Source organism: Saimiri boliviensis, chromosome 13 (assembly GCF_048565385.1).
Source record: "Saimiri boliviensis isolate mSaiBol1 chromosome 13, mSaiBol1.pri, whole genome shotgun sequence".
Classification (NCBI taxonomy): Eukaryota; Metazoa; Chordata; class Mammalia; order Primates; family Cebidae; genus Saimiri; species Saimiri boliviensis.
Window position 1 is genome coordinate 106,733,886 of NC_133461.1, and position 53,100 is coordinate 106,786,985.

The following is a 53,100-nucleotide window of genomic DNA, read 5'->3' on the forward strand; positions in this document are numbered from 1 at the left end:
AGGATCACCTGGTTTCTGCTGGGACCCGCCTGCTGCAGCAAGATGCTTCCTCTTGGGAGAGAGCCTTCAAATGATGGGCTATCTTGCCCTGCCAGCCCTTGTATACTTATCTCCTGCCTGGTGGGATCACCAAACCCACCTATCACGTACTGGGTCCACCAATCAATGAACAGCACACAATCAAGCTATGGGCCTCAGGGCCTGTCCTCTGGCATTCCTCAGGCAATTAAATGGACACAGCCCAGGTAATGAATTATAGAGCACCTGAAGCAGATTTACTTATCAGGATGATGGGCAAATATAGTAAGTGTGGAACCAGGAAGGGATGGTGGCTACACATTTGTTTTATTTCATGGAAAACAATTTCAGGGAAGATTTCTGTACCTATTGAACAGTGTATTTTTTTTTTTTTTTTTTTTTTTGCCAGTGTGTGTGTGTGTCAGCCTGGACATGTGTCTGTATGTGTGTTTGTGTGTTCAGTATTTTTGTAAGCATATGCATCTGGGAGATATGGTCATCTTTTCAGTGACTGAAGGACAAGATGTTAGAAGTACGGTTTCTGATTTGACTATACTCAACAAATTACCATAATGAACACAGCATATTCTTTGCCTTAAGAAAGCAAGATGTAATCAAATAGACATTCCTTCGATAACCTTCGTTTGGAAGGCTAATTGATTCTCTATCAGGGTGCAATGACCTGGCAGTGGGAACAAGACAAGTCTTTGCAATGGTCTTGTGGAAGCTAGATACTGAAATAATCAAGTGTCGAGTGGGTCTACTGCCTTAATATGTCGAAACATGCAGTGAAGATTGATGAAATTTTCAATGCACAAAGCAGACCAGGAAACACCTTCCAGAAAACATGCAATTACCAAGACTAACTGATGACATCCACTGAAGTTATGACTGCAAGTAAAGAGAAATGTTCCTTAAAGTTTATATTTCAGTGTTTCTGACATATGATGGCAACTTTAAAAAACGCAAAATAATAAAAACTTGACCAATCCATCGGTATCAAAATGAAAACTTTCGATGTATTACAGAACTAATGAAAGTTCAGACAACATAACTCAGAGCATGGGAGATAATATTTCACTGCATATCTGATAATGAATTAACATTCAATAGAGAGAAAATAAAAACTTCCAAAACTTGACAAAAGCAAACAACCAATATGACACACTGGAAAGTTCTGGGTGACCGTAGTGAGGCCCTGTCTGAAGAAGCAATAAACAATCAGTTGTTCAGGATCTGAGATGTTGCTTCAATTTCTAGTTACTCTTTGTGCTGTGGACCCGCAATTACCACATTTACTGTAAAATTTCATGCTGCTGAATGTAGACCTGTGACATAATATCAGAGGCACAGAATTGTGGTGTGTCTCCAGGCCCTTTGACTTATCAGGAATGAAGATCCTGGCTGTGTGGATTTTCTTAATATTTTTCAGACAGTAAGAAACTGGTAGAATTTAAGCCATGCGATAAGATTTTGAGGTGTAAAGAAACAGTCCCTGGCTCAGGGCTCATGAAATTAGGATCAGTTTTAGGAAGGACAGTGGAATGGGAAGAGTGCGACCTTTGGCACAGTTTCTTTCACTTGTCTTGTCGTGTGTCAGGTGTGCTCAATGAGGAGGCATCTCATTCCTGATGGACTGAGTCCCGGAAAAAGAAATGAATGCTGCCAAGACTGAACGGGGAGGAAGGAGCCACAGTTTTCAGGAGAAAGATCTCCAGAACCATGAGAAATCCAGATGCCATGGCTTCACACAAGACGCTGGAGGTTGTAATCTCTGGAGCCGGGACCTGGGCATCAGTGTCCTTTCACGCTCCTAACTGATTCCCAGGTGAGCCCAAAGGACAACGTGTCTGCAGGTTGTGCTCATCGCACTGAAGTTTGCACGTGTCGCACAGAGACACTGTGAATATGCACATTTGGATGCTTGAGCAGGGTTGTACTCAAGATTCTGTGTTTCTATGGAGCCCTGAGTTCTACCGTGGACATGTTTACTCTTGGGTAGGTAAACTTTGATCACTGTACCTAATGAGAAATTGATCTGTGATGATTCCAAATTGAAGCACCTGTTGATTTTGTGCTATTTGGATGATTTTTGTTAATATTTAAATGGAAGGCCGGAGACAGTGGCTCATGTCTGTAATTCCTGTACGTTAGGAGGCCAAGTTGGGTGGATCACCTGAGGTCAGGAGTTCGAGACCAGCCTGGCCAACATGGTGAAACTTCGTTTCTACTAAATATATATATTTTAAAATTAGCTCTGCATAGTGGCAAGCACCTGTAATCCCAGTGTCTCGGGAGGCTGAGGCCGGTGATTCACTCGAGCTCAGGAGGCAGGGGTGGCAGTGAGCCGAGATTTTGCCACTGCCCTCTAGCGTGGGTAACAAGAGCAAAACTCTGTCTCAAAACGAAAAATTTAAAAGGAGTTTCTAGCCCCAGATTGAGCATGAAATGTCATAAGCAAATACACAAAACGAAGGGGCCATTCTCCAAAATAATTTCCTCGGAAACACCACCAAAGATTAATAAGTCTCATTACAGGGCTAAGATTGTGCTTCAAAGATGCAGCTTTCACAGCTGGACACTTGATTTCAGAATTTTCCCTAATGCCATTTTTTTACACACCATATGCAATTGATTTCAGAACTGTCTTGTCCATTCAATCAGGCAAGTGTACTATGGGCACCGCCCTTGTCTGTCAGCATCTCCCAGGGTTTCTGCCTGGCTGCACCTTTTTGCTGTACAAGCTCAGATCCCCAACTTGGGCTGCTCACAACACTCACCACCATAGATATTTTGCCAGAAGACCACATCTAACCATGTGTGAGCTTCTGCATATGAACCCCCACCAATGTGCGTCCACACAAAGTATTCTCCCACTGTCACAGGCATGCACATTCACGGACCACACTGTGCTGTGAATGAGCATGGACCTGCTGCTACAGTGAAGAGCTTTTACTGGACCCTCCATTGGAGTTTTGTTGCTACAGGCCAGGCAATTTCAGCCTCTCCATCCCATAGATGCTTAACTGGGCCGGGCCAGATAACAAACTCTGGGAAACTACCAACCGTATCCTCCTGTTCGGAGTGATGAGTTTCCCAGGTTCCATTTGGGTCCAAAGATGCCGTCCAGGAACCAGGGACTGGAGTCAAAAACCTTAGAAATCGACATGGTGTTCTATTCTGCTGCAGCTGAGCTGGCACTTAAACCACGTGACACAGATGTTCTCACTCTTCCTTCCCCTTTACCGGCAGAGGAGCCTCAGCCTGTGGCCACCATCACCACAATTCCATGGAGAGCACTGCCAGGCTACTGCTGATGTTCAGTGAAGGCCAAAGAGCTCTTCAGTCAGCTGAATGTGGCCAGGCCTGGGATGCACTTTTTCAGGGCAGTTGGCTCCCCTCTGGCCCAGGACACGTCCAGAAACGCCATCCATGAGTCTAGTCCTGAAATCAAGGATCCCAAGAGCCTGCTTCATGCACTACTATTCCGTGGCAGAGTTCTTACCTAAGGTGTACAGCGGAGTCACCTTTACACTTCCCTCTGCTTTTCTCAAGCAGAAGGATTCTCTATTCACAGCCCCCACAGCTGGGAATGTGCTCATTCTCAGCTGCAGTCAGCTGGTAGTCCCATGTTTCTGAGTCTCAGCCAAGGCCCACAGCATACTACCTGGATACTGCTGTTGGTTCTTCAGGGTTCATGGGCTTTTTCGTCCGTAGATTAGAAACACTGCCAGTACTGAGTCCTTTCTTTCAGGGCAGCAGGTTTCTTTCTGGCCCAGGAAGTGTCTAGAAGTGTCATCCAGAAGCAAGTGTCTGCAACGGGAACCTCATGACCTCATGACCCTATGACCCTGACCAGCGCCCTATCCTACTGTGGCTCAGCTGACCTCCAAGGTGCAAGACAAGGTCCTTTTTACTTTTTCTTCTGATCTCCTCTAACAGACGGAAGGGGTATCTTGTGGAGCTGCAAGCTGTGCTGTCTGGGGTTGTGGGACAGGTAATGCCAGTACTCCTTTAGCTGTCCTGGCTGGCGTCTCAGTAGGTTGTACGGCCGCTCACCTCTGTGTACTGGCTCTGCGCACAGTACTACTGTGTCTGCCGTAGTGAATGAGATGGAAAGTAAGTCTCCATTCTCCAAGACCCTTCTTGAGCATCAAGGCTGCCCTACTGCTGGGGTCTAGCCCCAGACTTTCCTTGCTGAGCCAAGCATGCATAGGTTCCTCTGCTGGAAAACAAAAATAAAAACTAACAACTCCCCACAGTGGAGTGTTCTGGGACTCAAGACTCTCTATATTATTTTGCCCCCAGGGTGCTTCCTTGATGTGATGCACTTCCTCTTTCCTCGGAGCAGGAGTCCCTGACATCCAGATGACTGTGAATGCTGCTGTTCCTCTGGAGCTAGCCACCCAGTGGGGCTGCCACACAGCAGGCCATGCTGGAGAATGTCTGCAATGGATCCAGGGATGTAATCTATCCTCAAGTCTCCCAGCAGTGTGCATCAGCAGCTGATCAGATCGGGGTGGCAGGGGAGTCACATAGACTCTGAGAGATTCCTTGGTTAAACGTAGCCCTAGTGTGTTGAATTTCTCAAATGCCAGTTGTAGTAGTAATGAACTCATCACATGGATAGACTCAGGGCCACCTGGTTAGCCAGAGTGATGTAGGCAATGGTAAGACTTGTGGCCACTCACAGATTTTCTCCTTCCTGGGTGCTCTGCTATTCTACTGCAGATGCGGTAATGGACTGTGTCAGATGACCTTCAGCCAGAGGTGGCAGTTGGGAAAGACTGCCAGCTGTGGTGGTAGTGGTGAGATTTTGACTTGCCTTATGTTACCCATGGGAGGTACTCCAGTGTCTCAGGAAGTGGGTGGAGCCAGAGAGTTCCTAAAAGTTTCCTCTGTTACTTGTGTTAATCTACCAGGGAGGGTGGTTGAGCAAACCAGGTGGGAACTGGAGCAGGTGAGGCCATGCTCTGGCTCTCTCCATGTGGGACAAGCTGTGGCTCCAGTGGGAATTGGACGGCCGTTCTTGGGCCACTGGGATACTTTTCCAGAGGAGAGTGAAGCTGTCTCTGCCTCTGTACAAGGAGAGTCCACATGAAGAACCGGGAGTAGCAGGTTGGCAGTAAGTTCCACCCAGCTCCCACACACTTGGCAAGGCAGGCCTCACACCCACAGTGTTCCGCTGGGAGTAGCTAGCTAAGTTTCAGGAAGTCTGCATTCAGAACGCAAAACTGATACCATAAGCCCTTCCTATGGAGATAGCAATGGCAGCCTTCAGGCCACACCCCTCCTGGTCCACCTGCAGAGCAGGGACACCCAGCTCCTATGCTCCCTGCTGCAGCACAATACCCACTCACCCCTCGGTTCTGGCCTGGGGAGTTTGTCCCCACTCAAGATTATATCAAAACTTTCAGCTGGGAAGTTCTCTCAACCTGTGACCACCGTCTGAGTTAGCGGGCAGACTTCTGGGAGGCCCTCTCTGAAGTGGAATCAGGAATGGCTTCCCTCCATCCTGCCAGAGACCGGCAGACTCAAAGCACATCCTAATGCCGCTCTGCACATACTCCCCACTCTTCACTAAACCAGGTCCAGCGTTGGGTAGGGTTCAGGCCTTCCCCCATGGCCTGGTTTGATAGGTTTCCCAGTGGAACTGTGTGTCTTAGAGTCAGTTTACTCCCATCTAACACCCCAGGCACTTAAAATGTTCCGCTAGCTCATGGTGTAAGCTGCATCCTGCTGCTTCTTTCAAAGGGTCTGTGGCTTATTTCAATTTTCCTGTGAAGTTCCTGTGATGTTTCTCGAAAGAAGTTCACAGTGTGAACGTCTACACACAGTTTTGTCTTTCCAAGTGGGAGAGGCAGGCCAACAAAATGCCTTCAATCCACTACCTTGGAAAACACAAGTAACAGTTTCGTCACTTTTAAAGGTTTGTTAAGGTCTGTTAATGACTCATGGGAGAATAGTACTTGGGTATATTTGAAATTAACGTTTACTCATTTGCACTGATAAGTGAAAATAGAAGATAGTTATCAAGATGGAAGTACTGAATATGTATATTTTATTATTCTTGGATGCAAAAACTTCACTTCTGATGTATTTTTATTTTAGGTCAGTTTCATTTCACCTTCGGTTTAAGAGGTTCTTGGTAATCTGACATGATAAGTGGTGTTGGAATTGGCATTGCAATCCACCATGCTCTACAGCACTTCATCCTTCTTCGGCAGGCACCGACTGCATCTTCTATTACTTTGCAGATATCTCTTCTGCAAACCCCACCCAAATTGAGACAATGACCTTCAGCAGGACCCAAACCACTTCTTACTGCAGAAAAGAAGATCCAGCAAGATGTTTAGTCCACAAAGAGAATGTAAATCCATAAACACTCTTAAGAAACAGAATGACTTCAGTATGAGCATTTTTATGTGGGAGCTCTTAGCATCGCTGCTGCTCATATGTCAGGGGCACATGCAGGTTAAGAGAGGTAGCAGTTCCCATCCTGGTTTGGCACAACAGTCATTGTAGTTTTCATGGAAAACGGATGTGAGAGGGGACGGTACATCTTCGTCCTTTTCTCGGGGTTTTCTGTCAGGAATGGCTGCTGCTTACCCCAGTGGCAAAAAATGCCAGTGTCCTCTGCCAGAACGGGTTACTGAGGGTCATAGCGGTTTCCACCTTGTGGCTGATACGGATCGTCTCTTTCTCCTTTTTTTGTTTCTAGCCTAGCCAAAAAAGATGGTTCTGGCATCTCAGGTGTGTGATTTCACTAGTTGCTTTTTCCATGTGGCTATTCTTTTGTTTTGTTGTGTTCTCTCTCTCTGTCTCTCTCTCTCTCTCCCCACTGTGTTGCAATGGCTTCTTAAATGGTCCCTCGAACCCTCCCAGGGCTGTTTTGCTTTGTACATAGCTATACAATTTGGTGGTGATCTTTTTGTTTCCTGTAGCAGAGTAGTGTTTATAATATACTACTATATACTATAGTATATATAATATACTAATAGACTTCATCAAGTTATTTAAATCTGCCTTAGAAAGGGGAGAATTGAAAATAATATTAGCAGTGCATCCTGGTAAACATTTAAAAAATAATGAGAAATATATTGCCCTTACAAAGTCAAAGTTTGTCTGAATACAACCCATATAGCAATTTCATTATAAATAGCCCTATTAAAGTCAGAAGGAAAAGAAGAAAGCCTGCTGTCAATGCTGTGTTAATATAGTTCGAAATGTTTTGGACAATGCCATATGCGGTAAGAAGAGAAGACAGGGGAGACTTGAGCCTATCGTTTTTTCTATCCTCTGTACCTCCCCAAATACCACTGGAATGATGTAATATGTTTTGAAGAATCTATAGTAGTGCCCCAAATCATAGAACACTATCAATGCATCTTAATCTGAGATATGCCCAAAAGATACAAAATTGGTGTGAATAGAATGAAAGAAAGATTTAGGCTTTTGTCCATGACTACAAGTCAGCTGCTCTCCAGCGACTACTGCTATAGAACCAATATATTTTAGAGGATCTCTTTGAAACATTTCTATTCTTGAAAATGGTTAGGCAAGTTCTTAAAATATCCCCTCTTTCAAACACAAAAATACTCTGTGAACTGGAGCTTCAGCACTGGGCGCTTTGTACTGGCTAGCTGATGGAAGCGGGTGAGGGTTTCCCGGAAGATATTCTGGGAAGATCTGCTATTATCAGCAATGCGAATGGGGGTACTACTGACTCTTGGGCCATCAGGAATTCCAGTGTGTTAATGCAGAAGCTCCTATGTTGAGATAAAGCATTGAGTCATTTTCGCAGAAGAAGTGTGGATGATAGCATTCCCATTTTAGACCATAGAATAATGGCAGATTAAGGATGAGCAGTGAGTTCAGCATTAAAAATGATCAGGTAGGCAAGACACCATGAATAAAAGTTAGTAACAGAAACAGCATATGTGGACCCTCAAGAACTAAATGTATTGAAATTTGTAATGTGGAGAAATAATTAGGCAGCTATGTATCAATTGTTTAAAGAAACAATCTACTATGACAAAGCTGTAAAGTTCAGACCTGTCATATCTAATTGCCTGCATACGAATGTTCATGCCCCACCGAGGCATCCCATTGAGGTCGCATTCCCTTGTATCCTTACTTTGTATTTTGAGATGCCTTGGTGAGGCATGGAAATTAAATGTGGGCAGTTATATTTGACAGGGTTGAATTTCAGCAGCATCCATTATTATATCCATTCACTAGGTCAAAAGACATGGATAGAAACTGATCAACAGGTGCTACTGCTAAATGAGTCTCTTTTCTATTTTTCCCTATTATAATCCTAGTAAAGCTGTATATATGAGATTCCTGAACCCACAAGACTCATTCTAGGATCTCGTCTGGCCAGAGACACAGCCTTCGAATCTGCCAAACTTTATCATAATCAGCTACCAACTTACCTGGGGATGAGAGAATCGAAAAAAGAAGGACAATAAAGAGAAGCAAATGGAATCTCATGGCTGAAGGGCCAGCATCCATGCGGGTTGAGCCTGGACTTTCTGGGCATGGTGGGTCTGTGCCTATTTATGATGTTCTCTGGGTGTGTGATTTGTTCTTGGTTAGCAGAGCCTAACGAAAAGAGAATAACTAAGTCTCCCACAGGACATTTCCAGGGACACAAAAGTACATAAATATGGGCATATCTCAATGGATGAGAAAGCAGATTAATATTATTTAGTTCCCAAAGACTCCGGATGTCTTCCTTGTCAGCTGCTTTCTTTACTATTTTCTACATGCACGGGCAACATCATCGATCCTACTTTATACATCTATTGTTTGCCAGGCAATATCGTAGGAACTAGAAGTGCATGGAGTACTTCATGGTAAGATCATGGGAGAAAAAATGTGAAATGGCTTCATGCAGTAACATATGTAAAAGATACAAAAATCCAAAATAGATCATTGTTATAGTAGCAGTTTCCTTTACTGAAAGGGAGCGAATAAAAGGATGTCGGGAGAAGCATCATGTAACGGATTATACAGAATGTGCTTGAAAAGAGTTTGGTGTTTTCTTGCGTGCGGGAAGAGCAATACGTGGAGTTCTTGCTGAAGGGTTAGAGCTATATAAAATTAGTCAATGGCAGAGATAGGCTCTAAAACATAGAATGGGATATTGTGTACTTAGCAATTTGTTAAGACGGTAGATCTTAGGGGATCTGACAACGACCAAGGGACATAGGAAACTTCTTAGAGGTGATGGATATGCTATTACCTGGATGTTGGTTGTGGTAATAGGAATAATATATAAGTGCATACTTGCCAAATTATATCCACTAATTATGTACAGTTTGTGTATAACAATTTTACTTCTATATATCTGGAAGAAAGAATTTGGTATTTCATTTTACAGCAACATTATTAAGTTGAAAGCATATTTCAACCTCTTTTAAAATCATTAGTTATTGTTTTAAATAAACATTTATTTTTCAAGTAAAGCTTGGCATTAAAAAATTCAACAAACTGAAGAAAAGAAGGAAAATTACTTGGAATTCCGCTACTGAAATTCAATAGCTAAAGATTTTGAAACATTTTTGCTAGCATAAGCAGCCTTTGTCATCTCTACAGAATAGTCCCTATAGTAATTAAAAAATGTGAACCTAAATATAGCTATCTGAATAAAAGTCTACACCACTGAATGTTACTGTCAGCTTCCACGGTGGTCCCCAGCTATCCTTCCTTCCTGATGTTCATGCCCTCGTGTAACACCTCCTTCTGAGAGTAGGCTGGACTTAACTGCTTCTAGTAATTGTAGTGCAGCAGACGGGATGGGTTGTCACTTCATAATTCGGAACAATCTTGGGCATCCTTGCTCTCCTTGGCTTATTTAATCACTCTAAGAAAAGTCAGTTTCCATGTTCTGAGCTACCTTATGGAAAGACCAATGCAGCAGGCTGGAGTGCAACGGCACAATTTCGGCTCACTGCAACCTCCTCTTCCCGGCTTCAAGCAATTCTTCTGCCTCAGCCTCCTGAGTACCTCGGACTACAGATATATACCACCACATCCGGCTAATTTTTTTTGTATTTTATTTTTTATTCGAGATGGGGTTTCACCATGTCGGGCCAGGATGGTCTAGATCTCCTGACCTCGTGATCCACCCACCTCGGCCTCCCAAAGTGCTGAGATTACAGGTTTGAGCCACTGCACCCAGCCTCATTTGTAATTTCTTTGACGCTGATGCTTTTTGGTTGATTGCTGGTGAGAATGTCTCATGGTGACTCTAGCGGTAGCCTGAGATAGGCCGAGCTGCCCTCCGGGGAATCGCTCAGATGCCCCAAGGTGTCCGTTGGGAAGCACCTGGGACAGCACTTTTTATACAGAGGACACCCTCACCTCACCCCCAGTCCTTGGCGGCCAGAGCACATCTGAAAACTGTAGTCACAGCCATCCCTTGGAAAAATGTTTTGAAGCACAATGGCCAGCAAGCCTGGGTCACCCCCTGTTGTGTGTGAGATTCATGCAGATGTCAGAGGCAGCTGCTCTGCTGCTCAGCCCTGGGCCTGGGTGGGTTCACATCCCATCTTGTTCAATCACAAGATGATTCTAACATGTAAATAAACCTCCTTTTATATGGAATAAAAATGTTAACAATGATACTGGAATGTCTAGAAATCACGTTCATACGCTACATTCTTAGGCATTTAAGGCACAAAGTTACATGGGCTCAGACCATATAAGACAACGTAAAGCAGTGATTGCTGTCACAAAGAGTACCTATAATGTCAAAACCTTCCACTTCATCCCAGGTAAAGGACAAGGTCATGACAACAGCCCGCGGGCCTGGCTGTCTCTTCACTCACACTGCTCAGGTGCGTTTTCCACCCTGCTTTTCCTCACACTTGGCAGTCCTGTTCTACCATTAGGGTCTTTGCACTGGTTCTGCTTTCAAGAACTCTACATTTTTATATGTCTGACTCATTTGCTTCCTTTCATCATTGGTTTGAATGTCATAGCCTCTTCAAACTATCACTGACATGTTATTTAAAAATTTAACCTCAAAATACATTATCTTTATTATTCTATCTTCATTTGTCTATTTTTATTTTTGGTGTATATTGCCTTTTTCTTCCATCTAGACTGTATCCTTCAATGAAAGCATCAATTTTGATACATTGGGTTTGCATCTATAACAGCACCTTAAAGATAGAAAGTACATAATAAATGTTAGTTGAAAGACTAAATCATTAATAAACAAGTCTCTTGTCAATAAAACAAACCAAAAATAGCATGCCTACAGACTCTAGAAAATAGCCTCAAAAGGGCAAATCTAAGAGTTATTTGCCTTAAAGAGGAGGCAGAGAGACAAATGGGATGAAACGTTTATTTTCAAAGTAGTAACAGAAACCTTCCCAAACCTAGAAAATATATCAATAGTCAAATACAAGAAGGTTATAGAACACCAGGCAGATTTAACCCAAATAAGACTACCTCAAGATATTTAATACTCAAACTCCCAGAAATCAAGGACAAAGAGAAGTTTCAGGTAGGTGTGGTGGCTCATGTCTGTAATCCCAGCACTTTGGGAGGCTGAGGAGGGAAGATCACTTGAGCTTAGGAGCTTGAAACCAGCCTAGGCAACAGAGTGAAAATACAGAAAAAATTGGCTGTGTGTGGTGGTGCACGCCTGTAGGTCCAACTACTCCGGAGGCTAAGGGGAGGGCTGCTTGAGCCCAGGAGGTCAAGGCTGCAGTGAGCTGAGACCGTGCCCCTGTACTGCAGCCTGGGTGACAGAGTGACACCCTATCTTAAACAAAAACAAACTTTTTAAAATGGGCTCTAAAACCAGCAAGAGGAAGAAGCAAATAACATACAATTGCGCTCCACTATATCCTGGCCTGCCTGGATTCATCACTTGCTGCCTAAAGAGCCCTGGGGTCCCGAATGACGAGCGGCAGTAAGCATGCAGTGCAGGTAGCGGGCCTTGGGTAAGACTGAGATTTACTGCCTTCAGGTGTGACCTGAAGCACATTCACAGTTGGGGTGCCTGTAGAGAATAACTCCTTCTGCTTGGGAAGTGTTTTCTTTTTTTTTTCTTTTGTCTCCTTTGACTTTGTACTTTCAAATAGCCTGTCTTCAAGAGGACTAATTTATTCTGCTTGATCAATTCTGCTGGTAAAAGACTTGAATACATTTTAACTATGTCAATTGCGTTTTTCAACTCCAGCATTTCTTTTTCATTGTTTTGAGTTATTTCAATGTTCTTGTTAAATTTATCTGATAGGATTCTGACTTCCTTTCCCGTGTTATCATAAAGCTGTCTGGCTTTTCTCAACACAGCCATTTTTATTTATCTGTTTAAAAGGGCATATATCTCTGTCTTTTCCGAATTAGTCCCTGGTGCCTCATGTAGTTCATTTGGTATTTTGCTTTTGAGGTCTAGCAACTGCTAGTAAACTGGCCTAATTAATTCACATGTAGAGGTAGCGTAAAGAGGGTTTCAAGCACTTGAAACACCACTGATTTCATTTCATGTGAGTTGCTATGCAGAACTAATGGGCTATGAGGCTGCAGGTCTCTCAGCCAATAAATAGGTCTTCTAGATGTCCGATGAGACTCTCTTCTCTGGGCATAGGTGATTTTGCTCTTGCTTTGAGTATTATAGCACCACAAGGTGTCAGACACTCTACTTTTACCGAGGCTTACACGAAATTTATCTTGTTATCTGGTAGAGCTTGGCTCATGAAAAAAGGGAATGGTAAAGAGAAGGACAGCAATCCTCATGGCTGAAGAAACAAGAAACCTTGACTTTATTTCCAGGAGGCAATGGAAACTTCCGTCTGTGGCTCTCTAGCACAAATGGAATGTCTTTGTTTGGATACTAAGTGTCCTTCTGTACCTCATTAGGGATATTCACAGACAGAGATGTACTATGCATGCAAAATCAGCTTCATGTGATGACTAAGAGTCCATGTTTTATTGGACACTCAGTTCATTAGAATGATGTGGGCGCACAGTTTTGACCAGAAAACCTTGTTAAATGGGAACATAAGCTACAAATGTTTTGGCAAAAGATGAAGGTTTATGAACAAACAACCATTTATATTAAGTTACAATTAGTTGGGCCATGTTGGGAAACCATTTGATTTAGTTAATGACTAGACATTTTGTTAGCGAACACTTCCCTGACTTTACTAGCCCTATTAAGAATTAATCAGCCCCTTTGCTCCTGGTCTGAAGCCCCACAGTGCTTTGTTATGGTACTGTGCCTGCTGCATTGTATGTCAGATTAGCGAATGTGTGTTTGCCTCCTCCTCTACTGTGTGAGATTTCTGCTTCCCAGGACAAGTCTATACTCCCCAGAGCTGAGGAGGGAGTTGAATTATGTGGTCATTTATTCTCTAATCCCTTCATCAAGTGGAGAAAAACAGGACAGTGAAATGCCACTGCACATGGAAGCAGGAGGTCTGGATTTGAGTTTTAAATCTCTGATCTGTGCTAACTGGAGGTATGGATATAGTCAGAAAAATTTTCTTCCTTAAATCTTCACAGCACCTATGTAGGTCCTGATCTGCTGAATCTAGATAAGGGGATTCTCAATAATTACTGTGCATAACATCTACTGAAAGAGTTGTTTTTGCAATGCAGATTCCTAGCCCCATACTACAAAATTTTTGTTTTATAAGTTGATCAAGAATTTTTATTAGACAATGTAAATTTCCTTACCTGTACTAGCATACAAAAACATTGAATACTATTAGTAGCAGAATCTTTCAACAAAATAACTATACACAGCTATTAAACCACTTTGTTTCACCACTGTCTTCATCACGATCATCACCATCATCATCACCGTCATCACCATCATCATCACCATTATCACACATTGTTGAACACCCGTCATGGACCATTTGACATAAACATTGTTCCTGTTCATAAGGAGCATATATTCTCCATATGTTTATAAAATTAATGCCTGAACAAAGTTGCTTAAACAAGGCAGAAGTTGATTTTTTTTTCCACTTAAAGTTAATCTGTAGTTCTATCATTCAGGGCTAGTACGGATACTTTCCAATGTCACTAAGGATGCAGGGCCCTTCCGGCTCTCTGCTGTGCTATACTTTAGAAACGGCCCTAATCTGGCTGCTAAATTCCCACCTATTATTTCTGAATTCTAGACAGCAGGGAGAAAAGAGGCATGAGGGAACGGCAAAGGAACATCTACTCTTCCTTTATAAATTGTTTAATCAAGTCCTCCTTAAAAAACACTTTGTTGCGATATGATTACATATAAAAAGCTATAGCGATTTAAGTATATATCTCAGTGAGTTTGAGGATAAGGATACATTGTGAAAGCATCACTACCATCAAAATTATAAACATATAAACATACCATCAGAATTATAAACATAAGGATATCAAAGTTCAAAGACCGATTTAATGAAATAAAACAAGAAGACAAGATTAGAGAAAAAAGGATAAAAAGGAATGAGCAAAGTCTCTCCAGAAATATGGGACTATGTGAAAAGACCTAATTTACATTTGATAGGTGTACCTGAATGTGACAAAGAGAATGAATTCAAGCTGGAAAATACTCTTCAGGATATTATTCAGGAAAACTTTCCCAACCTAGCAAGGCAGGACAATATTCAACTCCAGATCATACAGAGAACACCACAAAGATATTCCTCAAGAAGACCAACCTCAAGGCACATAATCCTCAGATTCACCAGGGTTGAAATGAAGGAGAAAATACTAAGGGCAGCCACAGAGAAAGGTCAGGTTACCCACAAAGGGAAGCCTGTCGGACTCACAGCAGATCTCTCAGCAGAAACCCTACAAGCCAGAAGAGAGTGGGGGCCAATATTCAACATCCTTAAAGAAAAGAACTTTCAACCAGGAATTTCATATCTTGCCAAACGAAGCTTCATAAGTGAAGAAAAAATAAAATCTTTTGTGAACAGGCAAGTACTCAGAGATTTCATCACCACCAGGCCCGCTTTACAAGAGCTTCTGAAAGAAGCACTACACGTAGAAAGGAACAACCAGTATCAGCCTTTCTAAAAAATACCAAAAAGTAAAGAGCATCAACATAATGAAGAATTGACATCAACTAATGGGCAAAACAGCCAGCTAACATCAAATGGCAGTATTAAACTCACATATATTATTACTAATCGTAACCTTAAATCGACTAAATCCCCCAATCAAAAGACACAGCCAAAACCCATCGGTCTGCTGCATCCAGACCCATCTCACATGCAGAGGTACAGAAAGACTTGAAACAAAGGGATGGAGAAAGATTTACCAACCAAATGGAGAGCAAAAATAAAGAAACAAATAAAAAGCAGGAGTTGCAATTCTCACCTCTGATAAAATAGACTTTAAAGCAACAAAGATCAAAAGACGCCAAGAAGGACATTACATAACGGTGAAAGGATCAATGCAACAAGAAGAGCTAACGATCCTAAATATATACGCACCCAATACAAGAGCACCCAGATCCATAAGACTTATAAAGAGATTAGACTCCCACACAATAATAGTGGGACACTTCGACATCAATATTAGACAGATCGACGAGACAGATAATTAACAAGGATATCCAGGACTTGAACTCAGATCTGAAACAAGTAAACTCAATTAACATTTATACAACTCTCCACTTTAAATACACAAAATATACACTCTTATCAGTACCACATCACACCTACTTACAGGTTTAAATGAAATATTGGTTGGCTGCTTGTTTGTTATTTTCTTCCCTCATTTTTTCTTGTCTCCATTATTAAGCACAATTATTGGTATAAAAGAGGTTTTCAGTACCCATTTTTAAACTGCATTCTAGCCTGGGCAATAAAGCAACACTTCTGTTCTCTCTCCCTTTTCCTCTTCCTCTTTCTTCCTCTCCTTCATTCTTTTCTTTTAATTTTTTTTTTTTCAAAAATTAAAAAAAAAGACAACCATATTCTTCACCTCCCAAAGCTCTCCCTCCCAATATAATGATTTTTATAGGTAAGAACAAATAACATAAAATTCACCCTCTGATTATAACCATGCAACACAGTATTCAGAGCTATAAGCACTATGCTTTAAATTCGACCTCCTTAACTTATTTCTGTGGTATATCTAAACCTTTGTGCTATAATCACACCTACTTATTTACCTGCACAGCAGCTCCTGGCAACCTCCAGTCTACTCTCTGCTTCTGAGTTTGTTTTCTATTTCAAATACAAGTGAAATCATACAATATTTGTTATTCTGTGTTTGGCTTCTTTCACGTGCCTTCATGCCCTTGAGATCCATCAATATTGTCACAAATGACAGGGTTGTATCATTATATTTATATAATACTGAATGATATGCCATTGTGCAGATATAGTAATATATATAAATGTTAATAAATGTATATATAATATCTATAATATACATGTAAAACATGCATTCGTCCATCCATGAATGGATGATCACCTGTATATTTTCTCCATATATCTTGACTATCGTGAACAGTGCTCACAGGAACATAGGAGTGCAGATAATCTCTTTCACATACTGATTTTAAATACTTCATATATATAAGTGGGATTACTAGAACAAAGTGGTATTTTTATTATTAATTTTCGAGAAAACTCCATGCTATTTTCCAAGGTGGCCATAGTAATTGACATCCCCACTGCCAGTATACAAAGGTTCCCTTTTCTCCACATCCTTACCAGCACTTGATATCATCCAACTTTTTTTTTTTTTTTTTTTTTTTTTTTTTTTTTTTTTTTTTGAGATGGAGTTTCGCTCTTGTTACCCAGGCTGGAGTGCAATGGCGCGATCTTGGCTCACCGCAACGTCCGCCTCCTGGGCTCAGGCAATTCTCCTGCCTCAGCCTCCTGAGTAGCTAGGATTACAGGCATGCACCACCATGCCCAGCTAATTCTTCTTGTATTTTTAGTAGATACGGGGTTTCACCATGTTGACCAGGATGGTCTCGATCTCTTGACCTCGTGATCCACCCACCTCGGCCTCCCAAAGTGCTGGGATTACAGGTTTGAGCCACCGAGCCCGGCCATCCATCTTTTCTATAGCAGCTATTCTAACAGGTGTCAGGGGACAGTTCACGGAAGCTTTCATTTGCATTCCCGTGATGACTAGAGATGGTGAGAAATTTTTATATATATGTTGTTCATTTGCATCTCCTCTTTTGAGAAATGCCTGCTCATAGCTCTTTGTTCATTTTTAAAATTTTTAATTTTTATTTTAGACACAGAAGATGCAAGTGCAGGTTTGTTTCATGGATGTATTGTGTGATGCTGAGGCTTAGAGTATGAATGATCTCATCACCCACATAGTGAACGTCACACCCAATAGGTAGTTTTTCAGGCCCTGCACCCAACCCTCCCCACTCCCTCTAAGAATCTCCAGTGTCTATTGTTTCCATAGAAGTGAGAACTAAACAATGTACAACCCAATGTTTAGCTCACATTTATAAATGACAATATGTAGTATTTGGTTTTCTGTTCCCGTGCACCACACCACACTGGGCTAATTTTTGTATTTTCGGTAAAGGCAAAGTAATTTCACCATGTTGCCCAGGCTGGTCTTGAACTCCTAAGCTCATGTGATCCACCCACCTCACAAAGTGCTGGCTTAAGAGGTGTGAGCCATCACACCTGGTTTTTCTGAACTTTTTTTTTTTTAACCTTATATTAGGTTTGTCTGTTCTAGAATTTTGTATAAATTTATTTATATTATGGGACACTTTACAGCTTAGCTCTCCCCACTCAGGGTTGGAAAGATTATATTGATCCATGATGTTGATTATTTCCCTTTATTGGTAAATATTACTCTATAATATGCATATAATTTATCAATTTCCTGTCGATAGACTTTTGAGTTGTTCCCAGGTTTCAGCTACTGACAAGAGAACTCAAGGACATCTTTTTAAATGAAAAAAATTCCAATCCGATATTGTGTCATAGTTGTATTTTTGTTGTCTTGAAAATCCAATTCCACTAAACAGCATGTGTTTCCAGAATCAAGGTTTTGTGTGTGTGTGGTCTGGGTGTGTCCCTGGAACACGGCCCTTATTAGGTTTATTAAGCATTTTCCTATGTAAATTGGAATCGAGTAGAAGATGCATTTTTGCACAGTAGGAGAAACAACAGTTGAGAACTTTGGAGAAAGAGTAACTTGCTGCTTGCCTGTGCAACCTGCCTCAAAAGATTCAACTCCTCTAACTTTGGCTTTCTGGTGTGACTTGTCCAAACAATTAGATGTGAACTGACCTCATTCCCTTACAATGCTACAAGTCCATCTTCTGCACCTGGCCTAATACAGTATAAAACTGATGGGCACACACTTCTTTTGGTTTCATACTTTCTATTTAAAACTATTCTCTTGGCTGGGGTGCTGTGGCTCAGGCCTGTAATCCCAGCAGTTCGGAAGGCTAAGGTGGATGGATCACTTGAGGCCAGGAGTTCAAGACCAGCCTGGCCAACAGGGTGAAAGTTGTCTATACAAAAAGTACAAAAATTTTCCCAGTATGGTGGCACATGCTTGTAATCCCAGCTGCTTGGGAGGCTGAGACAGGAGAATTGCTTGAACTCAGGAGGCAGAGGTTGTAGTGAGCAGAGATCCTGCCTCTGTACTCCAGCCTGGGTGGCAGAATTAAACTCCATCTCAAAAAAAAAAAAATAACAAATCTATACTTTTCTTTTGGTTCATTATTAGAATGCAGTCGACAAGGCAGAACTATTGTGGGTCTGAATGTGTATCTGCAGCACTTAGGATAGTGCCTAGCGCATCACTTGTGATGAAAATGGATAGAACCTTCTTAATAGCACTCTAGTTCTGAATTTAAAGAAAGAAAAAGACTGGTTAGCAAATACAGGTATCAGTCATTTCTACTGACAGATCATTTGGAGAACACGTTTTGGGTATGGGAGAACAAAGGTGTCTAACTCTCCACTCCAGAAATAATTTTGCTAATATAAAAATTAGCTATCCAGGGCGGTGCACACCTGTAATCCCAGCTACTTAGGAGAGTGAGGTGGGAAAATAACTTGAACCCAGGAGGCAGAGATTGCAGTGAGCCAAGAGTGCCCCATTGACCGCCAGCCTGGGGAACAGAGAAAGACTCTGTCTGAAGGAAATAAAATTTAACTATATAGCACATAATCTTATTGCCATCTCATTTAAAATTGAATGGTACATTTGGGTTGAATTCTTATGACTACAGAGACAGTTACTTCTGGCTGAAAATCATTGGTTTCAGGAGCAAACTCCACCAGAGGGCACCATAAGGATTGCACAGTGTCTGAGCTCATCTTGGTCAATTCCCAAACAATTCCTGGCAATTCTGTTAGGTCTTGAACCTCACTTAGTTTTTACATGTTTAATAAAAAGAAGTTCAAAACGTTACCATGGCTGTTGCATTCCCACGGATTGTCTTCCCTTTAAAATTCATCACATGGTTTGTATTCTTTTGTAAATATAATGCATAAGTTTGGAGGTGGATACTTTCAGCCGTTAAGTTTAAAAGCATCCCTACATGGGCCGGGCATGGTGGCTTAGGCCTGTAATCCCAGAACTTTGGGAGGCCGAGGTAGGAGGATCATGAGGTCAGGAGATGGAGACCATCCTGGTCAACATAGTGAAACCCCCATCTCTACTAAAAATACAAAAATGGCTGGGCATGGTGGCGTGTGCCTCTAGTTCTAGCTACTCAGGAGGCTGAGACAGGAGAGTCATTTGAACCAGGGAGGCGGAGGTTACAGTGAGCCGGGATTGCAACACTGCATTCCAGCCAAGCAACAGAGCGAGACTCCGTCTCAAAAACATAAATGTTCTAAATGGACATCCATTGTTCAGGCATCTCTGCTATAACAGCTGAGGAATGATCAAGAATGCCTGTTCATTTCTTTAACTCCAATTTTGTGTTGTGTCCCTTGGTCTGCCATACCATAAATTGTATTATTCATAAAATGGACTCTTTATCTGTAATTATGTCCCTCAGTATGCTACATCCTTTCAGCATTTAAACATATAGTGTCTCCTAACCTAAAATTTGGATTTTTGAAAAACCAGAAAAACCCAAACATCTTTGGAGACCTTTAATTTCCAGCTGTTTTCATCTCCTCTCCTTTTGAATCCAAGTTGAGGGTAAAGTCCATTTGTTAGCATTTCTCCTCAACTCACAACAGCCTCTTCCCACTCCAACAGGACTTTTGTCCCCATGAGTTAATATGCATAATTCTTGCTGGCAGTGGTAATGTTCTAACAGAAAAAATCATGAGACGGCATCAGACTTTACCTTATTTTCTAGCTCAGCAGAATTTGATTCCTGTCTGATAAGGAAATGCTATTTTCCCTAGAAACCTTTCACTTTTGTCACAGGTTTGGTTCCCAGGGAGCTGGATATAGATGAAGCTTAGTGTGCAGGATGTTTATTAGGAAGTGATGTCGGGATCCACCTCTGTGCAAAGGACTGGAGGGAAGCCTTATGTGCAAAAGGATTGCAGCCCGACATTGTCAGGCGGCCGCAGACAGAGCTGCAGAGCAAGGAAGGCCTCCCCTGTTTCTCCCAATTGAAGCACATGGTGAAGCCTAGGCACCCCTTGCCACCATTAATCATTGTGTGATTGCCACTTGCGGAGGGTGAGACTTTGAAGAAGGTGGCTTTCTGCAGCTGAAGAAAACCTTACATGTGCTGACAAAGTTTTCCAAAGAGACAGAGAATGGCATGGACCACGAGTGTCGCCCCTTTCCAAAGAGGAAGCAGCAGGGTAATGGCCTCCAATAGCTCTGTACCCAGACAGGTGGACAGTAACATCTGGACCTCCTGTGAGCTAAGAAGAGCAGAGGGCAGACACGCAGCCAGGCAGTAGAGGTGACACGGTGTTGGCAGATAAACACCTGTCATAAGTGGAGCTTCTTTGAATTAGGTGTGACATGAGGCTTGCAGCCCTTGCACCGACCCCTTCCCTGTTATCCTGCTGTCCTACCTCATGAAGGTGGGTGAGGGCTGGCTGGTGGGCACTTTACCCGCAGGGTTCCCACCTGAGTTCCAAGGCAGCCCATGTGCTCATTTATGAACTGTGTGTTTTCCTGGTCCTGCTCATCTTTGCCTTTGAGGAACATGTTTCATTGGACTCTGAGTACAAACAACTCACGTGTTCCTCTCTGTACATCACCCTTCACAGAGGGGAATCTTTTTTTTTTTTCCTTTTTTTTTTTTTTTTTAGACGGAGTTTTACTCGTTACCCAGGCTGGAGTGCAATGGCGCGATCTCGGCTCACCGCAACCTCTGCCTCCTGGGTTCAGGCAATTCTCCTGCCTCAGCCTCCTGAGTAGCTGGGATTACAGGCACACGCCACCATGCCCAGCTAATTTTTAGTATTTTTTTTTTAGTAAAGACGGGGTTTCACCATGTTGACCTGGATGGTCTCGATCTCTTGACCTCGTGATCCAGCCGCCTCGGCCGCCCAAAGTGCTGGGATTACAGGCTTGAGCCACCGCGCCCGGCCGGGAATCTTTAATCTCTAATGCCTTTGTTTGATTTTACTATCAATATAATAATATCATTATTACCTTGATTATTGATATTCAGTTATTTTTATCAATGGAGTTAATATGAATTGTTCTTTTGTGGCTACTTATGCCATGATAAAGAAGTTATTAGTTCAGGAAGAACCTGCATTCTCAAGGTGAACAGAGGATCCCACCACACATGTGCAGACACATGCCTTCCTGCTGGACCTGTTAGTGCCTCCTGACCCTAAGGAACCTCCTGAATGAGCCAAGACTCCACCAAGGCAGGTATCTGCTCGTGCATGCCTGAGAGCACCCAGGATGAAGCGAGGCGCTGAGAAACTGCATGACTTCCCGCCTGATCCCAAAAAGTTTACAGGTGAACTGGATGCCATAGAAAGAGGACTGGCAAAACACAGTCACCAAAATTATGCCTAATTCTATTAAGAAACCCAGGAGCCACACTTGCTGCCATTAAGTGGACGAGCAGGAGCCTGTGAATGGGATCTTAGTCCTGCCTGAGATTCCACAGATGTTTCTATGTGACTTCAGATTTGATTTGTATTCCTTCATTATTCATGATTCAGGCTGGAACACCTGCTTACATCCCCACCCCCCTGGGGCTCCACCCCCACCCCCCACCCCGAGCTGTCCTCTGAGTTTTCTGATTACATCGTTTCCTTCCACGCTCTTTGGTCATTTTGGTCATGGTTCCTTTTGCTGTCAGGGGAGCAGAGAGTTTATCTTATTGATTCTGGATACGGATACTTTCCAGGTGATCTAGGTAATCAAGATAACAACGCTCCGAAGCAAGGAAAAGGGAGCAGCCTCTTGGTCTTTCTCAGAAAATCCCTCTCAGTTGAGAGGCCTCCTAATGTGGAATCCTGGTCAGAGTTGTTCCCAGCGCGGCTTTGCTGGGGTCTATTTGGCAAATGAAACTGTGCCTAGTTCTCGTGTGTACACCGGAAAGCGGCTTCATGGGGACCATCACAACTATCAATGCACACTTAGCATCACTATGAGCCAATTTCGGGCTTGCGGGTGCAAGCGTTACTCACCAGGTCTGCAACGTGTGTGAGATTCACTTGGCGGAATTGGACTCGGTGCGGGTGTCGGTAGCGTGGGGCGGAGATTTTCCGGTTCCTGTGGAATTGTAGGAAGTCAAAGGTCCTGCCAAGGCCCGCCGTCCTCTAGGTCAGCTCTGTCTCGGAGAAACAGTCTTGTCAAAGGTTTGGATTGCTAACGAAGTCAAGAACTGGGAAAGCTCCCGGAAAATTTGACGCAGACGCGGGGGTACTTGTTGGGGGTCGGGGATCCAAACGCTCCTGCTCCTGACCCACCGCTGTTGCCTCTCGCCGAGGAACAAGACCGCCAGGAAACCACGCAGCAGCCATGGCTTTTAAGGATACCAGTAAAACACCTGAATTCGAATCACTCTAATGAGCTGCAACGGAAAACCCATGGAGAAAGTGTGTGCTGACTTGATCAGAGGAGCAAAGGAAAAGAATCTCAAAGCGAAAGGAGCAGTTCGAATGTCTGCCAAGACTTTTAGAATGATGACAAGACAAACTCCTTGTGGGGAAGGTTCTAAGACATGGGATCATTTCCAGATGAAAATCCAAAAGCTACTCATTGGCTTGCACAGTCCTTCTGAGATTGTGAAGCAGATGACTTCCATCACTACTGAGCCAGGAGTTGGGCTGGAAGTCACCATTACACATGCTTAAGTCAAATATTTTAATAAATTGATTACCAGTTGTGAAAAAAAAAACACCACGAAATGAGAGTAAAAGAGAGTCTGTCATTGTTTCCAATAATTTTATTAACTTCCAAACAAATTAATCACACATATTTACAAAGGCATTCCCTAGCACAATGTTCAAGGCTGAGGAAAACCCCAACAATGCTTTCCGCAGAACCCATCCCAGGGTCCAAAACACCAATCTCAGGGCAGGGCGTGGCTGAAGAGGGGCACCTGTCAGGGTTCCCTAACTTTTCCCATATTTAGTCACGTAGGGAGCAGACACAGAGTAATTCGTCTGTTTCCAGTCTCTTACACAACGAATCCCTGGCACAGAAGCTTTTCAGGGTGGGTTTCAGGAGACCCATTCCAAATACAGTTTTCCTCACCAGAATTCAAGTAGGCAGAGTCTCTGCAGCTGGTCCCTGCCTGAGCTGGGCTCCGACATGCGCAGGAGCGCCTCAGATGCTGGGGAGCTTCGGAGTCACCACACAAAGTCTGCTCCCCGCTCTGTGCTCCTCAGTCCAACAGTCCCCTCCGAGTCACGGGAGCTGGAGGCCAGGGATCTCTGCCACCTGCAGTCTCGCTCCAGGTCAGACCAGCTCCTCCTCGGAGGAAGAGGACACCTGAAGGTCCTCACAGAGGACACTCCGTGGGACACAAACACAGGGCCCCTCAGACTTCTCTGGGACATGAGGGCTCTGAGTCGGGAAGGCTCCCGGCCTCTTCGCAGAGTCGGGTGACGGAGCCGTGAGGAACGTGGAGCTCCACCCTCCGTCTCCCAGTCTCCTGAAGAGCATTCTGAGAGGCTGGTATCCATCCTGGCCGGCCGCTGGCTGGTGGGACACGGTGCAGGCCCGGACGGTAGGCAGGCAGGGTCTGCTGTGAGGAGGCTGCAGGTCGAGGCTGGGCACCTGGGCGGGTGTCCTCCTGCTCATCTGGGGTGACCTATTTGGTCTAAGTTCGGTTAGAGCTGGCGGAGGCTGTAGAGTCTCCAGGGCGCCCGGCTCCCCTCCCTGGATGCTGTTTTCGGCGATCTGGATGGGACCGAGTCTGGCTTTCTTGGGGACACTCAGGCAAGCCTGAATCGGAGCCTGGGCAGGCCTCTTGGCTCCTGGCCTGAAGCTGAGATTGGAGTCTAGGCCCAAGCTGTGTGTGGCGGCTGGTGGGCAGGGCTGTGAGGTCACAGCAGGACGTTTGGCTTGTGCCTGGGGGTCGATGACAGGGTTCAGGCCGTGGGTGCTGGAGGCAGCCTGGGGAACCTCACGGGAGCCACCCTCAGGGCGGCTGTTTGTGGGCTTCACCAAGAGGAGAGGCTGCGGGCCATGGCCCCGGGATGCAGCCTGAGGGATGTGGGCCACGGCCCCTGTCTGTGGTTCCGTGGGTCCACGACTTGAGGAGGAGCTCACACTGGATTTCCTGAGGGGAGACAGTGAAGCCCAGGTGGAGCCCCTGTCAGCAATTTTGGGAGCTGAGCCGTCGGTGAGAGCAGCGTCCACGACTGGCCTCCTCTTGGTGGTGTGGACTGGCATTGGCCTGCTTGCCCCCTGAAAGAAAGGAAACCACACACGTTAGATGTTCCTCCGCATCCAGCCGACAAAAAATCCAGCACAGCCAAACACAAGGTGCTTGCACCCAGACACTCTCCAGACAGTCTCGACAGGCAGTCATTGGAAGCAGGGACTGATCCTCAAGTGAGTGCTGGCCAGGACAAGACACTTGAAAAATGTGCCGTGGAACTAGGTGTAGTGATCTACAGAATATCATCGCTGAAGTGACTGTGTCTTGGGGATTCACTGGAGTGACCTAATGTCCTCCTGCCGCTAGGAAAGTGTTGTTGGCAGGCTTGCAATAGTCCGACAGAGAGAAAGCACCAGGAAATATGGCATCTTCAGATGCCTTCACCTGGAATCAATTAACCTGAAAGGGTCGTTGAGACCCTGAGGCTGAGAATGCCCCCAGTTCCCTCCCACAGCTGCGGGCCTGAACGGAAATCCCCCAGGGTAACCTGTAGGAGAGAAAGAGCAGGGGCCCAGGGTGACACTCACCGTCAGATAGTCACAGGATTCCCCCGATTCTTTTCCACCGGGCAGCCGCTTGGATTGAGGTTTCCCGGAAATTATCTGGAGGAGAGCCTTCCTCTGCTGGTCCTGCGGCCTGCAGAACAGAAAAAGTTCAGGTGCTGCCCCCTAGTTTTCCCAGGGGACGGGGAGAACCCTATCTGAGCCCAGTCCCGTTTCCTGTTTGGGCACCTTCCCTCATGGGCCAGGCTTCCCATCGTCCAGGCGGCCCTCTAGGTTTCCCAGCTAAGGACGTTCCTTTACATTCCATTGCTTTCCCCCTGTCGTGGGCAACCTCCATGAAACACCCCTGCCCCCCACCCCTGAATCTGTCTCCCAGGGTGAAGGGAGCTCCTGGGTGTGGCACCTGGGAGAACACCCAGCTCTTAGGTGGCAGTACCCAAAGAGCTGTGAAAACCCCTCCCACTGCTCACCTTGGTCTCTCTTCATTCTCTGCCTTCTCCTTGCTCCAGAGCCCCGGGTTCCCCTCAACCCGGGGCTTCCATGGCTTGAGGTTTTCCTTCCCTTCCACTTTGCCAGAGGTCTGGGGGACCAAGGCTCCGTTCCAGCGCTTCATGGGGCACCTCGTACTTGTGGCCTTGTGGCCAAACGCCCCGCAGTCTTTGCACTTGACCTGAGGGTGGAAAGAAAGTGCTGTCAGTGCACGAGCCTTTGAGGCAGAAATCAAAGATCAAAAATGAGACAGGTTGTGAATTCAGAGCTCAATAGGGATTCTAGGGAGGGGACGGTGGTATGGGGGCCGCTAAGTGCTGGGAGAGCTCAGATACGGCGTTCCTTCCCAGAGCCCGTGTTACAGAGAAACCCTTAACGGGAAACACCCCGGGTTCTAATGGTCATGAGCATGAACCCAGTGTCAACAACACAGCCAAAGCTGGCTACATGGGATTCCAGGCAGGAAGGGAAGCTGCTCTCCAGGGTCTCTCAAGGGACCTATCGGGCCTGAGAGGAGGACCCAAGCCAGGCCTACCTTGGATAGAAAAAGAAATTTGGGCTGTGTGCGGTGGCTCATGCCTATAATCCCAGCACTTTGGGAGGCCGAGACAGGTGGATCTCCTGAGGTCAGGAGTTCAACCAGCCTGGCCAACATGGTGAACCCTGTCTCATTAAAGAAAAGAAAAGAAAAGAAAAGAAAAGAAAAGAAAAGAAAAGGAAAGGAAAAAAAAGAAAAGAGAAGAAAAGGTAAGAAAGAAAAGAGAAAGAAATCTTGGTGGTGGTGACAGAACTGTTTTGAATTCCACCCAGTCCCTGAGGACCACGAGATCCCCGGATGCTCAAAAGATCCAGGGCTAGACTTACCCTGGGATTTTCCTCATCGGGTGGGGGAACCCTTGGCCCAGCTGGGGCCCTCTGCTGCTTCTTGAGGGTCTGGGCTCTCATGAGTCTGTTTGCCCCTCTCTTGGGGTCACGGTGTGCCATCATCTTCACTTCCTGGCGGTTTGATGTCCACCTTTTTCAGGGTCGACCGTCGGGTCACCTGAATCACACACAAACAACACAAATCCATGGTTAAGCACACTGGACATTCACACACCCACAAGCCCTCACCTAATTCCTTGCTGGTGTGGTCATGAGGAGACCCGCCCAGCAGTTGGTCCAATCTGTGGGTCACAATGTGATGTGCATCCTCAGATGACCATAAGTTCCTCTGCCAGGATTGCCTGGTCCAAGAGGAAACCTTGCCTGCCACGGGTCCCGTGGCCTCTGTATGACGAGTGAGATTTCAACTCCCAACCACTGATTCTGGAGACTGGACTTAAGTCTATCATGATTCAGCCTACTAGGAAAGACATTCATTCTGTCTCCCTTGACGCTCACAACAATCCAAAGTTTAGGGCATGGTCTACGGGCCCCTTTGGCAGGTCTATTTTAAATCAGGAATAACAGATGCTTCCTATCACCACTTGATTCGCTCCTCTGGACATTTGATTTGGCAGCCAAATAGAAATTCATAAAAAGAAATCATGTTTCTCTCCATCACCCCAGCTGGTTATGGTCTTTCCTGTTGTATCTTTTTGGCTGAGCTCCAGCCCCAGTCCCTGTCTTTATTTTTCTGGTATTTTATAGGAGCCATACGAATTATGGAAACAAAGGGTGAACCTAGCCCGTAACAATTTCTTACATGACTAAAAGGCAAACCACCCTCGTTCCAAAATTCTCTTTCCATTAACTCAGCAATTTGACGTGATGGAGAACATTTATGTTCCCATTTCCATCTCGATCATCTTTCCAGAAATGGAAAGAAGATGGAAATACGTTCTGAGTTTCTGTTCCAGGAAATACTAGTAACAAGAACACACATCTTACCCTATCATGTAGTCATTACCCCAATGTGACCTGTTCCTTTCACTCTTCTTTGTCTATTTTCCTCCCAACCCCTCAGGGATGATGTGAGACAAACAATTTTTTAGTGAAACTAACCTGAAATGGCAGGTCTGCTATAGTTCCTCGGCTGGCGCTCAGGTGGGCAGATATCGGAGCAGCCCGGCTGGAAGCGATGCAGCCTCCAGGAAGCCAGAGGAAGCGGCCGAGAGGGAGCCAGGCTCTGCAGGCTGCCTTTTATACTGCCTCTGGAGACACCCTTCCGGAAATGTACCCTGACCTAATCAACTTAATTCAATTACGTGACCCGGCAATGTCTGTCTACAAAGCCCACTCCAAGATGATGTTCCCTACTGACAAACATTCTAAAACCCTGATGTACACCAGCAAGCTTTGAAGATTCTGTGTCTCCTCTCAGGAAGATTCCATTTGCACATGTAGCTCTGTCTCATTTTACATGGTGTTTTTTAGAAGGTGGGGAAATAGACACAGTTGAACTGGGCCATTTCCCATGGGATGCACAGCAGCTGTTGAAGCTTGATTTCCCCTTTAATTTGCCTTTCATTAATTGTTCATGATTCAGGTTGCAACACCTGCTTACCAACTCCCCACACCCATCACCAGCCCCCCACCCAACCACCTTGAGCTGGTTCCGTGAGCTTTCTGATCATATTGTTTCCTTCCATGCTCTTTGGCCATTTTGGTCATGATCCTGTTTGCTCTCAGGGGAGCAGAGAGTTTATCCTGTTGATTTTGGATACTGACACTTTTTAGATTATGTAGATAATCAAGATAATGACCCTGAATAGCAACGGATGGGGAGCCATTTGTTGGTCTTTCTCAGAACATCTCTCTCAGTTCAGACACCTCCTAGATGTGGAATTCTGGTCAGGGTTGTTCCCAGGTCCGAGGATGGAGTCAGCCTGTGCATGACGGATGTCTTTGCCTGACTCTTTCAGTGATTCTCAACCTCACCTACTCTTAGGATCATGTGGGAAGTGACTAAAAGGCTCTGGGCTCAGGCATCCGAAAAGAAGAGGGGATGAATCTTTGACCTCGGAATGTACTTCAGCTTTACTGGGGTCTACTTGGCAAATGAAACTGTGCCTAGTGTTCTTGTGCACACCCAGATGCAGCTTCATGGGAACCATCACAATCTTCACCGCACACTTGGCATCCCGGTGAGGCAACCAGGGACTCCTTGGGGCAGGCAGTGCTCACCACGTCTGCAATGTGTGTGATTCCCTTGGTGGAATTTGACTGGGTATGTGTGTTGGCAGAGTGGGGTGGAGATTTTCCAACACCTGTGGATATTTAGGAAACCAAAGGGAGAAACACTCTGGTCACTGCTATGGATTGCTAACAAAGTACAGAAATGTTCAAGCCCTAGGAAAATCGGCAAAGAACAAACACGCAATTAGAGTCGAAAGACACGATGTGATGTTTTCCAATAATTTTATTAACTTCCAAACAAATTAATCACACATATTTACAAAGGCATTCCCTAGCACAATGTTCAAGGCTGAGGAAAACCCCAACAATGCTTTCCGCAGAACCCATCCCAGGGTCCAAAACACCAGTCTCAGGGCAGGGCGTGGCTGAAGAGGGGCACCTGTCAGGGTTCCCTAACTTTTCCCATATTTAGTCATGTAGGGAGCAGACACAGAGTAATTCGTCTGTTTCCAGTCTCTTACACAACGAATCCCTGGCACAGAAGCTTTTCAGGGTGGGTTTCAGGAGACCCATTGCAAATACAGTTTTCCTCACCAGAATTCAAGTAGGCAGAGTCTCTGCAGCTGGTCCCTGCCTGAGCTGGGCTCCGACATGCGCAGGAGCGCCTCAGATGCTGGGGAGCTTCGGAGTCAGCACACAAAGTCTGCTCCCCGCTCTGTGCTCCTCAGTCCAACAGTCCCCTCCGAGTCACGGGAGCTGGAGGCCAGGGATCTCTGCCACCTGCAGTCTCGCTCCAGGTCAGACCAGCTCCTCCTCGGAGGAAGAGGACACCTGAAGGTCCTCACAGAGGACACTCCGTGGGACACAAACACAGGGCCCCTCAGACTTCTCTGGGACATGAGGGCTCTGAGTCGGGAAGGCTCCCGGCCTCTTCGCAGAGTCGGGTGATGGAGCCGTGAGGAACGTGGAGCTCCACCCTCCGTCTCCCAGTCTCCTGAAGAGCATTCTGAGAGGCTGGTATCCATCCTGGCCGGCCGCTGGCTGGTGGGACACGGTGCAGGCCCGGACGGTAGGCAGGCAGGGTCTGCTGTGAGGAGGCTGCAGGTCGAGGCTGGGCACCTGGGCGGGTGTCCTCCTGCTCATCTGGGGTGACCTATTTGGTCTAAGTTCGGTTAGAGCTGGCGGAGGCTGTAGAGTCTCCAGGGCGCCCGGCTCCCCTCCCTGGATGCCGTTTTCGGCGATCTGGATGGGACCGAGTCTGGCTTTCTTGGGGATACTCAGGCAAGCCTGAATCGGAGCCTGGGCAGGCCTCTTGGCTCCTGGCCTGAAGCTGAGATTGGAGTCTAGGCCCAAGCTGTGTGTGGCGGCTGCTGGGCAGGGCTGTGAGGTCACAGCAGGACGTTTGGCTTGTGCCTGGGGGTCGATGACAGGGTTCAGGCCCTGGGTGCTGGAGGCAGCCTGGGGAACCTCACGGCAGCCACCCTCAGGGCGGCTGTTTGTGGGCTTCACCAAGAGGAGAGGCTGCGGGCCACGGCCCCGGAATGCAGCCTGAGGGATGTGGGCCACGGCCCCTGTCTGTGGTTCCGTGGGTCCACGACTTGAGGAGGAGCTCACACTGGCTTTCCTGAGGGGAGACAGTGAAGCCCAGGTGGAGCCCCTGTCAGCAATTTTGGGAGCTGAGCCGTCGGTGAGAGCAGCGTCCACGACTGGCCTCCTCTTGGTGGTGTGGACTGGCATTGGCCTGCCTGCCCCCTGAAAGAAAGGAAACCACACACATTAGATGTTCCTCCACATCCAGCCGACAAAAAATCCAGCACAGCCAAACACAAGGTGCTTGCACCCAGACATTCTCCAGACAGTCTCGACAGGCAGTCATTGGAAGCAGGGAATGATCCTCAAGTGAGTGCTGGCCAGGACAAGACACTTGAAAATTGTGCCTTGGAACTAGGTGTAGTGATCTACAGAATATCATCGCTGAAGTGACTGTGTCTTGGGGATTCACTGGAGTGACCTAATGTCCTCCTGCCGCTAGGAAAGTGTTGTTGGCAGGCTTGCAATAGTCCGACAGAGAGAAAGCACCAGGAAATATGGCATCTTCAGATGCCTTCACCTGGAATCAATTAACCTGAAAGGGTCGTTGAGACCCTGAGGCTGAGAATGCCCCCAGTTCCCTCCCACAGCTGCGGGCCTGAACGGAAATCCCCCAGGGTAACCTGTAGGAGAGAAAGAGCAGGGGCCCAGGGTGACACTCACCGTCAGATAGTCACAGGGTTCCCCCGATTCTTTTCCACCGGGCAGCCGCTTGGATTGAGGTTTCCCGGAAATTATCTGGAGGAGAGCCTTCCTCTGCTGGTCCTGCGGCCTGCAGAACAGAAAAAGCTCAGGTGCTGCCCCCTAGTTTTCCCAGGGGACGGGGAGAACCCTATCTGAGCCCAGTCCCGTTTCCTGTTTGGGCACCTTCCCTCATGGGCCAGGCTTCCCTTCCTCCAGGCGGCCCTCTAGGCTTCCCAGCTAAGGACGTTCCTCTACATTCCATTGCTTTCCCCCTGTCCTGGGCAACCTCCATGAAACACCCCTGCCCCCCACCCCTGAATCTGTCTCCCAGGGTGAAGGGAGCTCCTGAGTGTGGCACCTGGGAGAACACCCAGCTCTTAGGTGGCAGTACCCAAAGAGCTGTGAAAACCCCTCCCACTGCTCACCTTGGTCTCTCTTCATTCCCTGCCTTCTCCTTGCTCCAGAGCCCCGGGTTCCCCTCAACCCGGGGCTTCCATGGCTTGAGGTTTTCCTTCCCTTCCTCTTTGCCAGAGGTCTGGGGGACCAAGACTCCGTTCCAGCGCTTCATGGGGCACCTCGTACTTGTGGCCTTGTGGCCAAACGCCCCGCAGTCTTTGCACTTGACCTGAGGGTGGAAAGAAAGTGCTGTCAGTGCACGAGCCTTTGAGGCAGAAATCAAAGATCAAAAATGAGACAGGTTGTGAATTCAGAGCTCAGTAGGGATTCTAGGGAGGGGACGGTGGTATGGGAGCCGCTAAGTGCTGGGAGAGCTCAGATACGGCGTTCCTTCCCAGAGCCCGTGTTACAGAGAAACCCTTAACGGGAAACACTCAGGGTTCTAATGGTCATGAGCATGAACCCAGTGTCAACAACACAGCCAAAGCTGGCTACATGGGATTCCAGGCAGGAAGGGAAGCTGCTCTCCAGGGTCTCTCAAGGGACCTATGGGGCCTGAGAGGAGGACCCAAGCCAGGCCCACCTTGGATAGAAAAAGAAATTTGGGCTGTGTGCGGTGGCTCATGCCTATAATCCCAGCACTTTGGGAGGCCGAGGCAGGTGGATCTCCTGAGGTCAGGAGTTCAACCAGCCTGGCCAACATGGTGAACCCTGTCTCATGTGCATGTGGGCCTGCGTGTGGGTCGGCACCTGCCCTGAGATCACTGGCACACAAGCAGAGCCCTCCTGCTGTGCTTGTTCTTCCCTTTGGATCTCCCGGCCCTCCCTTTCACACAAGCGAGCGTGCCAGTGTTTATGGACTCGTGATCTGTCAGGTTCCCAGAGGAGTTGTTCAGCAGGGAGCTTCGGTGCCACCAGTTCTAGGTTGCCTGAGGTCCATTAAAAAAGCAATGTAAAAACACCAGGTCGGGGTAAAAAGGAAGAACATCCTTCTTCCAAATGCGTTCCTGTTTCTGCTATTCAGCGTTGGGAGAATGCTCCACAGATGTTTCACCTTAGCAAAATGTCAGCTTCTCGTGCCTAACAATTGACTCATGAAACACACCCCAAGACAAAATAGTAAATACCATTTTCCTCACATGCACACCTCAATGTGAAATATTCAGAAATTCACACTACTGTCATCTACTATGAACGTAAACAGACAGTCCCACCACAGGTTCAGAAGTGTCCTGACTCCAACACTCGATATTTCCCGTACGTGGGCTCATCTTGAAATGCAGGCATCACTCTCCAGTTTCCTCTCTTGCATAAACAGAAACCTGGGCTCCTTGTCCCTTGATGTAGGACTGACTGTATATGCTTGTGTGTGTGTGTGTGCGTGTGTGCACGCGCCCATGTGCACGTGGGCCTGCGTGTGGGTCGGCACCTGCCCTGAGATCACTGGCACACAAGCAGAGCCCTCCAGCTGTGCTTGTTCTTCCCTTTGGATCTCCCGGCCCTCCCTTTCACACAAGCGAACGTGCCAGTGTTGATGGACTCGTGATCTGTCAGGTTCCCGGAGGAGTTGTTCAGCAGGGAGCTTCGCTGCTCAGGATGATGGTTTTTCATCCCACTCTTGCATTTCGATTGATGAATCACAAGTACATCGGGAGGCAGTGTCCATTCGACTTTTCTGATGTTGAACTCTGGCTTGGTTTTGTTTTGTTCTTGGAGGAATTTCCAGCTGTCTAAGGTGCTTTCGTCAGTGGCTCTTTCCTCCGCGCGCTCTTTCAAGTCAGGGACCTGGAGGCAGGGGTCCCTCTTGAGCTCTCCTTGAGCTGCTCCCCTGTGCGTGTCTTCAGCACCAAGGGCTCTTGGTTCCCTGCCTGTTGACACCGTCTCACCGTCTCTTTCCAATTCAGTCTTCTGGATGTAAAAGAGAACGTACGCCTGTTGATTCAGGGCAGACGTCACGCCACAGGCCGTGACCTCGGCATCATCCATTTTATACCACTGGGCATCCCCAGCTCCTGCTTTGACATAAGAGAAGTAATGTCCATTGTGGCAAGTCCACCCAGCGTGGACCAGCACAGCATAAAGAACATAGAGAAGAGGTCCTGAGTTCTGCTGAGACATGTATGGCTGCATGTCAAGGCACTCAGGATATGGCACATTCTTGGCCAGTTTGTGGCCTGTGACCTGGGAGAATCTCTTCAAGACAAGAATGAGGACCTTGGGGGAAGTGTGTAAAGTTAACGACTTGGAGGCCGGCACCTTCTGGAGACAGAGACCACAATGATAGGCATTCTCTCCATTGAGTTCTTCAGGCTTCACCAGATGTTGCAAAGCTTGCTCTACACTCTGGGCTGCCTCGATATCCAGGGCGATGTCCAGGTAAGGGTCAAAGGTGTCTGAAGTGCCATGGCAGTGGAGACACTGGATTTGAGATCTCCAGTAGCCTCCAAATATTTGGTGGATGAGGGTGGTGTCCTCAGCGTGATCATCTAGCTGCTCGCGGCTGGGAAGGCTCGTCTTTTTCATGGCATTTAGAGTGAACATGAGAAATTCATGGGCATCTTCCTGCCTGCGTCTGTGGAAGCCAGCAGACAATGCCTGTGAAGGCTGGATGACGTGGCCAGGACGGTTGAGGGCCTGTGTCATGTGAGCTTGCATAGTACACAGCATACAGCCCTTCTGGCGATGGCAAGTTTGAGAGTGCTCCCCAGATAGCATGTACTTGGCAAGGGGTGGTGTGTATGTCAGGCACTGCAGGGAAGCATTCACATAGCAAGTATTTCCCATGTTCTGGAGCCCAGCCCCCACCGCAGCAGGTCTCCTGCTCCTCAGAGGAAGTTTCTCCCTGGGAGCCAGCTGTCTTGCTGGCTCAGGAGCCAAAGAATCAGAGAGGGCGACATGGGGCTCAGATGGCAATGATGACTTCTCAGGTTGAGACCTCGGCTTGAATTCGGCAACAGCTGCATCTGGCAGAGAAGATGTGAGTTTTGGAAAGTCATTGAAGTGCGACTCTCCTCCCAAGTGGAGTGAACCGGCCTCCATGGTGCCAGAAGTCCAGAAGTAAGGATCACCAGGTTTTGCTGCTGGGACAAGACACTTCCTCTTGCGAGAGAGCCTTCGAATGACAGGCTACCTGGCTGCACCAGCCCTTATATACCTAGCTCCCACCCAGAGGGATCATCACACCCGCCCATCAGGCACCCGATCCACCAATCAAATAGCAGCATCAATTAAGCTATGGGCCTCAGGGAATTTCCTCTTGTATTCCCTAGGGAATTCAGCGCACACAGCCCACAGTCTGAATTATAGAACACCTGAAGCCGATTTACTTGTCAGGATGATGGGCAAACACAATAAGAGTGGAATCAGGTTAAGACAGCGGCCACTCATTGACCTTATTTTATGGAAAATAAATGCCACAGAAGAATTAAGTACATATGAAACCGCGTGTTTGTGTGTGTGTGTGTGTGTGTGTTTATTGTATGTGTGTATTGTGTGTGTGTATTTGTGTGCGTCTGTGCATAAGGTTCTTTGTGTGTTTGTGTCTGGGATGTATGTGTGTGTGTGTGTGTGTATGTGTCTGTATGTGTGTGTGTTTTGAAAATTCCTTTGCAAAGCATGTGCATTTAAGAAATTTAATTATCCTTCAGCGACTGAAGGACAAGAAGTTGAAACCGCAGTACAGTAATCAACAAGTAATTAAGGCATATTCCTTACCTTAATTATATAGTGAGACGGATGGAGTCCAACAGACAGGAGCAAGGATCACCTGGTTTCTGCTGGGACCTGCCTGCTGCAGCAAGATGCTTCCTCTTGGGAGAGAGCCTTCAAATGATGGGCTATCTTGCCCTGCCAGCCCTTGTATACTTATCTCCTGCCTGGTGGGATCACCAAACCCACCTATCACGTACTGGGTCCACCAATCAATGAACAGCACACAATCAAGCTATGGGCCTCAGGGCCTGTCCTCTGGCATTCCTCAGGCAATTAAATGGACACAGCCCAGGTAATGAATTATAGAGCACCTGAAGCAGATTTACTTATCAGGATGATGGGCAAATATAGTAAGTGTGGAACCAGGAAGGGATGGTGGCTACACATTTGTTTTATTTCATGGAAAACAATTTCAGGGAAGATTTCTGTACCTATTGAACAGTGTATTTTTTTTTTTTTTTTTTTTTTGCCAGTGTGTGTGTGTGTCAGCCTGGACATGTGTCTGTATGTGTGTTTGTGTGTTCAGTATTTTTGTAAGCATATGCATCTGGGAGATATGGTCATCTTTTCAGTGACTGAAGGACAAGATGTTAGAAGTACGGTTTCTGATTTGACTATACTCAACAAATTACCATAATGAACACAGCATATTCTTTGCCTTAAGAAAGCAAGATGTAATCAAATAGACATTCCTTCGATAACCTTCGTTTGGAAGGCTAATTGATTCTCTATCAGGGTGCAATGACCTGGCAGTGGGAACAAGACAAGTCTTTGCAATGGTCTTGTGGAAGCTAGATACTGAAATAATCAAGTGTCGAGTGGGTCTACTGCCTTAATATGTCGAAACATGCAGTGAAGATTGATGAAATTTTCAATGCACAAAGCAGACCAGGAAACACCTTCCAGAAAACATGCAATTACCAAGACTAACTGATGACATCCACTGAAGTTATGACTGCAAGTAAAGAGAAATGTTCCTTAAAGTTTATATTTCAGTGTTTCTGACATATGATGGCAACTTTAAAAAACGCAAAATAATAAAAACTTGACCAATCCATCGGTATCAAAATGAAAACTTTCGATGTATTACAGAACTAATGAAAGTTCAGACAACATAACTCAGAGCATGGGAGATAATATTTCACTGCATATCTGATAATGAATTAACATTCAATAGAGAGAAAATAAAAACTTCCAAAACTTGACAAAAGCAAACAACCAATATGACACACTGGAAAGTTCTGGGTGACCGTAGTGAGGCCCTGTCTGAAGAAGCAATAAACAATCAGTTGTTCAGGATCTGAGATGTTGCTTCAATTTCTAGTTACTCTTTGTGCTGTGGACCCGCAATTACCACATTTACTGTAAAATTTCATGCTGCTGAATGTAGACCTGTGACATAATATCAGAGGCACAGAATTGTGGTGTGTCTCCAGGCCCTTTGACTTATCAGGAATGAAGATCCTGGCTGTGTGGATTTTCTTAAGATTTTTCAGACAGTAAGAAACTGGTAGAATTTAAGCCATGCGATAAGATTTTGAGGTGTAAAGAAACAGTCCCTGGCTCAGGGCTCATGAAATTAGGATCAGTTTTAGGAAGGACAGTGGAATGGGAAGAGTGCGACCTTTGGCACAGTTTCTTTCACTTGTCTTGTCGTGTGTCAGGTGTGCTCAATGAGGAGGCATCTCATTCCTGATGGACTGAGTCCCGGAAAAAGAAATGAATGCTGCCAAGACTGAACGGGGAGGAAGGAGCCACAGTTTTCAGGAGAAAGATCTCCAGAACCATGAGAAATCCAGATGCCATGGCTTCACACAAGACGCTGGAGGTTGTAATCTCTGGAGCCGGGACCTGGGCATCAGTGTCCTTTCACGCTCCTAACTGATTCCCAGGTGAGCCCAAAGGACAACGTGTCTGCAGGTTGTGCTCATCGCACTGAAGTTTGCACGTGTCGCACAGAGACACTGTGAATATGCACATTTGGATGCTTGAGCAGGGTTGTACTCAAGATTCTGTGTTTCTATGGAGCCCTGAGTTCTACCGTGGACATGTTTACTCTTGGGTAGGTAAACTTTGATCACTGTACCTAATGAGAAATTGATCTGTGATGATTCCAAATTGAAGCACCTGTTGATTTTGTGCTATTTGGATGATTTTTGTTAATATTTAAATGGAAGGCCGGAGACAGTGGCTCATGTCTGTAATTCCTGTACGTTAGGAGGCCAAGTTGGGTGGATCACCTGAGGTCAGGAGTTCGAGACCAGCCTGGCCAACATGGTGAAACTTCGTTTCTACTAAATATATATATTTTAAAATTAGCTCTGCATAGTGGCAAGCACCTGTAATCCCAGTGTCTCGGGAGGCTGAGGCCGGTGATTCACTCGAGCTCAGGAGGCAGGGGTGGCAGTGAGCCGAGATTTTGCCACTGCCCTCTAGCGTGGGTAACAAGAGCAAAACTCTGTCTCAAAACGAAAAATTTAAAAGGAGTTTCTAGCCCCAGATTGAGCATGAAATGTCATAAGCAAATACACAAAACGAAGGGGCCATTCTCCAAAATAATTTCCTCGGAAACACCACCAAAGATTAATAAGTCTCATTACAGGGCTAAGATTGTGCTTCAAAGATGCAGCTTTCACAGCTGGACACTTGATTTCAGAATTTTCCCTAATGCCATTTTTTTACACACCATATGCAATTGATTTCAGAACTGTCTTGTCCATTCAATCAGGCAAGTGTACTATGGGCACCGCCCTTGTCTGTCAGCATCTCCCAGGGTTTCTGCCTGGCTGCACCTTTTTGCTGTACAAGCTCAGATCCCCAACTTGGGCTGCTCACAACACTCACCACCATAGATATTTTGCCAGAAGACCACATCTAACCATGTGTGAGCTTCTGCATATGAACCCCCACCAATGTGCGTCCACACAAAGTATTCTCCCACTGTCACAGGCATGCACATTCACGGACCACACTGTGCTGTGAATGAGCATGGACCTGCTGCTACAGTGAAGAGCTTTTACTGGACCCTCCATTGGAGTTTTGTTGCTACAGGCCAGGCAATTTCAGCCTCTCCATCCCATAGATGCTTAACTGGGCCGGGCCAGATAACAAACTCTGGGAAACTACCAACCGTATCCTCCTGTTCGGAGTGATGAGTTTCCCAGGTTCCATTTGGGTCCAAAGATGCCGTCCAGGAACCAGGGACTGGAGTCAAAAACCTTAGAAATCGACATGGTGTTCTATTCTGCTGCAGCTGAGCTGGCACTTAAACCACGTGACACAGATGTTCTCACTCTTCCTTCCCCTTTACCGGCAGAGGAGCCTCAGCCTGTGGCCACCATCACCACAATTCCATGGAGAGCACTGCCAGGCTACTGCTGATGTTCAGTGAAGGCCAAAGAGCTCTTCAGTCAGCTGAATGTGGCCAGGCCTGGGATGCACTTTTTCAGGGCAGTTGGCTCCCCTCTGGCCCAGGACACGTCCAGAAACGCCATCCATGAGTCTAGTCCTGAAATCAAGGATCCCAAGAGCCTGCTTCATGCACTACTATTCCGTGGCAGAGTTCTTACCTAAGGTGTACAGCGGAGTCACCTTTACACTTCCCTCTGCTTTTCTCAAGCAGAAGGATTCTCTATTCACAGCCCCCACAGCTGGGAATGTGCTCATTCTCAGCTGCAGTCAGCTGGTAGTCCCATGTTTCTGAGTCTCAGCCAAGGCCCACAGCATACTACCTGGATACTGCTGTTGGTTCTTCAGGGTTCATGGGCTTTTTCGTCCGTAGATTAGAAACACTGCCAGTACTGAGTCCTTTCTTTCAGGGCAGCAGGTTTCTTTCTGGCCCAGGAAGTGTCTAGAAGTGTCATCCAGAAGCAAGTGTCTGCAACGGGAACCTCATGACCTCATGACCCTATGACCCTGACCAGCGCCCTATCCTACTGTGGCTCAGCTGACCTCCAAGGTGCAAGACAAGGTCCTTTTTACTTTTTCTTCTGATCTCCTCTAACAGACGGAAGGGGTATCTTGTGGAGCTGCAAGCTGTGCTGTCTGGGGTTGTGGGACAGGTAATGCCAGTACTCCTTTAGCTGTCCTGGCTGGCGTCTCAGTAGGTTGTACGGCCGCTCACCTCTGTGTACTGGCTCTGCGCACAGTACTACTGTGTCTGCCGTAGTGAATGAGATGGAAAGTAAGTCTCCATTCTCCAAGACCCTTCTTGAGCATCAAGGCTGCCCTACTGCTGGGGTCTAGCCCCAGACTTTCCTTGCTGAGCCAAGCATGCATAGGTTCCTCTGCTGGAAAACAAAAATAAAAACTAACAACTCCCCACAGTGGAGTGTTCTGGGACTCAAGACTCTCTATATTATTTTGCCCCCAGGGTGCTTCCTTGATGTGATGCACTTCCTCTTTCCTCGGAGCAGGAGTCCCTGACATCCAGATGACTGTGAATGCTGCTGTTCCTCTGGAGCTAGCCACCCAGTGGGGCTGCCACACAGCAGGCCATGCTGGAGAATGTCTGCAATGGATCCAGGGATGTAATCTATCCTCAAGTCTCCCAGCAGTGTGCATCAGCAGCTGATCAGATCGGGGTGGCAGGGGAGTCACATAGACTCTGAGAGATTCCTTGGTTAAACGTAGCCCTAGTGTGTTGAATTTCTCAAATGCCAGTTGTAGTAGTAATGAACTCATCACATGGATAGACTCAGGGCCACCTGGTTAGCCAGAGTGATGTAGGCAATGGTAAGACTTGTGGCCACTCACAGATTTTCTCCTTCCTGGGTGCTCTGCTATTCTACTGCAGATGCGGTAATGGACTGTGTCAGATGACCTTCAGCCAGAGGTGGCAGTTGGGAAAGACTGCCAGCTGTGGTGGTAGTGGTGAGATTTTGACTTGCCTTATGTTACCCATGGGAGGTACTCCAGTGTCTCAGGAAGTGGGTGGAGCCAGAGAGTTCCTAAAAGTTTCCTCTGTTACTTGTGTTAATCTACCAGGGAGGGTGGTTGAGCAAACCAGGTGGGAACTGGAGCAGGTGAGGCCATGCTCTGGCTCTCTCCATGTGGGACAAGCTGTGGCTCCAGTGGGAATTGGAAGGCCTTTCTTGGGCCACTGGGATACTTTTCCAGAGGAGAGTGAAGCTGTCTCTGCCTCTGTACAAGGAGAGTCCACATGAAGAACCGGGAGTAGCAGGTTGGCAGTAAGTTCCACCCAGCTCCCACACACTTGGCAAGGCAGGCCTCACACCCACAGTGTTCCGCTGGGAGTAGCTAGCTAAGTTTCAGGAAGTCTGCATTCAGAACGCAAAACTGATACCATAAGCCCTTCCTATGGAGATAGCAATGGCAGCCTTCAGGCCACACCCCTCCTGGTCCACCTGCAGAGCAGGGACACCCAGCTCCTATGCTCCCTGCTGCAGCACAATACCCACTCACCCCTCGGTTCTGGCCTGGGGAGTTTGTCCCCACTCAAGATTATATCAAAACTTTCAGCTGGGAAGTTCTCTCAACCTGTGACCACCGTCTGAGTTAGCGGGCAGACTTCTGGGAGGCCCTCTCTGAAGTGGAATCAGGAATGGCTTCCCTCCATCCTGCCAGAGACCGGCAGACTCAAAGCACATCCTAATGCCGCTCTGCACATACTCCCCACTCTTCACTAAACCAGGTCCAGCGTTGGGTAGGGTTCAGGCCTTCCCCCATGGCCTGGTTTGATAGGTTTCCCAGTGGAACTGTGTGTCTTAGAGTCAGTTTACTCCCATCTAACACCCCAGGCACTTAAAATGTTCCGCTAGCTCATGGTGTAAGCTGCATCCTGCTGCTTCTTTCAAAGGGTCTGTGGCTTATTTCAATTTTCCTGTGAAGTTCCTGTGATGTTTCTCGAAAGAAGTTCACAGTGTGAACGTCTACACACAGTTTTGTCTTTCCAAGTGGGAGAGGCAGGCCAACAAAATGCCTTCAATCCACTACCTTGGAAAACACAAGTAACAGTTTCGTCACTTTTAAAGGTTTGTTAAGGTCTGTTAATGACTCATGGGAGAATAGTACTTGGGTATATTTGAAATTAACGTTTACTCATTTGCACTGATAAGTGAAAATAGAAGATAGTTATCAAGATGGAAGTACTGAATATGTATATTTTATTATTCTTGGATGCAAAAACTTCACTTCTGATGTATTTTTATTTTAGGTCAGTTTCATTTCACCTTCGGTTTAAGAGGTTCTTGGTAATCTGACATGATAAGTGGTGTTGGAATTGGCATTGCAATCCACCATGCTCTACAGCACTTCATCCTTCTTCGGCAGGCACCGACTGCATCTTCTATTACTTTGCAGATATCTCTTCTGCAAACCCCACCCAAATTGAGACAATGACCTTCAGCAGGACCCAAACCACTTCTTACTGCAGAAAAGAAGATCCAGCAAGATAGTTAGTCCACAAAGAGAATGTAAATCCATAAACACTCTTAAGAAACAGAATGACTTCAGTATGAGCATTTTTATGTGGGAGCTCTTAGCATCGCTGCTGCTCATATGTCAGGGGCACATGCAGGTTAAGAGAGGTAGCAGTTCCCATCCTGGTTTGGCACAACGGTCATTGTAGTTTTCATGGAAAACGGATGTGAGAGGGGACGGTACATCTTCGTCCTTTTCTCGGGGTTTTCTGTCAGGAATGGCTGCTGCTTACCCCAGTGGCAAAAAATGCCAGTGTCCTCTGCCAGAACGGGTTACTGAGGGTCATAGCGGTTTCCACCTTGTGGCTGATACGGATCGTCTCTTTCTCCTTTTTTTGTTTCTAGCCTAGCCAAAAAAGATGGTTCTGGCATCTCAGGTGTGTGATTTCACTAGTTGCTTTTTCCATGTGGCTATTCTTTTGTTTTGTTGTGTTCTCTCTCTCTGTCTCTCTCTCTCTCTCCCCACTGTGTTGCAATGGCTTCTTAAATGGTCCCTCGAACCCTCCCAGGGCTGTTTTGCTTTGTACATAGCTATACAATTTGGTGGTGATCTTTTTGTTTCCTGTAGCAGAGTAGTGTTTATAATATACTACTATATACTATAGTATATATAATATACTAATAGACTTCATCAAGTTATTTAAATCTGCCTTAGAAAGGGGAGAATTGAAAATAATATTAGCAGTGCATCCTGGTAAACATTTAAAAAATAATGAGAAATATATTGCCCTTACAAAGTCAAAGTTTGTCTGAATACAACCCATATAGCAATTTCATTATAAATAGCCCTATTAAAGTCAGAAGGAAAAGAAGAAAGCCTGCTGTCAATGCTGTGTTAATATAGTTCGAAATGTTTTGGACAATGCCATATGCGGTAAGAAGAGAAGTCAGGGGAGACTTGAGCCTATCGTTTTTTCTATCCTCTGTACCTCCCCAAATACCACTGGAATGATGTAATATGTTTTGAAGAATCTATAGTAGTGCCCCAAATCATAGAACACTATCAATGCATCTTAATCTGAGATATGCCCAAAAGATACAAAATTGGTGTGAATAGAATGAAAGAAAGATTTAGGCTTTTGTCCATGACTACAAGTCAGCTGCTCTCCAGCGACTACTGCTATAGAACCAATATATTTTAGAGGATCTCTTTGAAACATTTCTATTCTTGAAAATGGTTAGGCAAGTTCTTAAAATATCCCCTCTTTCAAACACAAAAATACTCTGTGAACTGGAGCTTCAGCACTGGGCGCTTTGTACTGGCTAGCTGATGGAAGCGGGTGAGGGTTTCCCGGAAGATATTCTGGGAAGATCTGCTATTATCAGCAATGCGAATGGGGGTACTACTGACTCTTGGGCCATCGGGAATTCCAGTGTGTTAATGCAGAAGCTCCTATGTTGAGATAAAGCATTGAGTCATTTTCGCAGAAGAAGTGTGGATGATAGCATTCCCATTTTAGACCATAGAATAATGGCAGATTAAGGATGAGCAGTGAGTTCAGCATTAAAAATGATCAGGTAGGCAAGACACCATGAATAAAAGTTAGTAACAGAAACAGCATATGTGGACCCTCAAGAACTAAATGTATTGAAATTTGTAATGTGGAGAAATAATTAGGCAGCTATGTATCAATTGTTTAAAGAAACAATCTACTATGACAAAGCTGTAAAGTTCAGACCTGTCATATCTAATTGCCTGCATACGAATGTTCGTGCCCCACCAAGGCATCCCATTGAGGTCGCATTCCCTTGTATCCTTACTTTGTATTTTGAGATGCCTTGGTGAGGCATGGAAATTAAATGTGGGCAGTTATATTTGACAGGGTTGAATTTCAGCAGCATCCATTATTATATCCATTCACTAGGTCAAAAGACATGGATAGAAACTGATCAACAGGTGCTACTGCTAAATGAGTCTCTTTTCTATTTTTCCCTATTATAATCCTAGTAAAGCTGTATATATGAGATTCCTGAACCCACAGGACTCATTCTAGGATCTCGTCTGGCCAGAGACACAGCCTTCGAATCTGCCAAACTTTATCATAATCAGCTACCAACTTACCTGGGGATGAGAGAATCGAAAAAAGAAGGACAATAAAGAGAAGCAAATGGAATCTCATGGCTGAAGGGCCAGCATCCATGCGGGTTGAGCCTGGACTTTCTGGGCCTGGTGGGTCTGTGCCTATTTATGATGTTCTCTGGGTGTGTGATTTGTTCTTGGTTAGCAGAGCCTAACGAAAAGAGAATAACTAAGTCTCCCACAGGACATTTCCAGGGACACAAAAGTACATAAATGTGGGCATATCTCAATGGATGAGAAAGCAGATTAATATTATTTAGTTCCCAAAGACTCCGGACGTCTTCCTTGTCAGCTGCTTTCTTTACTATTTTCTACATGCACGGGCAACATCATCGATCCTACTTTATACATCTATTGTTTGCCAGGCAATATCGTAGGAACTAGAAGTGCATGGAGTACTTCATGGTAAGATCATGGGAGAAAAAATGTGAAATGGCTTCATGCAGTAACATATGTAAAAGATACAAAAATCCAAAATAGATCATTGTTATAGTAGCAGTTTCCTTTACTGAAAGGGAGCGAATAAAAGGATGTCGGGAGAAGCATCATGTAACGGATTATACAGAATGTGCTTGAAAAGAGTTTGGTGTTTTCTTGCGTGCGGGAAGAGCAATACGTGGAGCTCTTGCTGAAGGGTTAGAGCTATATAAAATTAGTCAATGGCAGAGATAGGCTCTAAAACATAGAATGGGATATTGTGTACTTAGCAATTTGTTAAGACGGTAGATCTTAGGGGATCTGACAACGACCAAGGGACATAGGAAACTTCTCAGAGGTGATGGATATGCTATTACCTGGATGTTGGTTGTGGTAATAGGAATAATATATAAGTGCATACTTGCCAAATTGTATCCACTAATTATGTACAGTTTGTGTATAACAATTTTACTTCTATATATCTGGAAGAAAGAATTTGGTATTTCATTTTACAGCAACATTATTAAGTTGAAAGCATATTTCAACCTCTTTTAAAATCATTAGTTATTGTTTTAAATAAACATTTATTTTTCAAGTAAAGCTTGGCATTAAAAAATTCAACAAACTGAAGAAAAGAAGGAAAATTACTTGGAATTCCGCTACTGAAATTCAATAGCTAAAGATTTTGAAACATTTTTGCTAGCATAAGCAGCCTTTGTCATCTCTACAGAATAGTCCCTATAGTAATTAAAAAATGTGAACCTAAATATAGCTATCTGAATAAAAGTCTACACCACTGAATGTTACTGTCAGCTTCCACGGTGGTCCCCAGCTATCCTTCCTTCCTGATGTTCATGCCCTCGTGTAACACCTCCTTCTGAGAGTAGGCTGGACTTAACTGCTTCTAGTAATTGCAGTGCAGCAGACAGGATAGGTTGTCACTTCGTAATTCAGAACAATCTTGGGCATCCTTGCTCTCCTTGGCTTATTTAATCACTCTAAGAAAAGTCAGTTTCCATGTTCTGAGCTACCTTATGGAAAAACCAATGCAGCAGGCTGGAGTGCAACGGCACAATTTCGGCTCACTGCAACCTCCTCTTCCCGGCTTCAAGCAATTCTTCTGCCTCAGCCTCCTGAGTACCTCGGACTACAGATGTATACCACCACATCCGGCTAATTTTTTTTGTATTTTATTTTTTATTCGAGATGGGGTTTCACCATGTCGGGCCAGGATGGTCTAGATCTCCTGACCTCGTGATCCACCCACCTCGGCCTCCCAAAGTGCTGAGATTACAGGTTTGAGCCACTGCAGCCAGCCTCATTTGTAATTTCTTTGACAGATTTTAAGTAACCTAGAGAAATATTTCATGGTGAAATATAAAGATAAGTTTGAGACTAGGAGTATGAATTCAGTCAGATGCATTTGGGCAATCAGATCTGATGCTAATCACTTCAGAAGTTAGTGAAAAAGACAGAGAAGCAAAAACGAGAGAAATCATATGAAAATAAAAATGTTCTGCATAGAAGTTTTAGATTAGAAAACACTGGGTTCTTATCATCGCAGCCAGGTTCACGGAAACGCTGATGCTTTTTGGTTGATTGCTGGTGAGAATGTCCCATGGTGACTCTAGCGGTAGCCTGAGATAGGCCGAGCTGCCCTCCGGGGAATCGCTCAGATGCCCTAAGGTGTCCGTTCGGAAGCACCTGAAACAGCACTTTTTATACAGAGGACACCCTCACCTCACCCCCAGTCCTTGGCGGCCAGAGCACATCTGAAAACTGTAGTCACAGCCATCCCTTGGAAAAATGTTTTGAAGCACAATGGCCAGCAAGCCTGGGTCACCCCCTGTTGTGTGTGAAATTCATGCAGATGTCAGAGGCAGCTGCTCTGCTGCTCAGCCCTGGGCCTGGGTGGGTTCACATCCCATCTTGTTCAATCACAAGATGATTCTAACATCTAAATAGACCTCCTTTTATATGGAATAAAAATGTTAACAATGATACTGGAATGTCTAGAAATCACGTTCATACGCTACATTCTTAGGCATTTAAGGCACAAAGTTACATGGGCTCAGACCATGTAAGAAAACGTAAAGCAGTGATTGCTGTCACAAAGAGTACCTATAATGTCAAAACCTTCCACTTCCTCCAAGGTAAAGGACAAGGTCATGACAACAGCCCGCGGGCCTGGCTGTCTCTTCACTCACACTGCTCAGGTGCGTTTTCCACCCTGCTTTTCCTCACACTTTGCAGTCCTGTTCTACCATTAGGGTCTTTGCACTGGTTCTGCTTTCAAGAACTCTACATTTTTATATGTCTGACTCATTTGCTTCCTTTCATCATTGGTTTGAATGTCATATCCTCTTCAAACTATCACTGACATGTTATTTAAAAATTTAACCTCAAAATACATTATCTTTATTATTCTATCTTCATTTGTCTATTTTTATTTTTGGTGTATATTGCCTTTTTCTTCCATCTAGACTGTATCCTTCAATGAAAGCATCAATTTTGATACATTGGGTTTGCTGATGTATACCCAGTATCTATAACAGCACCTTAAAGATAGAAAGTACATAATAAATGTTAGTTGAAAGACTAAATCATTAATAAACAAGTCTCTTGTCAATAAAACAAACCAAAAATAGCATGCCTACAGACTCTAGAAAATAGCCTCAAAAGGGCAAATCTAAGAGTTATTTGCCTTAAAGAGGAGGCAGAGAGACAAATGGGATGAAACGTTTATTTTCAAAGTAGTAACAGAAACCTTCCCAAACCTAGAAAATATATCAATAGTCAAATACAAGAAGGTTATAGAACACCAGGCAGATTTAACCCAAATAAGACTACCTCAAGATATTTAATACTCAAACTCCCAGAAATCAAGGACAAAGAGAAGTTTCAGGTAGGTGTGGTGGCTCATGTCTGTAATCCCAGCACTTTGGGAGGCTGAGGAGGGAAGATCACTTGAGCTTAGGAGCTTGAAAGCAGCCTAGGCAACAGAGTGAAAATACAGAAAAAATTGGCTGTGTGTGGTGGTGCATGCCTGTAGGTCCAACTACTCTGGAGGCTAAGGGGAGGGCTGCTTGAGCCCAGGAGGTCAAGGCTGCAGTGAGCTGAGACCGTGCCACTGTACTGCAGCCTGGGTGACAGAGTGACACCCTATCTTAAACAAAAATAAATTTTTTAAAATGGGCTCTAAAACCAGCAAGAGAAAGAAGCAAATAACATACAATTGCGCTCCACTATATCCTGGCCTGCCTGGATTCATCACTTGCTGCCTAAAGAGCCCTGGGGTCCCGAATGACGAGCGGCAGTAAGCATGTAGTGCAGGTAGCGGGCCTTGGGTAAGACTGAGATTTACTGCCTTCAGGTGTGACCTGAAGCACATTCACAGTTGTGGTGCCTGTAGAGAATAACTCCTTCTGCTTGGGAAGTGTTTTCTTTTTTTTTCTTTTGTCTCCTTTGACTTTGTACTTTCAAATAGCCTGTCTTCAAGAGGACTAATTTATTCTGCTTGATCAATTCTGCTGGTAAAAGACTTGAATACATTTTAACTATGTCAATTGCATTTTTCAACTCCAGAATTTCTTTTTGTTTTCAGTTATTTCAATGTTCTTGTTAAATTTATCTGATAGGATTCTGACTTCCTTTCCCGTGTTATCATAAAGCTGTCTGGCTTTTCTCAACACAGCAATTTTTATTTATCTGTTTAAAAGGGCATATATCTCTGTCTTTTACGAATTAGTCCCTGGTGCCTCATGTAGTTCATTCGATGTTTTGCTTTTGAGGTCTAGCAACTGGTAGTAAACTGGCCTAATTAACTCACATGTAGAGGTAGCGTAAAGAGGGTTTCAAGCACTTGAAACACCACTGATTTCATTTCATGTGAGTTGCTATGCAGAACTAATGGGCTATGAGGCTGCAGGTCTCTCAGCCAATAAATAGGTCTTCTAGATGTCCGATGAGACTCTCTTCTCTGGGCATAGGTGATTTTGCTCTTGCTTGGAGTATTATAGCACCACAAGGTGTCAGACACTCTACTTTTACCGAGGCTTACACGAAATTTATCTTGTTATCTGGTAGAGCTTGGCTCATGAAAAAAGGGAATGGTAAAGAGAAGGACAGCAATCCTCGTGGCTGAAGAAACAAGAAACCTTGACTTTATTTCCAGGAGGCAATGGAAACTTCCGTCTGTGGCTCTCTAGCACAAATGGAATGTCTTTGTTTGGATACTAAGTGTCCTTCTGTACCTCATTAGGGATATTCACAGACAGAGATGTACTATGCATGCAAAATCAGCTTCATGTGATGACTACGAGTCCATGTTTTATTGGACACTCAGTTCATTAGAATGATGTGGGCGCACAGTTTTGACCAGAAAACCTTGTTAAATGGGAACATAAGCTACAAATGTTTTGGCAAAAGATGAAGGTTTATGAACAAACAACCATTTATATTAAGTTACAATTAGTTGGGCCATGTTGGGAAACCATTTGATTTAGTTAATGACTAGACATTTTGTTAGTGAACACTTCCCTGACTTTGCTAGCCCTATTAAGAATTAATCAGCCCCTTTGCTCCTGGTCTGAAGGCCCACAGTGCTTTGTTATGGTACTGTGCCTGCTGCATTGTATGTCAGATTAGTGAATGTGTGTCTGCCTCCTTCTCTACTGTCTGAGCTTTCTGCTTCCCAGGACAGGTCTATACTCCCCAGAGCTGAGGAGGGAGTTGAATTATGTGGTCATTTATTCTCTAATCCCTTCATCAAGTGGAGAAAAACAGGACAGTGAAATGCCACTGCACATGGAAGCAGGAGGTCTGGATTTGAGTTTTAAATCTCTGATCTGTGCTAACTGGAGGTATGGATATAGTCAGAAAAATTTTCTTCCTTAAATCTTGATAGCACCTATGTAGGTCCTGATCTGCTGAATCTAGATAAGGGGATTCTCAATAATTACTGTGCATAACATCTACTGAAAGAGTTGTTTTTGCAATGCAGATTCCTAGCCCCATACTACAAAATTTTTGTTTTATAAGTTGATCAAGAATTTTTATTAGACAATGTAAATTTCCTTACCTGTACTAGCATACAAAAATATTGAATACTATTAGTAGCAGAATCTTTCAACAAAATAACTATACACAGCTATTAAACCACTTTGTTTCACCACTGTCTTCATCACGATCATCACCATCATCATCACCGTCATCACCATCATCATCACCATTATCACACATTGTTGAACACCCGTCATGGACCATTTGACATAAACATTGTTCCTGTTCATAAGGAGCATATATTCTCCATATGTTTATAAAATTAATGCCTGAACAAAGTTGCTTAAACAAGGCAGAAGTTGATTTTTTTTTCCACTTAAAGTTAATCTGTAGTTCTATCATTCAGGGCTAGTACGGATACTTTCCAATGTCACTAAGGATGCAGGGCCCTTCCGGCTCTCTGCTGTACTATACTTTAGAAACAGCCTTAATCTGGCTGCGAAATTCCCACCTATTATTTCTGAATTCTAGACAGCAGGGAGAAAAAAGGCATGCGGGAACGGCAAAGGAACATCTACCCTTCCTTTATAAATTGTTTAATCAAGTCCTCCTTAAAAAACACTTTGTTGCGATATGATTACATATAAAAAGCTATACCGATTTAATGTATATATCTCAGTGAGTTTGAGGATAAGGATACATTGTGAAAGCATCACTACCATCAAAATTATAAACATAAACATACCATCAGAATTATAAACATAAGGATATCAAAGTTCAAAGACCAATTTAATGAAATAAAACAAGAAGACAAGATTAGAGAAAAAAGGATAAAAAGGAATGAGCAAAGTCTCTCCAGAAATATGGGACTATGTGAAAGACCTAATTTACATTTGATAGGTGTACCTGAATGTGACAAAGAGAATGAATTCAAGCTGGAAAATACTCTTCAGGATATTATTCAGGAAAACTTTCCCAACCTAGCAAGGCAGGACAATATTCAACTCCAGATCATACAGAGAACACCACAAAGATATTCCTCAAGAAGACCAACCTCAAGGCACATAATCATCAGATTCACCAGGGTTGAAATGAAGGAGAAAATACTAAGGGCAGCCACAGAGAAAGGTCAGGTTACCCACAAAGGGAAGCCTGTCGGACTCACAGCAGATCTCTCAGCAGAAACCCTACAAGCCAGAAGAGAGTGGGGGCCAATATTCAACATCCTTAAAGAAAAGAACTTTCAACCCAGAATTTCATATCTTGCCAAACGAAGCTTCGTAAGTGAAGAAAAAATAAAATCTTTTGTGAACAGGCAAGTACTCAGAGATTTCATCACCACAAGGCCTGCTTTACAAGAGCTTCTGAAAGAAGCACTACACATAGAAAGGAACAACCAGTATCAGCCTTTCTAAAAAATACCAAAAAGTAAAGAGCATCAACATAATGAAGAATTGACATCAACTAATGGGCAAAACAGCCAGCTAACATCAAATGGCAGTATTAAACTCACACATATTATTACTAATCGTAACCTTAAATCGACTAAATCCCCCAATCAAAAGACACAGCCAAAACCCATCGGTCTGCTGCATCCAGACCCATCTCACATGCAGAGGTACAGAAAGACTTGAAACAAAGGGATGGAGAAAGATTTCCCACCCAAATGGAGAGCAAAAATAAAGAAACAAATAAAAAGCAGGAGTTGCAATTCTCACCTCTGGTAAAATAGACTTTAAAGCAACAAAGATCAAAAGACGCAAAGAAGGACATTACATAACGGTAAAAGGATCAATGCAACAAGAAGAGCTAAAGATCCTAAATATATACGCACCCAATACAGGAGCACCCAGATCCATAAGACTTATAAAGAGATTAGACTCCCACACAATAATAGTGGGACACTTCGACATCAATATTAGACAGATCGACGAGACAGAAAATTAACAAGGATATCCAGGACTTGAACTCAGATCTGAAACAAGTAAACTCAATTAACATTTATACAACTCTCCACTTTAAATACACAAAATATACACTCTTATCAGTACCACATCACACCTACTTACAGGTTTAAATGAAATACTGGTTGGCTGCTTGTTTGTTATTTTCTTCCCTCATTTTTTCTTGTCTCCATTATTAAGCACAATTATTGGTATAAAAGAGGTTTTCAGTACCCATTTTTAAACTGCATTCTAGCCTGGGCAATAAAGCAACACTTCTGTTCTCTCTCCCTTTTCCTCTTCCTCTTTCTTCCTCTCCTTCATTCTTTTCTTTTAATTATTTTTTTTTCAAAAATTAAAAAAAAAGACAACCATATTCTTCACCTCCCAAAGCTCTCCCTCCCATTATAATGATTTTTATAGGTAAGAACAAATAACATAAAATTCACCCTCTTATTATAACCATGCAACACAGTATTCAGAGCTATAAGCACTATGCTTTAAATTCGACCTCCTTAACTTATTTGTGTGGTATATCTAAACCTCTGTGCTATAATCACACCTACTTATTTACCTGCACAGCAGCTCCTGGCAACCTCCAGTCTACTCTCTGCTTCTGAGTTTGTTTTCTATTTCAAATACAAGTAAAATCATACAATATTTGTTATTCTGTGTTTGGCTTCTTTCACGTGCCTTCATGCCCTTGAGATCCATCAATATTGTCACAAATGACAGGGTTGTATCATTATATTTGTATAATACTGAATGATATTCCATTGTGCAGATATAGTAATATATATAAATGTTAATAAATGTATATATAATATATATAATATACATGTAAAACATGCATTCGTCCATCCATGAATGGATGATCACCTGTATATTTTCTCCATATATCTTGACTATCGTGAACAGTGCTCACAGGAACATAGGAGTGCAGATAATCTCTTTCATATACTGATTTTAAATACTTCATATATATAAGTGGGATTACTAGAACAAAGTGGTACTTTCATTATTAATTTTCGAGAAAACTCCATGTTGTTTTCCAAGGTGGCCATACTAATTGACATCCCCACCGCCAGTATACAAAGGTTCCCTTTTCTCCACATCCTTACCAGCACTTGATATCATCCATCTTTTTTTTTTTTTTTTTTTTTTTTTTTTTTGAGATGGAGTTTCGCTCTTGTTACCCAGGCTGGAGTGCAATGGCGCGATCTTGGCTCACTGCAACCTCCGCCTCCTGGGCTCAGGCAATTCTTCTGCCTCAGCCTCCTGAGCAGCTAGGATTACAGGCATGCACCACCATGCCCAGCTAATTCTTTTTGTATTTTTAGTAGATACGGGGTTTCACCATGTTGACCAGGATGGTCTCGATCTCTTGACCTCGTGATCCACCCACCTCGGCCTCCCAAAGTGCTGGGATTACAGGTTTGAGCCACCGAGCCCGGCCATCCATCTTTTCTATAGCAGCTATTCTAACAGGTGTCAGGGGACAGTTCACGGAAGTTTTCATTTGCATTCCCGTGATGACTAGAGATGGTGAGAAATTTTTATATATATGTTGTTCATTTGCATCTCCTCTTTTGAGAAATGCCTGCTCATAGCTCTTTGTTCATTTTTAAAATTTTTAATTTTTATTTTAGACACAGAAGATGCACGTGCAGGTTTGTTCCATGGATGTATTATGTGATGCTGAGGCTTAGAGTATGAATGATCTCATCATCCACACAGTGAACGTCATTCCCAATAGGTAGTTTTTCAGGCCCTGCACCCAACCCTCCCCACTCCCTCTAAGAATCTTCAGTGTCTGTTGTTTCCATAGAAGTGAGAACTAAACAATGTACAACCCAATGTTTAGCTCACATTTATAAATGACAATATGTAGTATTTGGTTTTCTGTTCCCGTGCACCACACCACACTGGGCTAATTTTTGTATTTTCGGTAAAGGCAAAGTAGTTTCACCATGTTGCCCAGGCTGGTCTTGAACTCCTAAGCTCATGTGAT

The 53,100-nt window shown here is 44.7% G+C and overlaps 5 protein-coding genes across 5 annotated transcripts; all 5 read right to left on the minus strand.

Moving 5' to 3' along the window:
* Positions 1-6,136: 6,136 nt before the first annotated feature.
* LOC120363077 (beta-defensin 109) lies at positions 6,137-8,514 on the minus strand. The gene is made up of 2 exons (XM_039467269.2): positions 8,457-8,514; positions 6,137-6,342 (listed from the first exon to the last, which is right to left on the minus strand). The coding sequence occupies exons 1-2, from the start codon at positions 8,512-8,514 to the stop codon at positions 6,137-6,139; spliced, it is 264 nt and encodes an 87-aa protein (XP_039323203.2).
* A 15,231-nt stretch (positions 8,515-23,745) lies between these two features.
* On the minus strand, positions 23,746-26,797 carry LOC120360602 (protein FAM90A5-like). The gene is made up of 4 exons (XM_039461077.2): positions 26,632-26,797; positions 25,749-25,948; positions 25,303-25,411; positions 23,746-24,801 (listed from the first exon to the last, which is right to left on the minus strand). Exons 1-4 carry the CDS (start codon positions 26,752-26,754, stop codon positions 23,848-23,850), a joined length of 1,386 nt encoding a protein of 461 aa, XP_039317011.2. The 5' UTR covers positions 26,755-26,797; the 3' UTR covers positions 23,746-23,847.
* Positions 26,798-29,510: 2,713 nt separating this feature from the next.
* LOC141580911 (protein FAM90A5-like) lies at positions 29,511-32,784 on the minus strand. Its single transcript, XM_074384247.1, has 4 exons — positions 32,743-32,784; positions 31,527-31,726; positions 31,081-31,189; positions 29,511-30,579 (listed from the first exon to the last, which is right to left on the minus strand). Exons 1-4 carry the CDS (start codon positions 32,782-32,784, stop codon positions 29,626-29,628), a joined length of 1,305 nt encoding a protein of 434 aa, XP_074240348.1. The 3' UTR covers positions 29,511-29,625.
* A 153-nt stretch (positions 32,785-32,937) lies between these two features.
* On the minus strand, positions 32,938-34,536 carry LOC141580962 (ubiquitin carboxyl-terminal hydrolase 17-like protein 17). Its single transcript, XM_074384272.1, has one exon. The coding sequence runs from the start codon at positions 34,534-34,536 to the stop codon at positions 32,938-32,940; it is 1,599 nt and encodes a 532-aa protein (XP_074240373.1).
* Positions 34,537-41,390: 6,854 nt separating this feature from the next.
* LOC120360616 (beta-defensin 109) lies at positions 41,391-43,768 on the minus strand. Its single transcript, XM_039461142.2, has 2 exons — positions 43,711-43,768; positions 41,391-41,596 (listed from the first exon to the last, which is right to left on the minus strand). Exons 1-2 carry the CDS (start codon positions 43,766-43,768, stop codon positions 41,391-41,393), a joined length of 264 nt encoding a protein of 87 aa, XP_039317076.1.
* Positions 43,769-53,100: the final 9,332 nt, after the last annotated feature.

Bases quoted from the DNA above. Each gene is read 5' to 3' on its own strand.
- LOC120363077 (XM_039467269.2), bottom strand. From the start codon at position 8,514: ATGAGATTCCATTTGCTTCTCTTTATTGTCCTTCTTTTTTCGATTCTC. The intron at 6,343-8,456 runs GTAAGTTGGTAG...TCTTTTCTGCAG, and splicing joins TTCGATTCTCTCATCCCCAG to TAAGAAGTGGTTTGGGTCCT.
- LOC141580962 (XM_074384272.1), bottom strand. From the start codon at position 34,536: ATGGAGGCCGGTTCACTCCACTTGGGAGGAGAGTCGCACTTCAATGAC.
- LOC120360616 (XM_039461142.2), bottom strand. From the start codon at position 43,768: ATGAGATTCCATTTGCTTCTCTTTATTGTCCTTCTTTTTTCGATTCTC. The intron at 41,597-43,710 runs GTAAGTTGGTAG...TCTTTTCTGCAG, and splicing joins TTCGATTCTCTCATCCCCAG to TAAGAAGTGGTTTGGGTCCT.
- LOC120360602 (XM_039461077.2), bottom strand. From the start codon at position 26,754: ATGATGGCACACCGTGACCCCAAGAGAGGGGCAAACAGACTCATGAGA. The intron at 25,949-26,631 runs GTAAGTCTAGCC...TTCCACCCTCAG, and splicing joins CCGATGAGGAAAATCCCAGG to GTCAAGTGCAAAGACTGCGG. The intron at 24,802-25,302 runs GTGAGTGTCACC...CCTTTCTTTCAG, and splicing joins AATCCTGTGACTATCTGACG to GGGGCAAGCAGGCCAATGCC.
- LOC141580911 (XM_074384247.1), bottom strand. From the start codon at position 32,784: ATGCCTGCATTTCAAGATGAGCCCACGTACGGGAAATATCGA. The intron at 31,190-31,526 runs GTGAGCAGTGGG...TCTGTTCTGCAG, and splicing joins GGGAATGAAGAGAGACCAAG to GCCGCAGGACCAGCAGAGGA. The intron at 30,580-31,080 runs GTGAGTGTCACC...CCTTTCTTTCAG, and splicing joins AACCCTGTGACTATCTGACG to GGGGCAGGCAGGCCAATGCC.